At 37.5% G+C, this 72,089-nt stretch overlaps 1 protein-coding gene across 1 annotated transcript; it reads left to right on the top strand.

Annotated features, from left to right (window-relative positions):
* The first annotated feature begins 27,502 nt into the window (after positions 1-27,502).
* Positions 27,503-68,274, top strand: NAF1 (nuclear assembly factor 1 ribonucleoprotein). The gene is made up of 8 exons (XM_068542032.1): positions 27,503-27,895; positions 30,326-30,494; positions 46,389-46,482; positions 49,579-49,661; positions 54,873-55,033; positions 57,969-58,020; positions 61,174-61,276; positions 67,412-68,274. The coding sequence occupies exons 1-8, from the start codon at positions 27,642-27,644 to the stop codon at positions 67,870-67,872; spliced, it is 1,377 nt and encodes a 458-aa protein (XP_068398133.1). The 5' UTR covers positions 27,503-27,641; the 3' UTR covers positions 67,873-68,274.
* Positions 68,275-72,089: the final 3,815 nt, after the last annotated feature.

The following is a 72,089-nucleotide window of genomic DNA, read 5'->3' as shown; positions in this document are numbered from 1 at the left end:
TGACTTATATGCACACAAATAAGGCAATTTAATGTGAAATACAGATTTTTGTCAATTTAGTTTCTATATCATGTGTTTTTAAAATGTGGTCCCAAATTTTAATCAAACACGTCTGGTATCTTTCTTCAAGTCACATAGCAAACCAATTTTCAAACTTTAAAAATGCACCTTGTGACTTCCCTTGTGGTCCAGTGGTGAAGACTCCACGCTTCCATTGTAGGGGGCACGGGTTCAATCCCTAGTTGGGGAACTAAGATCTCACATGCCACATGGCACGGCATGGCAAAAATTAAAAAAAAAAAAAATAGATAAGCCTAAAAATACTGACAACTTACTCTTACTGAATAAAGTTAATTTGTACATGGAAAATTTTTGCTACTTCTCAAATCAAGTTGTATCGATGGAAGCAGGTTTTGCTCATTAAAATAAAGTTCACCAGATCAAGTTAAAAATCTGTTAATGTAAATTTGTTTAGATATCAATTAGCAAAATTTCTCAATCTTTGTTTATATAAATCAAATATAATTACTTTTGGGACCTATTAGCATTTTAAATATATTCCAAGTGTCATTTTCTAAGTAATATTGTTATTAAGAACCTACATATAATAAAGAGATTTTCTCAGGAAAAACATCTATTACTGCAATGTCAAGCAATTTTTATATTTTGTGCATTCAGGGATTAAAAAAGTATGCTTCAGAAGGTAGAATGATCTCATAAATGTAACCACAGATCATACAAACCCTATGAGATATCCCAAAAGTCCATCAGATTAGATTTTATATATCCAAAAGAGCTTAGAGTTCCTAAAATATATGGACAGGATTCCTTAGCCCTAGAGGGGAAATTTTTACATATCTTAAAAGTTGAACAGATGGAAAATCTCTGAATTGTCTGCCTGGAAGAGACTTCAAGACATCTGTAGTGGAAAGAAAATTGGGTAAGGTGAGCTGTGAAACCATTTTCTATATAAATTTTGCAGTCAGTGACCTAGTCATCAAAACTGGAGACTCAGAGGAGGATCAAGATGGCAGAGTAGGAGGATGTGGAGCTCACTGCCTCCCACAAACACTCAAAAATACTTCTACATGTGGAACAATTCTCATGGAAAACTAACTGGAAGCTGGCAGAAGATCTCCCATACAACAAAAGCTGCAAGAAAGATCACCACATAACTGGATAGGATGGAAAAAAGTCACCGTTGAATGACTATCAGTTTAAAGCTAGTAGATGTAGTTATGGGTCAATATACTTGAACTCCATGGTAACCACAAATCAAAAACATACAATAGATTCACAAAAACCAAAAAGAAAGGAACTCAAGCAGACTACAAAATTATCAAACCACAAGAGGGAAAACAAAAAGTAGAAATGTACAAAGAAAAACTACAAAAGCAACTGGAAAACCAGGATTAAATGGGAATAAGTACATACCTATCAATAATTACTTTAAATGTCAATGGAATAAATTCTCCAACAAAAGACACAGAGTGGCATACTGGGTAGGAAAACAAGAGCCTACAATATGCTGCCTACAAGAGACCACTTCAGGGCAAAAGACACACAGATTGAAAGTGAAGGTATGGAAAAATATATTTCATGCAAATGGAAACAACAAGAAGGTGGGAGTAGCAATACTCATATCAGAGAAAATAGAATTTAGAACAAAGGCCATAAAGAAAGACAAAGAAAGGCATTGCATAATGATAAACGGTCACTACAAGAGGAGGATATTACACTTGCTAACATATATGCACCCAATATAGGAGCACCTAAATATATAAAGCTAATACTAACAGACATAATGGGAGAAATTGACAATAATACTTTAATAATAGGAAAATTTAACACCTCACTGACATCAATGGACAGATCATCCAGACAGAAAGTAAATAAGGCAACAGAGATCCTAAATAACACAATAGACCAGCTGGACTTAATTGACATCTACAAGACAAAACATCCAAAAAAAACCAGAAAATACATTCTTATCAAGTGTACACGGAATGCTGTCTAGGATTGACCACATACTAGGTTCAAAACAAGCCTCAACAAATTTAAGAGGATAGAATTTGCTTCCAGCATATTTTCTGTTCACAATACTATGACATCAACCACAGGAAGAAAAAAAGGGAAAAGAACAAACACATGGAGACTATACAACATTCTACTAAAAAATCAACAGGTCAATGATGAAATCATAAAATATCTCAAGACAAATGGCAACAAAACACCTTTAAAAATATATGGGATGCAGCAAAAGCAGTTCTAAAAGGGAATTTCACAGTGATACAGGCCTTCCTCAAGAAACAAGAAAAATCTCCTACCTAAACCACCACCTAAAAGAATTAGAAAAAGAACAAACAAAACACAAAGTCAGCAGAAGGAAAGAAATAATAAAGATCAGAGAGGAAATAAATGAAATAGAGATTAGAAAACAATCTAAAAAAATCAGTAAAGCCAAGAGCTGGTTCTTTGAAAGGGTAAACAAAACCAACAAACCTCTGGCCAAGGTCACCAAGAAGGAAAGAGGGAGGACCCAAATAAACAAAATAAGAAAGGAAAGAGGAGAAAGAACAGCTGATACCACAGAAACACAAAAAAACCATGAGAGAACATTATGAACAGTTATATGCCAACAAATTGGACAACCAAGAAGAAATGGACAAGTTTCTAGAAACATACAGATACAGCCTGCCAAAACTGAGTCAAGAAGAAACAGATAATTTGAACAGACCAATCACTAGAAGTTAAAAAGAATCTGAAAAAAAGAAAAAAAAAAAAAAAAAAAAAACTCCCTGCAAACAATTTCTGGGAGCAGATGGCTTTACTGTGAAAGTCTACTAAATATACAAAGAAGAACTTGGACCTATCCTTCTCAAATTATTCTAAAAATCTGAAGAGGAGGGAACACTCCCAAATTCATTTTGTTAGGCAACCATCACCTTGACACCAAAACCAGACAGAGACACTACCAAAAAGGAAAATTATTGACCAATATCTTTGATCAATATAGATGCAAAAATCCTCAACAAAATATTAGCAAATCGAATCCAACAATATAGAAAAAGGATCATACATCATGCTCAAGTTGGATTCATTCCAGGGTTGCAAGGATGGTTCAATACATGCAAATCACTCAATGTGATACACCATGTGAACAAAAGGAAAGACAAAAACCACGTGATCATTTCAATAGACACAGAAAGAGCATTTGAAAAATTTAACATCCATTCACGATAAAAAGTGGGTATAGAGGGAAAATATCTCAACATAATAAAGGCCATTTAAGACAATCCCACAGCTAGCATAATACTCAATGTTGAAAAGCTGAAAGACTTTGCACTAAATTTAGGAACAAGACAAAGAAACCCACTCTCACCACTTCTATTCAACATAGTATTGGAAGTCCTAGCCACAGCAATCAGACAAGAAAATGAAATAAAATGTATCCAAATTGGAAAGGTGTCATTATTTGTAGATGACATGATGCTCTATACAGGGAATCCTAAAGTGTACACAGAAAAGCTATTAGAACTAATAAGTGAATTCAGCAAGGTAGAAGGATACAAGATTAATATACAGAAATCTGTTGCATTTCTTTAGACTAACAATGAAATATCAGAAAAAGAAAGTAAAAAAAAAAAACTGTTTAAAATCATGTCAAAAAATAAATAAATACCTAGGAAAAAAAATTAACCAAGGAGGTTAAACATCTTTATGCTGAAACTACAAAAAGTTGATAAAGGAAACTGAATATGATTCAAAGAAATGGAAATATAGCCCAGGCTCTTGGATTGGAAGTATTAATATTGTTAAAATGGCCATACCACCCAAAGCAATCTAGAGATTAAATGCAATCCTTATCAAAATACCCATGACATTTTTCACAGATTTAGAAAAAATAATCCTAAAATTTATATGGAACCACAAAAGACCCACAGTTGCCAAAGCAATCCTGAGGAAAAAGAACAAAGCTCAAAGTATAACTTTCCCAGACTTCAGACTATACTACAAAGCTATAGTAATCTAAACAGCATGGTATTGACACAAAAACAGCCATATAGGTCAAGTGCAGAATAGAGAGACCAGAAATAAACCCACACACCTACAGTCAATTAATCTATGACAAAGGAGGCAAGAATATGCAATAGAGAAAAGACCATCTCTTTAGCAAGTAGTGTTGGGAAAGCTGGACAGCCACATGTAAATCAATGAAGTTAGAATACACCCTCACACTATACATGAAAATAAACTCAAAATGACTTAAGTACCTAAATATAGGACAAAACACCATAAAGCTCCTAGAGGAGAACATAGGCAAAACATTCTCTGACATAAATTGTAGCAATATTTTCTTAGATCAGTCTCCCAAGGCAAAAGAAATAAAAGGAAAAATAAACAAATTGGACCTAATCAAAAAGTTTTGCACAACAAAATAAACCATCAATAAAACAAAAAGACAACCTATTGAATGGGAGAAAATATTTGCGAATGATATAACCGATAAGGGATTAGTATCCAAAATATACAAACAGCTCATACAACTCAAAACCAAAAAAAAAAAAACCCCAAATAATCCAATCAAAAATGGGCAGAAGACCTAAATAGACATTTTTCCCAAAAAGACATACAGATGGCCAACAGGAACATGAAAAATGTTCAATATCACTAATTATTGGAGAAATGCAAATCAAAACCAAAATTTAGGAGTATGGGATTAACAGATGCAAACTACTATACATAAAATAGATACAAGGATTTAATGTATAGAATAGGGAATTATATTCAATACTTTGTAATGATTTATAATGGAATATAGTCCAAAAAAATAACTCAATCACTATGTTGTACACAATATTATAAATTAACTAAACTTCAATAAAAAATGGAGGATCAGATGACAATAAGACCAAAGTTTCTGAATGTCTACAGATCCAAATATCCCACCCTACTCAAATCTGTGGGGGGTTTTTATGGCTGAGTATTCTGCCAATGTGTATATATATATATATATATATATATATATATATATATATATACCCACACATTCTTTATCCATTCATCCATTCATGGGCATTTAGTTTGCTTCTATATCTTTGATATTGTAAGTAATTCTGCAATGAACATAGGGATGCATATATCTTTTTTTTTTAATTGGGTGTCTTTTTTTTTTATTGGAGTATAATTGCTTTACAATGTTGTGTTAGTTTCTGCTGTACAATGAAATTAATCAGCTATATGTATACATATATCCTTTCTCTCTTGGACCTCCCTCCCACCCCCCCATTCCCCCCCTCTAGGTCATCACAGAGCACTGAGCTGAGCTTCCTATGCTTTATAGCAGGTTCCCACTAGCTATCTACTTTACACATGGTAGTGTATATATGTCAATCCTAATCTCCCAATTCGTCCCACTCTCCCATTCCCCCCTGTGTCCGTATGTCCATTCTCTAAGTGTGCATCTCTATTCCTGTCCTGGAAGAATGTTCATCTGTACCAGTTTTCTAGATTTCACATATATGCATTAATATATGATATTTGATTTTCTCTCTCTGATTTACTTCACCCTGTATGACAGACTATAGGTCCATCCACGTCTCTACAAATGACCCAATTTCATTCCTTTTTATGGTTGAGTAATAGTCCATTGTATATATATGTGCCACATCTTCTTTATCCATTCATCTGTCATTGGACATTTAGGTTGTTTCCATGTCCTGGCTATTGTAAATAGTGCTGCAGTGAATATTGGGGTACATGTGTCCTTTTGAATTATGAATTTCTCAGGGTATATGCCCAATAGTGGGATTGCTGGGTCATATGGTAGTTCTATTCTTAGTTTTTTAAGGAACCTCCATAGTGTTCTCCACAGTGGCTGTATCAATTTACATTCCCACCAACAGTGCAAGCGGGTTCCCTTTTCTCCACACCCTCTCCAGCATTTATTGTTTGTAGATTTTTTGATGATGGCCATTCTGACCAGTATGAGGTGATACCTCATTGTAGTTTTGATTTGAATTTCTCTAATAATTACTGATGTTGAGCATCTTTTCATGTGCCTCTTGACCATCTGTATGTCTTCTTGGAGAAATGTTTATTTAGGTCTACTGCCCATTTTTTGATTGGGTTTTCTTTTTTATATAGAGCTGCATGAGCTGTTTGTGTATTTTAGGAGATTAATGTCTCCTTTGCTGCATTTGCAAATATTTTCTCCCATTCTGAGTGTTGCCTTTTCGTCTTATTTATGGTTTCCTTTTTTGTGCAAAAGCTTTTAAGTTTAATTAGGTTGCATTTGTTTATTTTTATTTTTATTTTCATTACTCTAGGAGGTGGGTCAAAGAAGATCTTGCTGTGATTTATGTCAAAGAGTGTTTTTCCTATGTTTTCCTCTAAGAGTTTTATAGTGTCCCGTCTTACATTTAGGTCTTTAATCCATTTTGAGTTTATTTTTGTATATGGTGTTAGGGAGTGTTTTTTACATGTAGCTGTTCAGTTTTCCCAGCACCACTTATTGAAGAGGCTGTCTTTTCTCCATTGTATATTCTTCTCTTCTTTGTCATAGATTAGGTGGCCATAGGTGCATTGGTTTATCTCTGGGCTTTCTATCCTGTACCACGGATTTACATTTCTGTTTTCATGCCAGTACCATAGTGGCTTGATTACTGTAGCTTTGTGGTATAGTGTGAAGTTGGGGAGCCTGATTCCTCCAGCTCCATTTTTCTTTGTCAAGATTGCTTTTGCTATTCGGGGTCTTTTGTGTTTCCATACAAATTGTAAAATTTTTGTTCTAATTCTGTGAAGAATGCCATCGGTAATTTGAAAGGGATTGCATTGAATCTGTAGATTGCTTTGGGTAGTATGGTCATTTTCACAATATCGATTCTTCCAATCCAAGAACATCGTATATTGGTATATTTCTCCATCTGTTTGTGTCATCTTTGATTTCTTTCATAGTGTTTTACACTTTTCGGAGTACAGATATTTTACCTCCTTATGTAGGTTTATTCCTAGGTATTTTAATCTTTTTCTGTGATGTTAAATGGGATTTTTTCCTTAATTTCTCTTTCTGACCTTTCTTTGTTAGTGTATAGGAATGCAAGAGATTTCTGTGCATTAATTTTGTATCCTGCAACATTACCTAATTCATTGATTAGCTCTAGTAGTTTTCTGGTGGCAACTTTAGGATTTTCTATGTGTAGTATCATGTCATCTGCAAACAGTGACAGTTTTACTTCTTCTTTTCCAATGTGTATTCCTTTTATTTCCTTTTTTTTTCTCTGATTGCCTTGGCTAGGACTTCTAGTACTATGTTGAATAATAGTGGTGACAGTGGACATCCTTGTCTTGTTCCTGATCTTAGAGGAAATGCTTTCAGTTTTTCACCATTGAGAATGATGTTTGTTGAGGGTTTGTCATATATGGCTTTTATTATGTTGAGGTAAGTTCCCTCTATGACCACTTTCTGGAGAGTTTTTATCATAAATGGGTGTTGAATTCTGTCAAAAGCTTTTTCTGCATCTATTGAGATGATCATATAGTTTTTATTCTTCAGTTTGTTAATATGGTGTATCACATTGATTGATTTGTGTATATTGAAGATTCCTTGCATTCCTGGGATCAATCCCACTTGATCACGATGTATGATCCTTTTAATGTGCTGTTGGATTCTGTTTGCTAGTATTTTGTTGAGGATTTTTGCATCTATGTTCATCAGTGATATTGGTCTGTAATTTTCTTTTTTGTGATATCTTTGTCTAGTTTTGGTATCAGGGTGATGGTGGCCTTGTAGAACGAATTTGGGAGTGTTCCTCCCTCTGCAATTTTCCGGAAGCATTTGGGAAGGATAGGTGTTAGCTCTTCTCTAAATGTTTGATAGAATTCACCTGTGAAGCCATCTGGTCCTGGACTTTTGTTTGTTGGCAGATTTTAAATTACAGTTTCAATTTCACTACTTGTGATAGGTCTGTTTATATTTTCTAATTCTTCCTGGTTCAGTCTTGGAAAGTTGTACCTTTCCAAAAATTTGTCCATTTCTTCCAGGTTGTCCATTTTATTGGCATATAGTTGCTTATAGTAATCTCTCATGATCCTTTGTATTTCTGCAGTGTCAGTTGTAACTTCTCCTTTTTCATTTCTAATTTTATTAAGTTCTCTCCTTTTTTTTCTTAACGAGTCCGGCTAAAGGTTTACCGGTTTTGTTTATCTCCTCAAAGAACCAACCTTTCTTTGTTCTTCTTTCCCTAGTTGCTTTAGCTGTAAGGTTAGATTGTTTATCTGAGATTTTTCTTGTTTCTTGAGGTGAGATTGTATTCCTATAAACTTCACTCTTAGAACTGCTTTTGCTGCATCTTATAGGTTTTGGGTCATCGTGTTTTCATTGTCTTTTTTTCTAAGTATTTTTTAATTTCCTCTTTGATTTCTTCAGTGATCTCTTGGTTATTTAGGAGCACACTGTTTAGCCTCTATGTGTTTGTGTTTTTTACAGTTTCTTTCCTGTAATTGATTTCCAATCTCATAGCGTTGTGGTCAGAAAAGATGCTTGATACAATTTCAATTTTCTTCATTTTTCCAAGGCTTGATTTGTGACCCAAGATGTGATCTATCCTGGAGAATGTTCCATGTACACTTAAGAAGAAAGCATATTCTGCCACTTTGGGATGGAATGTCCTATAAATATCAATTAAATCTCTTTGGTCTATTGTGTCATTTAAAGCTTGTGTTTCCTTATTAATTTTCTGTCTGGATGATCTGTCCATTGGTGTAAGTGGGGTGTTAGAGCCCTCTACTATGATTGTGTTGCTGTCGATTTCCCCTTTTATGGCTGTTAGTATTTGCCTTATGTATTGAGGTGCTCCTATGTTGGGTGCCTAAATATTTACAATTGTTATACCTTCCTCTTGGATCGATCCCTTGATCATTATATAGTGTCCTTCTTTGTCTCTTGTAATAGTCTTTATTTTAAAGTCTCCTTTATCCAAGACGAGTATTGGTACTCCAGCTTTCTTGTGATTCCCATATGTGTGGAATATCTTTTTCCATCCCCTCACTTTCAGTCTGTATGTGTCTCTAGGTCTGAAGTGGGTCTCTTGTAGACAGCATATATATGGGTCTTGTTTTTGTATCCATTCAGCCAGTCTGTGTCCTTTGGTGGGAGCATTTAATCCATTTACATTCAAGGCAGTTATTGATATGTGTGTTCCTATTACCATTTTCTTAATTATTTAGGTTTGTTCTTGTAGGTCTTTTTCTTTTCTTGTGTTTCCCACCTAGAGAAGTTCTTTTAGCATTTGTTGTAAGGTTTGTTTGGTGGTGCTGAAAGGGCAAATGCTACAACCAAGTTTACTCTACCTAGCAAGGATCTCATTCAGATTCAACAGAGAAATCAAAAGCTTTACAGTTAAGCAAAAGCTAAGAGAATTCAGCATATATATTTTCGATTTAATGTTTCTGTGTTCTCTGGATAAATACCTAGAAGTGATATAGGTGGGTCGCACGGTAGTTTTATTCTTAATTTTTTAAGAAATCTCCATAATGTTTGGTACAGTAGCTGTACCAATTTAAAACCCCACCAATAGTGTACAAGTGTTCCCATTTGGGAACAACATAGATGGATCTTGAGGGTATCATGTTATGTAAAATAATCCAGAAGTAAAAAGAGAAATACTGTATGATTTCACTCAGAGTGGAAACCAAAGCAAAACAAAACCAATGAACAAGCAAAATAAAACAAAACAAAACTCAGATAAAGAGAACAGATTAGTGGTTACCAGAGGGAAAGGGGTTTGGGGGTGAGTGAAATGGGTGAAAGTGTTCAACGTTATGGTGATAGATGGCAACTATGCTTGTGATGATGATCACTGTGTAATGTATACAGATGTTGTACACCTGAAACTTATATAATAATAATTTTAAAATCTGCGATCTTACGTAACCTCAGTTGTCTGCCATCCTATTTAAGATTGCTTCAGTCCCCTTTCCAAGTTTATTTTTCTCTGTTGGCTGTATCACCTCCCTCCTCCTCCCCCATTTTTTTATTGTGCCAAAATACACAGAACATAAAATTTACTACTTAACCATTTTGAAGTTTATAGTTTTGTGATAGTAAGTACATTCATATCATTTTGCAGTCAATACCACCATCCATCCTAATGGGTGTTTTTAACTACTATAAATTATGTGATGAATTTATCTTGTTTGTTATTTTTTCTCTACATTAAAAGTTAAACTATGTGAGTGTAGGCTTGCTTTTTCCCTGATTTATTCAATGTGCTATACACCGTGTCTAGACTGTGCCTGGCAGGTGTTAAGGAAATAAAGGTTGAATGAATGAATGAGTTAATGAATGAGTGAGTGAGTGAATTGGGTTAGATTTTATTTCCTTATAGGTATCTTTGTTAAACACAGGAATATGATGGATTAACAGTTTAAAGATTTAGGAAAAGCAGAATACTATGCATAATTAATAGTTTGGTGTTTGGAAGGGAAGTAAGCATTGAAACCTCTTACACTAGTAATTTTTAACAAGAATTTGGTTATTAGAATGAAAGTCTTGTTACTTCAATTTACTATGTGAAGTTAAATAATTCACTTAATTATTTAATTATTTAATCAAATTTATTAGATTTGTAAGAGCTGTTTATGTAATCATGCAGGATCTATTTGAAGACAACTGATGTACTTGAGGAGATAAACTACATTAAACTTGTAAATGCAACTTGAAATGTTGAAGGTGTTTGTCTAAGCAGTTCCAAATATTATTCAAAGATCTCTTAAAAATGATTATTAAAATTTACTAGTCTTACAAGTGAATAATAAGATTATGAGGTGAAATTTATTGCTTAAGAAAGTATCAGGGTTTTAAAATTGTAAAGTTGACAGATTGAGCATACACAAGGTAAACTTCTGAAGTTTCTTTCCTATGTATAAAACTACCTGAGAGGACACCAAAAGAACTCACATCAACTGTACAAATATAGTACTTTCAACGATGCTTTTCAAGCAAAAGTGTAACTTTTCACATTATACTCTGTATGTTCAGGTAATATCTATTTTGAAGATTGCTTTTTTTTGGATAGAACCACCATCTGTTGTCATAAAAAGAGGACTCTTTATAATACTTCAATTTATCTGGTCTAGTTCAAGAGTTCATCATATTGCTACTGAATACAATAAATCAAGGAAATCTGCTTTAAAAGAAAAACTACCAAAATGTAAATAAACAGAAAGCATCAGTCACTCTAAATATCATTTAACAAAATGCACATTCTTCTTTAATTATCCATTATTATTTTCATCACTTTTAAGAAAGTTTTGAAGAGTAGGTAGAATGCAATGAATAAAAGAAAACATATTGCAATAGAAATAGTACCATGTTAATTAATGAATATTTTACCACGTTGAAAATATAGTTAGAATTTATTAAATGCTTCCCAAATTTCTACTTTTCCCAATTTACTCATATTTAGTGCATCTTTGCATTTTTCAATATGTAAACTACATGAAGGTAATAACTGCAATAGCTTATCGTAATTCCAGAGAAAGAATAAATTATTCTGGAAATACTATAAACTGAGTTTGGCACTGATTTAAGATATACAAACCTTTGGAAACTATTTTAAGGACCGAAGGCAAATAATTGCCTGAACCACAGGCAATCTCATTCTTTGCTAACCTGAGTTACTTGTACTACTTGTATTCTTAATATTGTTCTTTTTACTATTTTTCTCCAATTAAAAATTTCCAGAATTTCAGAGGTGATTGCTTTGCCCTACTTGATGTTGGTAAGAACACGTGTAGAATATTGTGCTAAGGTTGAGGAGAACATTGAAAATCTAGAGAATGCCCCCGGTTTTCATGCATTCATTCACTCATGTGTATATCAAGCATTTATTGAACATTTACATGGTCCAGGAAGCATAAAAGGCACTAGTTAAGGTGGGGAACATCCTTCTTAGGAGTTTGAAATCTATTTAAGGCAACTTCGGAAAGCTTGCTCATTTTCCCCTGGGATGACCTCTAGAAGATATACCATCAACAAGGGTATTATCAAAGTTTGCATAATCGTGAAATGGAACAGACTACCTGCAGAATCTTCAAGAGAAAACTGTCACCTACAGAGCATGCTTAACCACACAATTCCCAGAGAGCTGTATTTAACTCCACAGACTAGCTTGCAGTTGCTATATGTCATAAAAAAAAAAAAAAGGACATATACTATTTCTGTACCAGACCTTATTTGATACTTTGTTATGAGACCAAATTTTTAGATCACTAAGATACAGACGCAAAAAATAAATGTTTTGACTCTTTATGGTCCTTTTGGAAAAAAAAAAAAAAGTATTTTCAGTAATTCTAATCCTAAGAACAAGACATTCTGGATGAAAATAAAATGAAACAAAATAAAATCTATTTGACGGCATAGGAAAGCTGCCAAATAGCAAATATTTGTGAGACCAAGATCCTGGAGAGAAATGAAGTTCAGAGAGGTGAGTCCAGTATTGTCAATTCCAAACGTAATTATGTGGGCTGCAAACTGAGACTTTGATAGACCCATGAAGTTCTGGTAACAAAAAACTGGGTTTTAGGGACTATAAAGTAGGAAGAAGCCTAGCAAATATTACAGGTTTTATGCTACTACCTTGGAGAGCCCCACCCTAGGAATCAAGGATGAATCAGAAATAAGGCTCAAATTAGAATCATTTCAACCCCTGATTAGATTAAGATGACCTGGGATTCCTAGCACTTTAGTAGAAGAAAATTAAATTCTCTCCGTGGGAAAATATCATCCAGAGATTCAAGTTATCTATACTTTTTCATAAAAATGTCTGACATTAAAAGAAAAATCACCCGGTATAACAGAATCAAAAGAGAACAAATGAATCAAAATATAGGTCAGAGAAAACATCCAAACTGAAGTATGAGAGACATAATGATGGAAAATACATAAAAGAGCACAAGAAACATGTGACATGGTTAAAGGGTCTATCACATGTGAAATTGGAGTCTCAGAAAGAGAAGACAGAGGGCATTTAGACAGTAGTAATATTTCAAAAGATAATGCCTGAGATTTTTTCCAAAACTGGTTCTCATGATGAAGAGCTGAGAAAAATCCCCTGTGGCTCTGACAGAGGCAAGGAAAGAGTAATCCTTGTGAAAAATACTGAGTGCGTTCTCCATAATAAAGACCTACTCTCTAGAGAAAAAAATCTCAGCAGAGCTTTATCCCAAGTGGGGGAAGGGCAGTTATTTCACTGTAGTCCCCTCTAGAATTTCTGTCTCACATACAGAGGGAAGTTCTTGGGAAGGTAACCCTCCAAGGACACAGATCCACATAAAGACTGAGATTTAATTTTAGGGTTATAGAATGCTTACCCTCCCCCACACCTTAGTACATACCATCAGGGTCTCCAATATAACAACAGTGGATTAGGCTGGAAGAGCTGTGAGACATAGACTCTCTCTAAGGAGGACCACTACTTAGGAAAGCCTAAAGTCAACAGGGGAGAGAAAAAAGAAAAAAAAAAGGATTTTAGAGAAATTTGAAGCCTCTGGTACTTACAGCATTGACAAAGACATTAAACACAAGTGAGTTCCTAGCCCGACTAATATAAAACCTCACCCTGAAGACTGTTTACCTGTCTTATTATCTGATATATCATGTTTGGCTTTTAACAAAAATATTACAAGGCATGCTAAGAAGCCAGAAAGACCAGTGTGAAGAGGCAATGCAAGTATCAGAACCAGGCTTAGATATGACACAGATGTTGAAATTATGGGACAGGGAATTTAAAATACTATGCTGAATATGTTAAATGCTCTAATGGAAAAGGTAGACAACATGCAAGAACAAATGGGTAATATAGAGATGGAAAATCTAAGAAAGAATCAAAAGGAAACTCTAGAAATAAAATACACTTAGAAATGAAGAATGCCTTTGCTAAGCTCATCAGTAGACTGGACGTGAGATCAGTGAGCTTGAGATAGGTTCACAGAAAATTTCCCAACAAAATGCAAAGAAAATAGTAAAAGAACAGAATAAAATATCAAAGAACTGTGGGACAACTTCAGAAGGTGTAACATATGTGTAATTGGCACACCAAACAGAGAAGAAAGAAAAAATGGAGCAGAAGAAATATTTAAATTCATAATGACTAAGAACTTCCCAAAAGTACTGACAGATAGCAAATCACAGATCCAGAAAGCTCAGAGAATACTGACTGGGTATATTCACCCAAAGGGGCACGTCTGACAATCCACTGAGTAGGAATAAATACATCTTTAGAGCTTCCCTTTACATTTATTTTTTAATTGCAAGAATTTTGGAAAAAAATAACCTTTATAAATATTGCCTATGGATTGACCCTGTTGTCCTCATTCTGTCTTTAGATTAGTACTGATTTCCCTGTAATAAGAGAGGTATTATTTTTTTCAATTAATTAATTTTTATTGGCGTATAGTTGCTTTACAATGTTGTGTTAGTTTCTGTTGTGCAGCAAAGTGAATCAGCCATACGTATACATATATCCCCTCTTTTTTGGATTTCCTTCCCATTTTGGTCACCACAGAGCATTGAGTACAGGTCCCTGTGCTATACAGTAGGGTCTCATTAGTTATCTATTTTTTACATAGTTGTGTATATACATCAATCCCAATCTCCCAATTCACCCCCGCCTTCCCCCTTGGTATCCATACATTTGTTCTCTACGTCTGTGTCTCTATTTCTGCTTTGCAAATAAGTTCATCTGTATCCTAAGGGGAGGATGATGGTCCCCTAGCACAGGGGGCTTCATAGCAGAGTGTCCCCTGTCCTTTACTTGAAGCATATGGTAACACAGTGAATTTTAAGTGTGACTTAAGTAGATTTGTGGCTTACATATGGTTTTATGATATGTGATATATGATAGATGGTTTTAACTAAAGTAGCTCTCATAACATGTACAAGCGGCTTTAAAAGATTATTCTAAGAAACCAGTGATACTAGTAAAGCAATAGTGATGCTAGTAAAGCAAGTAAGAAATAAGCAAGGATACTGGTAAAGCAGCAAGACGGCAGAGCTGAACATCCTGTTTCTTAGTAAGAGCTCTTTTTATAGTCAAAAATACTGTATTATATAATTCAAAGCAGTTAAGAGACAAGATCTTAAATGTTTTTATCACAAAAAAGAAATGATAACTTTGTAAGATGATGGAGGTGTTAGCTAACCCATCATATTGCAATGTATAAAGATGCCAAATTGTTACCGAATCAGGTCCAGCTGCTTATCACTCAAAAATTAATACTTGAGAGAGAGACCAATGTTGGTAGAAAGTAAAGTTGCTTTTAATAAGAATGCCGGCAATCTGTGGAGATGGGGGACTCAGTGTCCCCCCAAAACCACCTCCAAAGATTCTGCTCAGCCATTAAAGTTTTTAAAGGAAAACAGGGAAGTAATCTCAGTTAGTCATTGAGATAGGGGGTCAGATTCCTCACCATCCCCCACTTGTGCAGGCTTGTCTGTTGGTTCATCGATTTCTTGTGACTTATCTTTAGATGCTATCTTGTCCACACAGTTTGTTCACGAGATTACTGAAGGGAAAGCTAGGGAAGAAATCTGGTCATCTGTTACTTACTTATTCTTCATTTCTACTTCTTTGATCTATGGAAAGAACCAACAGGTTAGGCAAGGTATTGTGTGATCAAAAGATTTGAAAAGTGTGCTAGCTGCTGAAAATGAGTAGAGCATCAGGGCGCCTGGTTTAAGGTTAGTGACAAGACAAAAGGGGCCTCCTGTAGATCGTTCTTTCCTGCCAAAAGCTGCTTACAAAATCAGCACATTGTACATCTTACACTTACACAATGTCATATGTCAATTATATCTCAATAATTTTTTAAAAAGAGTTCTTTTGGCCAAGGTATTACAAGATGAAAGCAATGGCAGTCTAATTAGATTTTATAAAGTTGGGCTAAAATGTTCAAAATTATCAAGAAGACTCTTTGAAATATGCTTTCACATTCACTATATCATTCATAATTTAACTTACTCTAAATGTATAATGTATATTTTTTATATATTATGCTTTTGCAATGCTTCTGTTTCAGCTATCACAGTAATGAAATCAAGTACCAATATAATCGCAATTGGCTGTAAAAAACATAGTGCAGAAATATGAATAGTGCCTACATATTTGACAATATTAAGGAATTTTTGTTAATTTTTTCCTGTGTTAATAATATTGTGGTTTATGTAAAAAATACATATCTTTAAAAAGGTACATATTGGAATATTTACAGATGAATTATATGGTACCGGGAATTTGTTTCAAAATAATCCAGGGCAGTGGTCAGGGGGAGTGTATAGATAAGCCAAACTTTCTATGAACTGATAAGGATTGAAATGGATGAAGAATACAGAGGGATTTGTTTTGGTATTCAGTCTATTTTTCTAACTATTAAAAATTCCATATTTAAAAGTTTAAAAAGACTTCCCTGGCGGTCCAGTGGATAAGACTCCGTGCTTCCACTGCAGAGGGCGCGGGTTCGATCCCTGGTTGGGGAACTAAGATTCCACATGCTTCATGGTGTGGCCAAAAAATAAAATAAAATAAGATAAAATGCTAAAAAACTTTAATTTAGAATCAATTTGTTGTATCACATAATGCCAACACTGTTAGGGAACCATTGACTGAAACCACCCGCCTTGGCCCGGCACGATGATACCGCTTGCCTGAGCTGTCTCACAATAAGGGTCCCAATAAGGAACGCAGTGCAGCTGCAGAGAACTAACCGGGAGAATCCGGGAGGGGCCGAAAGGAGGAGGACACGATATGTCCTGCCAACCTCCCAGAAGCCCTCACGCTGGAATCCGTCTTGGCTGAGAGATGCGCGCACCACCAGGGAGGATCCAGAGTCGGACCAAATACGGGCCAAGGAAGATGATGGGCCAGAGACAACCTGGAAACTAACCCCAGTACCATGAAACCCGAGTGTGAGAGCCACATAACAGAGCAGTTCTCCTGGGGCCCCTTACTCTGCTGCTCCCCGCCCAGGGGGCTCCTTCCCAGTAAAGTCTTTTGCTTTGTCAGCACGTGAGTCTCCTCGGACAATTCATTTCCCGGTGTTAGACGAGAGCCCACACTCAGGCCTTGGAAGGGGTCCCTCTTCCTGCGACAACACAATACTTTTAAATAATGAAGCATATTTAGTAGTATTGCTCTCACTAAATTATTATTAAAGTTGACCTGTATTCAAGAGAAGCAAAACTTTTTGTATGATTAATTTGAAAATTTGCACTGCTTTTAAATTTGAATTATTTCAGTGTGCTTTATGTCATCTAAAGTATCATCTAAAATTCATCATTTGCTAATTTCTATTTGAATGCACTTAATATAATATTAATGTAGGGTACACATAAAATTTATAGGTAAATGGATATGCATATTTTAGGGGCACGTACTCCCAAGTAATTTTCTGATGAGCTTCTGTATCAAAAATATTTAAAATTTTCTATATATTATGATGCTTTGACATCTTATAAAAACACCTTTTCTGGCTGGGGAGTGACTGCCCCTCCAGGGCTAGCCAGGCCTGGGAGAGAGCTCCCTGCTAGGAGTGTGCCTTGGAGGTGCAAACTCACCAGTCCAGAGCCAGACCTCCTCTGTCTGGCTACCCCCTGGGGGCAATATTCTTCAGTCTCAATCATTTCAGGGTCCACCCCTACAGTCTAACCCCATCCCCCCAAAAACACTCAAAGTAGCCCACTAAACTGCTCACCCAGCCCTGCCTTGCCTTCTCCATGGAAACCCCAGCCAAGGCTGTGGCTTGCATCTCCCCTCCCTCCTGTCTTCTGCCTCCTGACAACCCTCCCTCAGCCCTGGAGACTTTCCCAGGTGGCTCGACATGACACGCCATGCCTCCTGCCCCCAGGACCTGTGAGTATCAAAAACTTTGCTGTTTTCTCAGCCTCACCTCTGTGTCTTCTTACAATGCACCTGTTTGGCCGTATCAAAAGAACACAAAACAGGTACAGATACCAAAAAAAAAAAAAAAAGAAGGTTGGAGATCCCTACCCTAGAAGTCATCTAGTCTACCTTCAATCTCAGTATAAGACTTCCTTCAATATTCTCTTAGCCTCTGCTTGAAATGTTCCAGTATGGCTTTAAACTCACCACCTCTTGAAGCAGCTGACTATACTGCTGGGTCCTGCTGTGAGCAACGAACAACCTTTAATCTGGCCCTTGCAAGGTGAAAGGAGAAGACTGCATAGAGGTAGTAGGGCCGCTGCTTGTATCTTAATGTACGATTCAGAAGTGAGTCAGCCCCTAGTCCCTGGACAACACTGAAGGCTCTTGCCTTCTTCACGAGGGCACCAAAGCGTCTGACAAAAAGACCCCAGACCAGTTAGGCCAAAGCACTTTTTCCTCATTCCATCATTCAAATACCACCTTCTTGTGATATATGCAGTAAGTAATCCACTGATTGCCATCATGATTTAATTCAGAGAATTGAATGAGAATATCTGAATTTGGAATCTAGAGGAAAACAGGATTTCCAATAAGAACAGTCCCTCTATTGTTAGCAATCTCAACAAGGCAGTGTGAAAATAATTTTCTCTGACCCAGCAAACAAAAAACAAACCACAAAACATCTGTTTTTAGTGCTTCTTCACCAAATTGGAAATGATGACGGCTGCTTCTTTCTAATTGGCTGGTTCATGACACCATTCAACTATTGATTGACCTCTGTTTAACTTTCACATTGCTTTGTTAAAAAGAAAATATTTTTCTTGGGAGAGTAAAATCATTTTCAGTAACTTCAAGATTGAATTCTAGGCAACAAATAGAAATACTCAAAATTGGTCTGGAAATGAAACTTTAGAAATAGGGTAGTGTAAACCCTGGCTTCAGACAAAACTGAAAATAAACAAAAATGAAGTGTAAGAAATCTGTTGAGTGTATTACCTTTACATCTACATGCGTTATAGCAGTTCCAAAAATGCTCAAAGTTTCTTTTTCTCCTTTTTTTTAAAAAAAATTCTGCTTTATTGAGGTATAATTGACATATAAAAATGACTCGAGGTTTCATGGCACCATCCTCTTTTCTGTGCCTGCCCTTCCTATCTGCCTCTTTCAAGTGCCACTCATAAAGCACAGATGAGCCTGGTGGGCTGCAGCCCTGCTCACAGCGATGCACCCCTGGGATAGAGGTGATTGGAGGTTGAGATTCTGAAGCAGCATTAGCCCAGGTGATTGAGCTGTGTCATTGGGATGGAGAGACAACAGTTAACAGGGTCAAAAGTGTACACAGAGATATAATAATGACGCAAAGTCTGATGCAATGGGACTGGAAAGAAATGACAAAGAGGTTGTCACAAGCATAAAGAGTTAGACAAAGATAGATGTAGAACGTGGTTTGGGTCTAGCGGCTCATTATGTCTCAGAGACCCCAGTTAACCTGGAGCCTGAGACTGCTGTGGACCCCGGCTCACCAGGAAGGCGCCCTCGCCACCCCCAATCCCTCCCCACCCCGTGCCCTACCCTGTGGCCACAGAGGTGCTGGGCTGGAGGGTGTGGGAGGAAGCCGGAGACCCTGGTCGTGCCTGCAGGCCCCCCATCCTGCTGGCACTGGAGCTAAGCGTCAGGACTGGCTTGGGACAGAGGGAGGAGACAGCTTCCATAGTCAGGAGTGAAGAAAAGTGAGATTAACATGCAAGGTGAACAATTCTAGGCAAGAAAGCGATGAGATGGATCGCACTGCATCTCTGGTTTGGGTCAGGAACTCAGCCTTCCACCTTGCAGCAGTTGGGGTGTGTTTGAAATACTCTGCACTCTCAGGGAAGCATGTTTTTCTGTGAGGCGGTGAGGGGTGCGTGGCCTTGGCTATAAAGGAGTGCAGCAGTGGGGGGCTCTTCCAGGTTCGGGGGACAGATGACTGGAAAGTCTGGGGGCTGTGACTGTGTAGCTGCCTCAGAATACTAAAACAGTTCAAATAGTGGGGATCTCTAGTGAACCTCAAGAGGTTCCTGTCTCTGAACCTGTTCCCTTTTGTTTAGGCCCTTTGAGAGATACACACCCCTTTCCCCTTAGTTACTCTGCCCCTATCTATTTATTAGGCTTCTTGGAAAACTATCATGCTGGAATGTCTTTCTCCTAAAAGGGAAAAATAATTCTAGAATTTGACAGTAGTCATCAAAGTAACCAACCAAGTGAATTAAATGACCCTTTGACACCTTTTATTTGCTCCATCTCTGATGGTACTAGAGCTGATTCTGGAAACACTTATCATTTGTCCCTATTGAATCAGCTACCAACCTCCTTATGGGCAAAATCTCCAACTGATGTTAGCAAAATTCACAGCACACCTCCCATCATGATTCAGATAGATACCTCAAAATCTCTACCCAGAATTAATCAACATCCTATAGGATAAAGAGTCCTTTACCATAAAGACATAAGGCATAAAGCCCATAATAGAAGATTACAGGGCTCAAGTCCTCTTATCCCTGTACTAGCCCCTGTCACACTCTCATTTCACTATTAAAGAAAACGTAAGGACTAAGGATGGAGGTTTGTCGGGGACCTCAGAGCAATAAACAACATTGTTATCCCTTGACACCCTGTTGTTCCTAATCTCATACTAACATCCATTCCCACCAGAAGTAAATTTTTCACTGTAACTGATTTGTGCAGTGCATTCTTTCATATTCCAGTTGATGAAGCTACCCAATATCTTTTTGCCTTCACTTGGGAAGAGAAATATTCACCTGTACACCTGATACTAATATAATACTGTAAATCAATTATACATTGTCCACTGAAACAAAAATGCACAACCTAAAAGTTGAGAATTATGCTTTATTTGGTGGACATACTGAGGATGTAAGCCCAGAAGATACCCTCTCAGATAGCTCTGAGGGACTGTTCTGAAGAGGTAAGGCAGGAGCCAGGTACATAGGGATTTTTGCAAAAACAACAACAACAACAAAAAACCCCAAAATAAAAGCAAAACAACAACAAAACACAAAACAAACAAACAAAAAAACCCAAAACAGGTAGCTGGAAATCAAAAGATGACTGTTAATTAAAGAAAACCAGACATCTCAAGCTAAGAGTTTAGTGCTTTTCTGTGTATGGGAAGAAGCAAGAGTCTGGGCTCATTGAAATCATTCCTATGATGTGTACCTTAACTATCTAGGGCCAGTGTCCTGCTTCTCTCCATCCTGAATCTCCTCAGGGTGCACAGTCTGGGGTTCCTGCTGTGGCCGATGGCTTGATGGCCACAACATCCCTTTGTTTACCAATATGGCAAGCAACATTCCTTGTCCACAACATCAATTTCAAAAAAAGAAAAGAAAAAGAAAGAAGAGTCCAGATGTAGAATCAGGCCTACCTGGGGTGACATGCCAGCTCCCATCCAACCAGTGCTGTGATCTTGGGTATGTTTATTAACCTACCTAAGCCTGTTTCTTTGTGTGTGAAAAGAGGATAATACTTTGCAAGGATTAAATATGATGTTTATAAACAGATTACCATAGTGATTGGTACCTAAGAAGCAACAGGTTGCAAGGTACCTGGAGTTGTATCTTCCTGTTCAAAATCAAATGGGGGAAAAAGCAAGAACAACGAAATAACTTGTTTACGATTTTATGATTCACATTTGCTTCATCTTAATTTGTGCTTAATACTTAATCCACAACACTTGGAATAATTGTGTTTTTATTATTTTTTTCCTAACGTAAGAATGATGTTAAGATGTTGTGATCCTTTTATATAACCCGATAATTTTTTTTGGCATTGTGAATAATTTCACTCCCTAATTTATCTGTGTGCAATCAACATATTTAGGCATTAATGTTAATTATTATGTTTAATAATATAAAAAGCTAATCCATGTGTTGAGTGATACAGCTCTACAGAAAAACAAAAACAAAGACAAACAAACAAACCGAAAAAGAACAAAAATATTTCATCTGGACAGTAATGTCTTAAGGTTATACTGACAGTCCTTCTTATTTCTTACAAATCCTGAAGTCTGATCTGGATGATATAAAGTCCCTAGAGGTTCTCTTTGTTGCAGTAGGTGGATGATTTGCTTCTTTTTTTTTTTTTTTAATATGTTTTTTGTTTTTTAATTTTATTTATTTATTTATTTATTTATGGCTGTGTTGGGTCTTCGTTTCTGTGCGAGGGGTTTCTCTAGTTGCGGCAAGTGGGGGCTACTCTTCATCGCGGTGCGCAGGCCTCTCACCATCGCGGCCTCTCTTGTTGCGGGGCACAGGCTCCAGACGCGCAGGCTCAGTAATTGTGGCTCACAGGCCTAGTCTCTCCGCGGCATGTGGGATCCTCCCAGACCGGGGCTCGAACCCATGTCCCCTGCATTGGCAGGCAGACTCAACCACTGTGCCACCAGGGAAGCCCATGATTTGCTTTTTTGCTCTCCTTCTTAAGCTTATTCACAGGGAGACAGCACCCACTTCCCAGAGCTTTCAGGCTTAAAGATACAAAAAGTCTCCAAAGAAAGATTGCAGTTTTCCCAAACTCAGCTTTGGTACTTAGGGGATCTGATATCAGAACAAGGGCTACACCTAGATCCACATGACATCATGGTGTCCTCAGTTTCCAAAAACCCAAAACTAAACACCAACTGTAAGGTTTTCTCAGGATAGTTGGTTATTGCCAAAATTGGATTCCAAATTTCTTTCTTATGGCCAAACCTTCACATGTTTTACTCAACAATAACAATGTTGACCCAATTTTGTGGGAAGAACTTGACAACATAGCCTTCAAGACTTCAAATGAGAGTTTGATGAACCCACCTGCCCTTGGGCATCCCAATTATCAGATTTCCTTTTTCCATGTTGTGTATGAAAAGAAGGGAACACCTTTGGGGTACTCACCCAAAAACATGGGGACCACCATCGACCTATAGGGTATTATAGCCTACAACTGGACCCTGTGGCATGGGGATACCCCCCTTGTCATAAAGCCATTATGAAAACTGCCCTTTTGGTTAATATCTCCAAGAAAATCATGGGATTCCCTTTAACCATTTTTGTACCTCATGCAATAGAATCTCCCCTGAATTCTCATCACACTCAACATTTCTCAGTCAGCAGCCTCAACTCCCATGAAGTTGTTTTTAACTGCCCCTCACAAAACTGTTTTATATCGTAATAATCTTAACCTGGATACTCTTCTTCCCTCCATCACTGACAAAATCCCTCTTGACTGCTTAATGCTGACAGACCACTCCTGGCTCTTCGTAATGATCTACAGAAAATTCCTTTGGGTAACTCTGACTTCTCATGGTTCACTGATGGTTCTTATTTAAAAGGTGACAATAACAAATATTGTGCTATGTATGCTATTACAACTCCTTTTAATGTTATTGAGGCAATATCTTTACCTCTGGCTACTTTAGCCTGACCACCTAAATTATACACTCTTACAGGGGCTTGTACTTTAGCCAAGGACAAACCTGCCAATATTTATATTGATGGCAGATATGCTTTTGGAGTAGCTCATGATTTTGGAATGTTATGGAAGCAATGTGGCTTCCTTGCTATTATTAAGATCTAAGAGCATTCTAAACTTCACTGTCTGGTAGCTAAGGGAAATTACCTTGCTGACATTTCCTCAAGGAATGCTGTCCTTAAAGGGACCAACAGCAGCCAAGCCTCTGTCATGATTCAAAGGGATATTTCCCCAAATGATAATTTTAAAAAACTGGCTAAAGAAGCCCAGCAATTGGCCTCAGAAAAGGAAAAACAGGACTGGAAATTCAACAATTGTTGGTTTGATAAAAGAGAAAGCCCAAGTTTGGACCAAATAACAACCCAGTTCTAGCAGACACTCTAAAATTTCTACTCCTCCCTACTGTACGTGCCTTAACCCACCAGTCTACTGACAAAATGAGAGCCTTCATGAATCAGTGTTGGTGGGGAAACATTAACAAGGCTTCAAACAGTGCCTACCTCCTTGTCTCACTATCCAAAGCACAACTTGGGGAAGCATGTTCATACTGCTCTGGGGCATTTTAAACTACCTAATGGACAATCTGAGGTCTGGAAAATGGATTTCATATAACTTCCTCCTCTCATGGATATAAATATGTTTTAGTCATGGTGTGTGTGTTTTCACACTGCACTGAAGCCTTCCCTTGCAGACAGCCTACTGCCTCTTCTGCAGCTAAAATCCTTTTTATCCCTACCTTAGGAACTCCTCTCAAACTTTATAGTGATGGAGGAACCCATTGTACCAGCCAGGTACTTTGACAAGTCTGTGCTATTTGGCCAGCTTTGCAGCACTTTCTTTAACTGCATTATTGGAAGACTCAATTGGCAAAATCTGTAGAGGTGCTAGAAATACCTTGGCCAAAAGCATTGCCCTTGGTCCTTTTTAATCTCAGATCCACCCCTTTTGGAACACATAAACTCTCAGCTTTGAGGTTTGTCACAGATGCTCAATGCACTTGACTCCTGCTTCTTTTGACCCACAACTGATAAAAGGAGAGACACTCCTCCAATATTACAAAGGCCTAATTGCTTCTATTAAAAATAACCATGTTTTGGTAGAGCAACCTTTTCACAGTGTGCCCTTGAGAGACAATGACCCTAAGCATCATGCTTTGTAAACAGGAGATTTTGTCTATTGGAAAAGACACCTCCCGTAGAACTCTCTTCACCCTCACTGGAGACGCCCCTATCCGGTACTGCTAACCAACCTTTGTGTTGCCACACTCCAAGGGGTAGACTCTTGGATTCACATGACACCTAAAGAAAGCACTGAACCTTGACTGGACCTGTACATCATCTGGTGACCTGAAAGTAAAGATTTCCTGCAACTGATGCAGATGACATCTGATGAGACAGCTTTCTCAAGATGGCCAGACCAAGGCTGTTGGAAGTTTGTCACCAAACCTTTGATGATGACTTAGCACTTCAGATGATCTCTAGTGCCTATGCTCTTGATAACATATGGACTTTAGATAAAAAGTGCCTGAGAGTTCTCCCTCCTACCCCTCCTTGTTACTTGAATGTGACCTTAACAGGTTTCCAAGCTGTGCACTTTCCCTCCAATGTGAGACACTACACCCAGGAAAGGTCCTTTCTGACACTGAGGGACAGAAAGTCAGTGAACCTAGAAAAACTAACTCCTGATCAATGATGCTTAGAGAGAGATCTTGATCAAGAGAGGGAAATGCAAAAAATGTAATAAACAGAAAACTCAATTAAATAGAGTTGGGAGACCAGAAGGGGGATCTCTCACACCCTGTGACAACAGCAGAGCCCAGCAGGAAGAAGAAAGACTCCTCTTCTTTCCTGGTCAAGCCATGGATTCTTTGTTTATTACATCCCTCTCAACTTCCTTTTCCTGTCTATAAAAGCAGTCTCCTTCCCTTGCCATGCATATGGTTTGCCATGATTACAGACCCAGAATTGCAATTCTCTGCTGATCCTGAATAAACCCATCTTTGCTGGAGAAATACGAGTCAGTTCATTTGTTTCAGATCAACATCAATATGAAGTTCTTCTACTTTCTTAGATTCTTAGATTCCTGGTTCTCTTTAAAAGTCCAGCTCAAATGTCATACTTGTTGTAAAGCCTTCCTTCACTCTCCCATCTCTTTCTCTCTCTTTCGTATTCCTTTGGTACATCCCTCTTCTGTAGTACATGCTTGTACTATAATACATTTCTCTACTAAAGTACTTATGGCTTGTTTCCAACTTGTCTTTTCTACTAAACTGTTAGCTACTTAAGGGCAGGGACTGTGTTATTCACCTTCCTGTATGCCCAGTTCATGATGCAGTGCATAGGCATGCTAGTAAGTAAATGATCACTGAGTGAACAACTAGGTATTTGAATTGTTCCCAAACTTATGCTTCTGGTCTTAGCCTTTCTATTCAACTCCATTCTCATATTTTCAAAGGGCTGCTGACATTTTTCAATTGACTGTCCAGTTTTTCCTCAAACTCAACATCACAAACTCATTATGTTGTCCCAACTTCTCCATCTTTATCGGTAATACCAACTTCTTTCCAGTTTCCTTGTTAGACATTTTAGAGTACGTTGAGTCTTCTTCTGACACTGAGGATTTCCTTTACTCTATTTCACTGACTCTAGCCTCTGTTCAGACTTTCATCACTCAATTCCTGGAAAAATACAAAACCTTTTTGGCTGGCTGGAGGGTATTCTGATTCAAATTTCTTTTCTTCTTAAATTAATATGCATATCTCTGCAAGATCATCACTGAAGTATCATTTTATTCATGTCCATGTGTTGTTCTATTTATCAAGTAATTTTGTGAATGTGTATGACACATGCCATTCTCTTGCATAAAACCTTAATTAATGTTCACATGAACTAAATGAGATAGTATTTTAATCTCCATTTTATAGATAAGGAAAATGAAATTTAGGTATGTTAGACTCTCTGCCCAAAGTCACAGTTACACCAACAAGGAAATGGTAGAGCTGAGATTTGAACACAGGTCTATTTAGCTGGGAACACTGAGCTCTGCTGAATCACTGCATTAGAGAATAGTATCTCTAGTTTAAATTCCTGCCTCTCTTTGGAAGGTCTCCATGATACAGCCAATCAATCTTATTTAACTTCCTTTCACATTTCAAATATCTTTCTCGTTATCTCCTGTGCATTGACCTTTTTACTTCAATTAAATTGTAAGCTCCAGAGACTATGCATTATTCTTGTCTTAATTTCTATGAAGGTCTAGTACTGTGGAGGGCACACAATAAAACTCCGTGAATAATTGATAACGTCTCTGGCACAGTTCTCGGCACATATGCATGCTTAATCAGTGGTCACGACGATTATTATTTATTATTACTCGAGGGGCTGATGCATCAAGTGAAGTTCTAACAGAAAACCAGAAAATTCTGATGTCTACCTCAATCCTAAGAACTTGTTGCTTGCCTTCCTTATGACCCAGAATTGTGGTTTCTCAGGCCAAGTTAGTCATTTTAATTACATCCCACCCTTTCTGCGAAGCTGTATCAACTATAACATCAACCAGTAGCAACACTTTCTCCACAATTAGCGCTCTCTTTAAATTGGGAGCGCTTTGGAGGAGAAAAAAAAAAAAATGGAAGAGTTGTAATCGTTTTGAGACGGATGATCATCGTGCTTGCTGTCTATCCACGGCTGGAACTCCATTTAACCTTACGGAAGTTTACTATAAGTGCCTGCTCAAGGATTCCTGGCTCAAGTTTCTGATGTGCACGGTCTCGGCCCATCAGGCATCTCCCTGTCCTGTCATCCCTCCTTCCCGTCTCCGCCTCCGCGGAATTGCCCCAGATCCCGCAGCAGCAGAAGCAGCAGCAGCTGCTGCAGGAAAGTCTCTCCATCCCGCTTTGCGGAGTGAGACGCACTTCCCCAGACGCAGGGAATCCGGCGGCTTTCGGACCCCGCGGTCCAGGCTGCAAAGGCCCGCGGCCCGCCCCGCCCCAGGGAACGCCGTCGCGTCGCGTTACGTCACGCGCTGCCGGAAGTGCAGCTGCGTGCACGGCGGGGGCGCGTCTCCGGACGGCTCCGCGTGCGGTTCCGCGTGCAGCTGCCCGGGCAGCGCGGGAAGCGGCCCAGCGCTTCGTGGTCGCCTCCGCCGCCGAGGTGGTGTGTCTCCCCGCGCGGGCCCCCGGAGCGCGGCGTCATGGAGGTGGTGGAGGCCGCCGCCGCTCAGCTGCAAACCCTGAAATTCGGTGGCGCCGGCGTCGGGGTTGACCAAGGTCTGGCCGTGCCGGCTCCGGACCCCGCTCCGGTCGCAGCGCCGCGGGCGGACGAGGGGGCCCCGGACCTTGCGGGGGAGCAGCCGCCTCAGCTCGCCCCGCCGTCGCTCCCGGAGCCGCCTCCCGGAGGGATCAGCCTGGAGACGTCGGACTCCGACTCGGACTCCGACTCGGACAGGTCGGGCGCCCGGCGGTCCGGGGAGCGGGAGGGCCCGGGGAGCCGGGGCGCGTTCCTCGCCGCCCCCTGTGGATCACGCTGGGGGCCTGAGCGTCGCCGTCAGGGCCCCTCGTCCCCGAAGTCTGGGGGTCTTGTGTACACCGTATCGTTTTCAGCTAGAATATAGGAAACCTGCGGATACAGAGTTGTTCCCGTGACCAGTCGTGTGGCGTGTCCTTGGTGGTTGTAGCTTATAGTTTGGGGCAGAGCCGACTTTTCCCCATCCAGTTGAGTGGGTGCGCTTGCATGTGGAGCCGGATAAATGGAGCGTCAGGTGAAGGGTTTTATGTGTTTACAAGTTGGGTCCCGGCAGTTTTGTTCGTAGAAGCCTTGTGGTGAGGAATTGTTAATGAAGTTAGCGAAACATTGTTATTTTACTATCACTGCAGGCTCTCCGTAGGTTTTATGAGGCTCCTCCCCCCTCCCTCGCGGTGTCTTTTAAATATGAAAGTTTTGTGGAGGGAGGGGACTTCGGCGTGACGTTACTACATCACGCTGCACGTCGTCTACAAGTGTTTGTGTCTTGTGCGACGCTGTACCGGTGAACAAAATAGATCCTACCCCTGCCCTGCATTATGCTGAGAGGGACGAAAAATAAAAGTAAACATACCAATCAGCCAATGAGCTGGTGAAAATTACCACGAAGGAACAAGCTAGGCACTGAGAAAGTAATAGGAGAACCCAACCCGGTCGGACCCTCTGGCCATGATAAAGTTTTAATTCTAAGTGGTGGAGAAACTACTGAAGAATTTTTGAGCAGATAATTGACATGCTCAGGTTAACGTTCTGATGTTTTGCTCTGTGGAGAAGGAATTGAACTGGGCTCCAGAGTGAAAGCAGAATGGGCAGGGTTAGTGTGGAAGCAGCTGGAAAGATGTGCCTTTAGTCCACGACGTGACCATGTTTGGATTGAATATTTTGACATCTCCCTGATCAGGGTCGCTAGTAGATGTCGTAGTGGCCGAGTCAGAGAGGCATCAGTTGGGTGGATGGTGGTGCTGTTTACTGGGATGGGGGCTGTAGACCCATAGGAATGTTAACTTCGGACAGTTAATTGGAGGTTTCCCTCACAACAAATTGGAGATGTCAGGTAAGCAGTAGGATGGTGAGTTTAGAGTTCAGAGGACAATTCTGGTATGGAGATGTAAATTCGAACATCAAATTACAGATAAAACTTACTTGGACTTTTTATTATGGATGTTTTCAAACTCATACAAAGTACAGAGAGTAGTACAATGAATGCACATATACTCATCACCAAACTTGACACTTTCCAATATTTTGCTAACTTTGTTTTATCTAACATTTCTAACTTGTTTTTTTTTTTTTTTAACCTGGTAGTGTTAAGTTTCAGACAGCATGCCACCTTACCTGTAAATTCTTTACTATTCATCTCTGATGAAATACTTTTTACATAACCACCATGTCATTTTCAATCATAGTAAAATGAATCCTAACTCCTTAATATCACCTAATACACACTCTGTATTCAGATTTTTCTAGCAGAATAGGAGTCACGTTTACCAGTTTTATCATTGACTGAGAATGCAATAGCTTGACATGATTCCAAGGTTACTACCTCTGGTGACTGCATTGAGGACTAAACAATGAAATAAAAGTAGAAGCTCGAAGACAGAAGCAGATTTAGTAAGGAGAATGCACTTTTTTCTTGCAACTTGTGAGTGTGAGACATGTATAGGTCATTCATACCACAGTTGCTGGTAAGCAGCCAGAGATGAGGAGAGGAGCCTGGGGATATCAAGGCTGAAGATTTGGGAGTCATCTGCACATTGGTAATGATTGAGCTCATCGGAGTGGATGAGGTTACCCATGGAAAGGGTACCAGAGAAAGAAGAGAACATGAGGACGGGACTCTTAGGAACAGTACATACAAGGAGCTGAAGTGGGTACCAGCAAACAACTTAAGAGGAGAGTCACTGGCCCTGAGAATTGCCGCGGAAGTCGAGAGCTAAAGGAGATTTCAGAGAGCAGTGTTCAGCATGGTTAGTAACTTTGACTCAGAGTTTCCAAATTGAAGACTTGAGAAGAAACTCTCTTGGCCTAGTTGTGATTTGGTCTTTGGTGACTAATAAGAGAGGTGCCTTTCCCAGAATTCTGTTCTGTCAGTGATTTGTCACATGCTTAATTATATTCAGACTGTTGCATGACACGTGAGACAATTGTAATAAGAGGGTTTGGGTTATAGCAGGAATTTTGTGATCAGAGGATTAAAGACTGCTTTCCAGATACCATAGTCAGTTTCGAAATGCTAAGCTTTTGAACAGCAGCCATAAACATCTAGTAAAGTAGATATTTCCTAGTTGAATAATCGTATTTTGATACCCTCATAATAATGCTTTTGTACTGTTCTCAATGTTTTCTTCTCTACAGTGAAACAGATTCCGATAGTTCAAGCTCCTCTTCTTCCTCATCCTCCTCCTCATCGTCTTCGTCTCCTATATCCCTCCCTGCAGTGCTGTCGGATGGAGACGATGATTTACAAGTTGAGAAGGAAAATAAGAATTTTCCTCTTAAAACAAAAGATGAGTTACTTCTTAGTGTAAGTACTCAGATTTGTTACTGAACTTAATTTGCATGTTCTAAAATATTTTATGGTACCAGTATTGATCTCATTTGGCTTATATCTGCTCCATAAATTTGAATACCTTTCTCAGCTTTTATTGGTCATACCTTTGCCATGCCTTGGCTTTCTTAAGTAAAAGAAAGTATTGATCTGAATAATTTCTCAGGTTGCTTCCAATGCTAACATTTGATAGTTGTGCTGGGCATCCAGTTTGGCTTGCTGCTTTTCATTTTATAATCTTCCCTAAAGAGTGTAAAGATTTTTTATTTTTTGGTCTACAACTCAGAAAATTTTGCTCAGTAGCAATTGAAATTATTTTTTTCATCGACTGCATTTAGAGAAATAGTGAAATTAGATCGGTTGCACTTTTGAGGATTTATATTTACTTGAAGTTTTTGCAGTGTTTTCATTATTACAGTTGGAAAAAACTTGTTTATTGTGGATTGGTATTGACATTTGATAGGTTTGGTCTATAAATTTTAACTCCTGCGTGGTTATTTCCTTCTAAGCTGTTACTAGGAGGTTGATGGTAGTCTGGTTGAATGAAACCTTATGATCCAAGAGGAAAGTCTTCTCAGGATTTCACAGGATATTGCCACATGTTTATTCTCCCCACTCCCACGTGTACTTTAGTTACTATTAAAGCTTTTAAAAACCTTAATGATCACTAACTGTAATGATATAGTACTTAAATCAATGAAGTAGTAAAGCAAGATTTGAAAAAAATTTTTAAAGCTTAGAGTCATTCAGGCACTTTTTCATGACTGTATTCAATCGATATTATTTCCTTTTTCTCTACTTGTAATAAGAAATTTCCTATCTCACTTAACACCTCATGTATTGAGAACCCTTGGATTTGTATGCAAATTCGTCATTGATTTATATTTTCCTGCTATAGACATTGATCTCTCTCAGTGGTCTTTTTACACAAAGGCTCTCCCAACTTATGACTATTTTCTGAAAGTATTGGGAAATTTGATCTTTTCCCTGTATCTTGATCACCTTTCTATTTAAGTTCTCTCTTAGAGTATAAGAATCAACAAATAAAGGACCACAGTACTTTGATTTATGTATGTGTTTCATTTTCTTATTTATCTTACTAGATCTGAATTTTTCCCTTGGAATTTAGTGCAAAATATTAGGCAATATACTTAGGTATTTTTCTGGATAGAGTGCTCATATTTTCATCAGAAAGTCAAAAAGGATCTATGTCCATAGAGGCCAGGAACCACGTTCTTGAGGACTGAGTTCAGACCTGATCTTCGCGGTTCCCTTAGTGCCCAGCAGAGGCTTTTCGGGTGTTGGGTTCTCAGTCAACGGTAATATGTGACTGTAGAATGGGTGAGTGAACAGGCATCTTACATTCACCCACTTTTAAACTATTACAGCACACCTGCCATATGCCAAGTGCTGTAAACAAGACCCATCCCCTTTCTGCTCTCATAGTACCTACTGGAGAGACAGAGATAGTAAATGAAGCAGAGACAAATACAGTCAATTGCTGGAAGTGCTGTTGAATTGTGAGTGTATGCTTGGCTCATATCAGAAGATTGCATTTTTGCTGGGAAAGTATGTTAGCTTTTAAAACTTGTAATACTGTGCTGCTCTGTTCCTTTTTGTGCCAGTTCTGAAGGATCTTTGGGAAGGATGGAAGGGGCAATTATAGTCTTTATTTTTAAATTTTGGATTCTTAACTAGCTGTTTACTTTATATTTTCCCGATTAGGAAATAAATGTACTAGAAGTTCCTAGTCTTTTAGGCCACTGTGGTGCCAGAGCTAGGTGCAGGAATGAGTTCTCTGGTCTGCCCTAAATCTTTTTGACTTAGGGTCTGAAAGAGTGTCTGAGGACTCCTTCAGAACTTCAGCTCTGAAGTTCAAGGGAAGGGAATGACTCGACCCTGAACACCAAGGATGGTGTGGCTACAGGTACTCAGTATCTTTAGGACTCTGCTCCTTCTCTGTTGCTCAGTAGGTGTTTCTGCGCGGGGCTGGCGGCTTGGCCACTGATACTCCTGTATGAAAGCCACGGCGAGAACTTGTGCTGGTTTACCGGGGGCTCGGTACTCAGGCCTGAACAAATACTTGAGTGTAGTGAGATGGGTATTGGGATTGCCTGGACCTGAGTTACCTAGTCACTGCTGCTCTTGTGGAGAGTGTGTAGGAAAGTGTGTGCTTGAGAGAAGGCACACGGGCGAGTGGGAGGGCAGGAGCGTGTGAGAGCCAGGTGACAGAAAGGAAGCGTGAAAGCGTGTGGGCTTTGAAGAGGGCGGGGGCTGGGTGGGTGTTTTCAGCCCCATGCAAACCGCAAGGAATGGGTTCTCGGTCACAGGAAAGGGAGGCTTAGAACACTTCAGACGGAGTTGCTGTTCGTCAGTAATAGTGTTTATCTTCTGTGGCGGGGAAGAGGGAAATGATAATACTTGGGAGCAGTTAATCACATGACTTACATTGGACTCTCGTGGCTGCAACAGAGACCCTCAGATTGCATCAAGAGGAGGGGGATCTGTTGGAAACTTACTTGGATAGGAAAGCCGTCGGGAACCAAGCTAGCTCTTGTGGATGGCCGTGCTGTTTCTTTTGTTCTCTTCTTGGGACTCTCATTGTTCTGAGTGTCACATTACTGTTTCCTGACTCACTTCTTCTGTTTACCTGTAGATTCATCTTTTTAATTCTAGCTTACACATGCATTTCTTTTCTTGTTCCTGGCTGTACATTTGCTGTCTTCTACTTTAAACTTCTCCACGAACTGGCTATTAGTGCCATGTTCTTTCCTGACTTTTGGGACAGTCCTGTGACTTAGCTTAGATTTCTCTCTTTTCGGAAGATGACAGTCCGCGCTTCTTGGGAAGCATCCCCTCCTTTGTTACAACTAGCTCTGGCTGGTATTGAACGTGCCATTTGTTCAGGTCTACTGGTGTGTGTCGTCTTAGGCGGCAGGGGTTGTGCAGCGCAACTGTTTGCTCTGTGCAGTCTGTTAATTTAATTTCCTAATGAAATTCTGAAGAAGATGAGGGAAATATTCTGTGTTGCCTTTGCCAAAAGGCAAACATAAATTAAAATGGGCCAAGCAGTTAATACCAGTTCCAGAGTTTGTGCTGGATCGTTGAGATCTTTAGAACATAGACGTGCCCAGTTTAGCCCGGTTTTATGTCCTACCTCTTTATGAAGTATCTCATATTCTAGGCTCTTTGCTATTGTTGTTCAGGCATGCCGAGCTTAATTTTTACCTCCATTTAGCCTGTTTGTCAAACAGGAATGTTGCCTTCCTGGGTCTAGCTTTTTAAATCTTTTCCATTGTTGCAAAGTTAGGTCCTGGTGATCTACCTACTAGCTATTGCGGATCTCTCATTGTAAGAATGTGGGAGCTACAGTGAGGCAACCTCGAGATTGTTCTTTTAGAATTAAACAGTTGCTTTTTAAAAAAAATTTTAATTTATTTTATTTATTTTACTTTTGGCTGCGTTGGGTCTTCGTTGCTGCATGCAGGCTTTCTCTAGTTGCGGTGAGCGGGGGCTCTTCGTTGTGGTATGCGGGCTTCTCACTGCAGTGGCTTCTCTTGTTGCGGAGTGCTGGCTCCAGGTGCGCGGGCTTCAGTAGTTGTGGCACGCGGGCTCTAGAGTGCAGGCTCAGTAGTTGTGGCACTAGAATTAAACAGTTGCAACAATCCCTTGGGATGACAAGATGTGGTTATAACTTGTTTTAAAAAAAGATGACAGGAAGAGGAAAAATGAGGGATTGGTCAGCCGTAGAGGCATTGGAAAGGAGAATAGTCTTAATTGGCTCTTTTCTTAATGTCACAATTATGTAATATATGACTTAAAGTTAACCAAGTGGAATCATTCTTTTAAAACATAAACCCTTTAATGCTGAGGAGGTTTGTATTAATATATAACCTACAGTAAATGTAAAGCAGCATGCATATTACAGTTTTGGAACTACATTAAACCACATAGGGTTTGTTCAGTGTTTCAATGAATTGGAAAATTAGGTTCTATTTGAAGAACTTTCTCATCAATTTATGCTCTCAACTGTTCTTTCGAATAAATCTGGTGTAATTAAAATTTAGAATCATAAGGACATTTATGGGATTGGGACATTGAAAAGTCTTAATCAGAGATGAATTGTATAAATTAGTGCCTATTGAAAACCTGAAGTTTTTACATAATACTTTAAAATTATGATCACAGTGCTTTTGGGGATAAAACATGGATAATACCGCAATATAGATAACGTGTATTTATACATGTAATATAACGTGACCAAGAAAAAAACTTAATGCTTGTAGGCAGTTCTTGGTAAATTTACCTTCATAAGTTAGAGACTGCCTATATTATACTGTATATTGTATACAGTATGTTGTATATATACCATATATATACACAATATATGGTATGTAATTTATAATATACAGTATATAGGCAATATACAAATGCAGTATATGTGTATGTACAATATACAGTATAATATAGGTAACATACAAATGCAATATAATTAGGTTGACCCTTGTAGTTGTAGTTAGGGTGAGTACACTTTTTCTCTTTCTGATTCTGGCAGTGCAGACCCTTATCCTAACATGAGGATATGGACATACGTGGCCCACCTCAAGTGGTCAGAAGTTACAGTGGATTATTTCACAGTTTTTGACTTCCCACCATCTTGAAATTGTATTGCACCTTGTTCTACAGTTAATAATCGTTGATTGAATGTGGTGTTTTCAGGGCCCAACTTGGTTTATGAGTTTTGTCCTAAATGCAGGCCTTGTTCAACTTCAGCTTTTTACGACTTTAGTATATCTGGAATTATTATATCGTATCTTAGAATACTGATGGCACTTATTAACATTCTCAAAATACCTGATATTTAAGAAATGGCTTATATACTTGAAAGGAGATAGGTTTTCATTAATACTTGGTGCTTTTTAAAAACAGTGCTCAGATTTTTTAAAAAATTAAGATTTTTGTGCTTCATTGCACAAAGTTATTTCAGTAAAGCTTGTATGAAGCACAAATAATCCTGAATACTGATTTATTCAGTAGAGTATCCATATATACCCTGTGTACGTACATGTATGTGATCATTATTGCACAGAAACATTCCATTTATTAGCTTTCTCCATCCCCAGTAGATTTAACAAGTGAGTTGTGATTGTTTTAGAGAATAAAGACAACTGTCTGTAAAGAAGACTCCACCTAGAGAGTGAGCATACACAGTTGGCTGAAAGCAGAGTAACAACGGAGTTAATGACGGAAAGCCCAGTGAATTGTGCCAGGTACAGGAAGCCGAAGGACCGAGTGGAATGGGAGGTGACTTGCAGTGCCGTGGTCAGGGAAGGCATCGTGGCTGGACCTTAGATCGAAAGGTGGATAGGATCTCCATAGAGACGGACAGGTGAGCGGAATAGGAAATTTCCCAGTGAAAGGACCAGTCTGTCGCAGCAGAGTTGTGTCCCCAGTGTTGGTTACGTTGTAGGGGCTCAGGGAAAGTTTCTTTGTTCACTCATCATCCATGGGAATGTTGTCAATTCTAAAATGGACACTTTTTAACCTTTTCACACTTCTGAAAAGTTGGGACTAATAATTGATGGCAGTGATTAGCTTCACAGTTTTTTGGCAGTGCTTTTAATTTTGTGGTACATAAAGTCAGTGTCTCAGATTCTGTGAGGTATGGACTCCTCAGTTAACATCAAAGATAATGCTTAGGGTTATATTCATCGTTGAAGGTTTTTTCTTATGGAGATGGATTATGATTTTATTTTACTTTTATATTTATGCCAGTTAACTTTCGAGAGTATTCTTATGAGCTTTGTTTTTGTGACAGTAATTTTAGAGAAAGATGGGATGAGAACATTGTAGTTTCTTAAAAAAAGGAGAATATAAAGACATTTCAAAGAAGTGTTCACTTTCAACTTTAGGTGAAAATATTTAATGGGCTAATGTGAATCTAGTGTCATGTATGATAGGGTAATTGATGAGGGCAAATTAATGCTTGTTGGTGATGGCTAAAGGAGTAGCTGAGTTCCATGGAATGTCGTAAAAGTACTTTCCCTGGAGAAGTTGATGAATTCGACTAAATGTTATATGAGGTCCTAGTTGACTCACAGTGTAGAGACCTAATCCATTCTTCTTTCCAATATGTTTTACCAGCTATAGGAAAAAAAGTTTCCAATCATGGCTCTCAGTACTTCAGAGATTGGATCCTACTTTCCAACCATATCTGAAAAGTGAAGGCTCACCTAATAGCATCAGGTAATTGGCCTCCACATGCATGTCCTCTATTCTTGGGTAACATGAGAAAGTGGTCAGATAACTTCCTTCCACTTTCCTCACTTTTTAAAGTTCTCCCCAAACTGGCACCAAAAGGATTTGTTGCCATTTGGAATGTTTGGTTCCTTTCCCACTTTCTGCTGCCCTTTTTCTGTATTTGTGAGTGAAAACCCAAATCAAGGTTCTTTAGGTAATTTTACCTCAAAAGATCATAAATTACTGATTTTTTTCCCCTACCCCAATGATAAGTCTTCATAGAACTAGGGAAGTCAAGACCATTGTAAGGTATGACTGTCTTCTCAGAGGGCCTTTTTTTTTTAAAATAGCAGTTTGTGACTTTTTTTTTTTTTTTTTTAATTTATTTTTGGCTGTGTTGGGTCTTCGTTTCTGTGCGAGGGCTTTCTCTAGTTGCGGCAAGCGGGGGCCACTCTTCATCGCGGTGTGCGGGCCTCTCACTATCATGGCCTCCCTTGTTGCGGAGCACAGGCTCCAGACACGCAGGCTCAGTAGTTGTGGCTCACGGGCCTAGTTGCTCCGCGGCATGTGGGATCTTCCCAGACCAGGGCTCGAACCCGTGTCCCCTGCATTGGCAGGCAGATTCTCAACCACTGCGCCACCAGGGAAGCCCTCGGAGAGCCATCTTTGACCCGTTAGCTCCTTCCGTTATTGTGCTGGAAGTTTTAGGCACCGTTTTTTGACTGGTGTGTCTACAGTTTAATTTTTAATAGGATGGATTTTTAATGTTCAGTGCTTCTCATTTGAATATTTTGTTTAACTGAGCAACCATGTAGACCATAAAGATGTCCGAGAATCAGAATATAATCATATTCTTCTGATAGACAATGGTTGATCTTTCACGCCTGCTTGAGAAGTGTGGTTAGGACCTTGCATTTCTTTAATGCCATAGCTGTGAGCATCTGTTCTCCAGAATCAGAGTAACTTTGTTCAAGTCTGGTGTGTAATTTCTGTATTAATGTTCTGTCTTTTTGATTGCATGCTGTTAAACATTTTTTAAAATTGTATTGTTAATCACTCGTATGAATTATTCAGAACTTTTTTTGCTTAGTTTCTCACTATTTATAGATAAGAAGCCTGAAGTAGTGAGTGGAGAGGAGCAGATCCAGAACTAGCATCAGGTGGATTCCAGTCAGCTCTGTTTTTAGTCACTGTTGTGGAGGCCTGCTTAGCAACACTGGAATTTGATCATTTGAACTTCCTGAGTATTTGGTTTCTGAATAACATAGGATAATTTGTCATGGTAAAGGATGATTCTGTCGTCTAATTTACGCTTTCCTACATTGCTGTAAGAAACCCTACATTGCCTTTTAAGAAAGCCTTTGACTTGGAGGTGTAGAGTGTGTTAGAGTAGAGGATTGGATTTCTTTAGTATGTTGAATTTCAGGAGTTCATTTGCCAAATGCTGTGACTTTTTTTTCTTTGCCTGGTGATGCGAGTAAAATACTTTTCTTCCTTTCCTTGTCTGCTCTTTGTTGTTACATTTGTCATTACATGTAGACATTTTGAATAAATATATCCATGAAAACTATTTTTACTCTTTGATTTTGGATCAATAAAGATAATATTAATTTTACTTAAATGAGTGCATAGATATTTATATCTAGTTGCAGACACTGTACATCCAAAACAGGTTGTTGGTGTCTTTTTAATTTTGGAAAATAACAAATAACAATGATGACGACAGATTTATCACACACCTTCATTTCTGCCAGTGGAGTATTCAGGTTAGCATTAAGACCTAATATGGTGCGTGATGTTATAACATGCTCTTAAATTTATACTTGTACTAATGGCCGAAAATAGATTGGTCCTCCTCTACCTGGGTATATATTTAGTAATGGAGGGCTCTTTGATTGTGTGAGAGTGTAAAGCAGTGCTGTGCAGTAGATCTTCCTGCAGCGATGGAAATGTCCTACAGTGACCCTGTCTTCATACCATAGCTACAGAGCACTCACTTGCATGTGGCCAGTATGACTGAAGACTGCAGTGTAAATTTTATTTAATTTTAATTAATTAAATTTAAATAATCAAATGTAATTAGTGTCTTGTATTGGATAAGCAGAATAGAAGGAGGCTTTTCTACTCGCTCATTAATCTTTCCATGGGGGTTGTAGGTAAACTCGGCTCATTCTTTAATCTTCCTCGCCGGCTGTAAATAGCCTTCTAGTCTTTTGTTTTCATTGCACTTGATTTTGTTTATATGACGAAGAAGGGTCCCGATGTCCCTCATCAGCTCTTCCTTCAGTTGTTTAGTGTGTCGTTGCGCCTCTTATTTCTGATTCTTTATATCCTCTGTACTGTCAAGGCAGTAGTGTCCTTGAACATGTGTTCTGGCCCCTTTTCTTGGTTATTGGAGCGTGTCTGTGTTTCTCCTCGTTTCTGTCACGCGTACACATCCTCCCTCCGCTCGTGGAAAAGCAGAGTGCTTGATTTTTGGTTGAAGGAGATGATGAGGCAGAGCAGATTCATTCATTATCTTACCGGGGCAGCTTCTGTGTTATCAGGGGGCCAGGTGTTAGTCTAATGGCTGTAGTAATGTTTGCCGCTGCAAAGCTGAGGTATCTGTGCGTCAGTCCTGGGCAGTGAAGCTGAATTGGAAGCCTGCCTTTTTTACTTTGTTTTTGAGAAGGTCGGGTTGAGGTCCTTTTCACTCCTTGAGGATTCTCTTTTGAATTTCAAGAATTGTGTTTTCATTACCTGATTTCTGCTCTGACTGAAAAAGTCTGCGACCTCTTCTGAGATTTTTGTTTAGCTTGGACTGATGAGCTAAGCCGATTCGTTTAATAAATTTATACCGAGCACCTACTATGTTATGTGCTAGTCATTGTTCCTGCTATAGCAACAAGCAAGGCAGACCTGGTACCTAGCTGTTGATGGATTTATTGTCTAGTTAGGGAAAGACTTTAAGCAGGTAAACAAATAGTATGTTAGACAGTAATGTATTTACAAGAGCGCAAAGCCACAGGATAATTTGGTGAGGAGTGACTAGGCTTGGTGGTGGTGCAGTTCTTTAGATTAGTACTTCTTTAGATTAGTAGATAAGGTAACTTGTGACATCTACATATCACGACCAGATCTTGTATTAATGGTCTGACATTGCAGTCCAGAAACTTTTCCTTTGAACCTTCTAAAGTTCTGCCTTCAAACCTGCCAAAAATCTTCATGGAAAGCACATCCCTTGGATGAATTGTTGAGGGAGTTTGGGAGACGTTTTTCCCCCCCTTTATCCTTCTTCTCTCCTAGCATGCTCGTTTAAGAGGAACTAATATCTCTTTTCTCCCTTCATTCAGTCCCCAAAATGCTATTTCCAAAGCAAATATACTGCTTGACTTAACTGGACCTTCAAAGGCTCCAGGACAGGCTCTTAACCTGGAATTATACAAGGCTGGTTTTACTTCTTGATCTCCACCTGGAATTGTACTAGGCTGATTTCATTTTCTCTTAACAAGTTATATGTATAATATTTGGTTCTTTATATACCTTTTGTGTTCTGCAGAGCATTTGGTATAGAGACATCAGGCATTATCACTTTTATAGGTAGGGTCTTTTACCATCAAGAAGCAATTTGATGCCTTCATTGGCCTTTTTTAGGAATCTCAGAAAACTATGCATGCATTCCCACGTTACAGAGTACTGGGGTCGCTGAATTGGAATTAGAAGTGTGGTGTCTGTGTTCTAAGTTTTGGTTCTACATGAGATCAGAGATCCTCCCAATTTGTAGGCAAAACTTTTTGTTCTGTTAATACATAGGTTTGAAACAGGGTAGTAACAGGAGTTAAGGGAGCCTCCCAGACTGTGTTTTGACCACAGGTGTGAGACCCTGCCTCACTACAGATATTCTGGCTTTGTTTACCTTCACTTGTCTCCCTTCATGCTGGATGTCTCATAGATGTCTTTAGAGCAGGACATCAGGACTCCATTAGACCCTGTAGTCTGACCTGCTCAACTTACAGTAAATTATGTGGTGGTGATATCAAAAGATGATGAAGGGGCATTTGGTAAAGTTCAGCAGTCATTTCTGATTAAAAAAAAACAAACACACACAAATAGGAATAGGTGAATACTTTTCTTAATCTTATAAAAAGTTCCAATCAAATTGCATTTTTATGCTTAACATTTGAAACATTCCTAATAGTCAGACATCATGCTCACTGTCATCACCACTGAATTGTGGTCATACCAACCAGTGTCATTTGAAAAATGCGATATACTAATATTGAAAAGGAGGAGGGGGACTTATTTTTTTTGAAAATATGGTAGTACAGTGAATACACAAGAAAATCACTAGACATAAATTTCAGCATGGTGTTTTCTTGTGTTCAGACAATTTTAAAATGTGAAACTAGAGAAGCGATGAAAGTATCAGTGAATTTTAAAAGTCATCTTAGTATAGGGAAGGTCTTTCTAAATGTGACACGAGTTTTAAAATCGAAAAAATGAAAAGATTGATGTATTTGGTGTAGTCAAATGCCAGAGTTTAGTAAACAATTTAAATGCTAAAAAACATGGTGAGAGGTAAGGGAGTGGATATTTGCTACGTAGTTGATAAAGAGCAAATTTTCTTTTTTTTTTTTTTGGAAAGGAAAGTTTGCTTTACTCTGGAGGCTGGCAACCTGGGAGGGGGAGGGTGGACTCATGTCCAAAGGCCGACTCCCCCCACCAAAAATCAATGGGCAAGAGCTTTTACGGGGGCGTTTCAGGGATGTACAGGCAGAGGGAGGGGCTACATGCAGAAACAGCACAGTCAGCTCTGACGGTCATCTTGAAATTGGTCACTGGTGGTCTCATCAGCGTCATCTTGATTGTTTTAAGTACAGTTAGTCTTCAGTTCCAGGGTCGGTTTGTTTCCATTTCTTCAGGCCAGTTCTCAGAATTGTGACAGCGTATGTCATGGCTACAATCTGTTCATCATGTAGTTAACTTCTTCCAGCTGGCGGGGGCGGGTTTCAGTGTCTATAAAACAGCTCAAAGGACATGGCTCAGAATATTATCTACAGCCCTTGAGGAGGAACTGAAGCTCCTTGACTTTGCTCAATGACTATTTTTTTTTTTTTAAACATCTTTATTGAAGTATAATTGCCTTACAATGGTGTGTTAGCTTCTGCTTTATAACAAAGTGAATCAGTTATACACATACAATATGTTCCCATATCTCTTCCCTCTTGCATCTCCCTCCCTCCCACCCTCCCCATCCCACCCCTCTAGGTGGTCACAAAGCACCGAGCTGATCTCCCTGTGCTATGCGGCTGCTTCCCACTAGCTATCTATTTTACATTTGGTAGTGTATATATGTCCATGACACTCTCTTACCCTGTCACATCTCACCCCTCCCCCTCCCCATATCCTCAAGTCCATTCTCTAGTAGGTCTGTGTCTTTATTCCCGTCTTGCCACTAGGTTCTTCATGGCTTTTTTTTTTTTTTCCTTAGATTCCGTATATATGTGTTAGCATACTGTATTTGTTTTTCTCTTTCTGACTTACTTCACTCTGTATGACAGACTCTAACTCCATCCACCTCATTACAAATACCTCCATTTCATTTCTTTTTATGGCTGAGTAATATTCCATTGTATATATGTGCCACATCCTCTTTATCCATTCATCTGTCGATGGACACTTAGGTTGCTTCCATGTCCTGGCTATTGTAAATAGAGCTGCAATGAACATTTTGGTACATGACTCTTTTTGAACTATGGTTTTCTCAGGGTATATGCCCAGTAGTGGGATTGCTGGGTCGTATGGTAGTTCTATTTGTAGATTTTTAAGGAACCTCCATACTGTTCTCCATAGTGGCTGTATCAATTTACATTCCCACCAACAGTGCAAGAGTGTTACCTTTCCTCCACACCCTCTCCAGCATTTATTGTTTCTAGATTTTTTGATGATGGCCATTCTGATCGGTGTGAGATGATATCTCATTGTAGTTTTGATTTGCATTTCTCTAATGATTAATGATGTTGAGCATTCTTTCGTGTGTCTGTTGGCCATCTGTATATCTTCTTTGGAGAAATGTCTATTTAGGTCTTCTGCCCATTTTTGGATTGGGTTGTTGGTTTTTTTGTTATTGAGCTGCTTGTAAATCTTGGAGATTAATCCTTTGTCAGTTGCTTCATTTGCAAATATTTTCTCCCATTCTGAGGGTTGTCTTTTGGTCTTGTTTATGGTTTCCTTTGCTGTGCAAAAGCTTTTAAGTTTCATTAGGTCCCATTTGTTTATTTGTGTTCTTATTTCCATTTCTCTGGGAGCTGGGTCAAAAAGAATCTTGCTGTGATGTATGTCATAGAGTGTTCTGCCTATGTTTTCCTCTAAGAGTTTGATAGTGTCTGGCCTTACATTTAGGTCTTTAATCCATTTTGAGTTTATTTTTGTGCATGGTGTCAGGGAGTGTTCTAATTTCATACTTTTACATGTATCTGTCCAATTTTCCCAGCACCACTTATTGAAGAGGCTGTCTTTTCTCCACTGTATATTCTTGCCTCCTTTATCAAAGATAAGGTGACCATATGTGTGTGGGTTTATCTCTGGGCTTTCTATCCTGTTCCATTGATCTCTATTTCTGTTTTAGTGCCAGTACCAAACTGCCTTGATTACTGTAGCTTTGTAATATAGTCTGAAGTCAGGGAGCCTGATTCCCCCAGCTCCATTTTTCGTTCTCAAGATTGCTTTGGCTATTCGGGGTCTTTTGTGTTTCCATACAAATTGTGAAATTTTTTGTTCTAGTTCTGTGAAAAATGCCAGTGGTAGTTTGATAGGGATTGCATTGAATCTGTAGATTGCTTTGGGTAGTAGAGTCATTTTCACAATGTTGATTCTTCCAATCCAGGAACATGGTATATCTCTCCATCTAGAGCAAATTTTCTTAAAAACCCAAAGTTTTCTTATAAATTGATAAAAAGATAAACCTTCCAAAAGAAATGTGTATAAAGTATACAAGCAATTCATAAACACACTCAGGTAGCCAGGAAACATGTCTTCCTGATTAATGAAGAAATTCAAATTAAGGCAAGATACTGTTTTAGACCTATCAGATGGGCAAAGATTTAAAGTTTGCTTCTCAGTGATGGCAAGGATGTAGGAAAATCTCTCATATATCATTCATGGAAGTGTGAATTGATGTAACCTTTTTGAAAAGAAATTTAGCAGTTTCTGTCAAAATTAAAAATGTTTATACCTTTGGATCTAGCAGTTCCACTCAGAAGAATTTATCATAGGAGTTACACAAAGATATGTTTTAAAGAATGTTCATTGTATCATTTTGTGTAATGATAAAAATTAAAACTGCAGATAAGTGTTGTATCAGGTGATTGGTATACTAATTATAGGACATCTATACAGTGGAACACTGTAAGAGTGTTTAAATAAAATAGATACTTATGTTTTGGTGTAGAAAGATGTGGAAGATATAATAGATAAAAAGGATAGCTTATATTACAATGTGGGTATTTTAGTTAAGTGAAACATATCAAAGTTAAATGTTAAGTTTGTGTCCGTCTAGTAAGTGTATTTGAAAGACTGTTAACAGCTATCTATGGAGAGGAATTGGAAGGTTGAAAGGAATAGGGTGCGGGGAATTTTTGCTTTTTACTTCGTATCCTTCTATACTACTTCAGTTTTTATTTTTAAAAAAACAGGGACATGTATAACTTTTGTACTTGAAAGTTAAAAAAGATCAAAATAGTACCAGAGTTTAGGTTTGTACCAAAACATAATTATATTGCATGGGCCTTAAATTCCTCCTAATAGAACACACAAAACAAGGAGCCTTCCATTTTGTGGTCAAATGGCATTTATTTATTTGAGAATAGTGCTGATTTTGTGTCCTAAGTGTTAACGGCATACAATCTGCCCTCCTGCCCAGTTCAGAGGTTTTCATAAAAGATCTAACAGCACATCCTCTTTTCTTCCTTTCCTCTGCCTGCACAGTCCTGGCTTTACTTAACCAGCGGGCTTTATCGCAGTCCAGAAGGAAGGAAAGTTGTTGCTCTAGACCTTACTATAATTTGGTGAGGCAGCGGGGCAGATTTCATCACTGTGCTGCTGCCTTAGAAGATGCCATTCGCCTCTTGTAGGAGGTGCCACTCCCGGAGCCAGCGTCCTTGTGAGATGCCTGTCACATTGCCCTCTATCATTAAAGCCTCCTGCCTGCAGCCCCCAGCATTATAGTCCTCCAGTCTCATATTTCATAGGGTGCGGGGTTTCTTTAGCTAAGAACTTCTTAAACAAGGCTGTTCCATGCCACATTGACCAGTTTGTTCTAACAACTGAACTCCCTTCTCTATTCTGATACACACATGGGGCATTTTCAAACCATGGCTTTGCCAAGAAAAGGCTTTTCATATTTAATATCATAAAATGACAAGCGGTCGTCCTCTCCTTAAAAGTACTCAGGAAAATTCCGACATATAAAACACAATCACTTCCTTCAACACACAGGCCAGGCTAACCAGACAGAGGTACGTCTTCTGCATTGAGTTGGCTGAGACCCTTCCTGTGGCTTTTCATAACTACTCCTTGATCGGCAGGTCGCATCCGCAGAAGAAAGTTATGCTTTCGCTCTGGTTAAGTGGTTTTGTTAAAAACCTTGATTTGAGTTCCCATAGAGGAAGATGATTACCCAAGATATGCTCATCTGCAATGCACTGTATAATTGAGGTTTTCCTGTCTTTTCTAACATTTCTCCAAAAGTTACCTTTTTTCTCTCAAACTTAACCCCAACATGCCATTAATCAGATCTTTGCACTTTCAAGCCCTTCTTAAGGAAAAACTTCCTTCGAAGAGTCAGTTGTGATCGTTTAGCAAAGGTGAAGAATAGAAAGCTCTGTTTATTTAGTTGAAAGCCTAAGGTCTGCTTTATTCTTAGATTTCTCTTCAAGTTCATCTCTACTTCAGTATCTAGTTTCTGTAGCAGCTGACATTCAGTTAGCAGCTGGGTCAGAAAAGAGAAATCTTTAGATGTAAAAAAAATTTGGTTTTTAACCTAGACAGGGAAGATAATCAGGCAACACCTTCACAACTTTTTGGACTGAAGCTTACATTCTGTTTCCAGGAATTCTGTATTTTTTCTTGAAGAGGCCAGAAATTCATCTCTTTCACACAGCCCCAGAAAAGTTAGCTGTTTCTCTGTTCAGATGTTTAATCACAGTCAAATTAATTAACCAACCACATTAAGGCAGCTCAGAGAACTCTCCTTCTGTGGAGAAACTGGAAATATTTCTCTTCGAATGGAATGTCTCTGGGAGTTATTATGTGAGTTGTCTCTTTTCTTTACCTTGGATTCCTTAACAGCAGTTTTTGGGGGTAGGGGGAGGGTGGTTTCTTGTTCAAGTATGATTAGAAAAATCTAGAATGTATTCAGGTCTGTGTTCTTATGGGTTAGGGGGTAGACACTAGACCGCTTGAGTCACTTAGGTGGGGAGATGTTGAAGCGGGGAGAAATGCTCAGACACTAAAAAGGACAACATCCAAGAGATGACAAGTACTTAATGTTATGTCTCAGAAACGGGTGTAGCACTCTACATGGAAACTGTCCTTTTTTTAAATGTTAACTTGTTGAAGCTGGAGGAAGGTTAATGCTTTTTTATATTTCAGGAACTACCTTCTGTTGAAGAACTCACTATTGTTCTGCCTGAAGGTATTGAATTAAAGCCTCTTGGGATGGTTTCAAGTATTATTGAACAATTAGGTATGTAAATATTTTTATTTATAAAAATTATCATTTATATCCAAGCATGTACTAATAATGAAATCAAAGACTTTTATGACTGGTAAATTTTCTCTGAAAGATGTAATAACACTTCATTTTACAGTCATTAGGTTTGAACAGATAAATTCAGTTTTTGCTTATACAAGTAATATATAAATACAGTGTCTTTATAAAAATTTAAAGTGTGCTTTTACTGACATACTTCTCCAGAATTTCTTTGATTTGGTATATTTGTTTTCTATTGCTGTTAAATTACTACAAATTTAGTGGCTTAAAACAACACATTTATTAGTTTACAGTTCTGTGGGCCAGAAGTGTGATATGGGTCCCACTGGCTAAAATCAAGGGGTCCATCAGGCTGAGTTCCTCTCTGGAGGCTCTGAGGGAGAATCCTCAGATTCCTGACCTTGTCAGCATCTAGAGGCTGCCCGCCTTCCTTGGCTCATGGCCCCCTCCCTTCATTCTCAAAGCCCATAATGTAGCTTCTCTCTGACCTTCTTTCCTCATCACATCTCCCTCTGACCGCAGCCTGGAAAGGTTCCCTGCTTTTAAGGACTCCTTAGGTGGGGTCTACCCACGTAATCCAGGATCATCTCCCGTTTCAAGGTCCTTAACCTTAATCACGTCGGCAAAGTCTCCTTTTTAGCGTGAAGTAACATCCACAGGTTCAGGGATTAGGGTGTGGATGTCTTTTTTTGTTTGTGGGGTGGTGGGTAGAGGACTGTTAATCTGCCTATTGCCTTTGATTTTATCTTATAAACATGTAAAGTAGAAAGTTCTGTGATTTAACACCGATATTAATATCATGAAATATGAACCCACTGGAATACAGGGGAACTAGATTCTACAGATTTCTTTTAGCCCCAAGATGTGAAGTATGTATAGGAGAGACTTTGAAATTAATGTCGCTACCATTACCTCTCTAGTAATAGACACCTAAAAATAGGACTCAGAGTTGACAAAGTCATAGGATTTCTTAAAAAATATTTTATTTATTTAAAATAAAGACCTTTTATTTATTTATTTAAAATAAGACCCTGTGTCGGATCTTAGTTGTGGCACGCAGGATCTTTCGTTGTAGCATGCTGGCTTCTCTCTAGTGTGGCGTGCAGGCTCCAGAGCGTGTGGGCTCTGTAATTGGCAGCACATGGGCCCAGTTGCCCCATGGCACGTGGGATCTTAGTTCCCCGACCAGGGATCGAACCCACGTCCCCTGCATTGGAAGGTGGATTCTCTACCACTGGACCACCAGGGAAGTCCCAAAGTCGTAGGATTTTTGAACAGGGAAAGAGACCTAAATTGTCTACCAGTCCTTAGTTTATGACTTAAAGGGACATAGAAAAATTCAGGTCACTTGCTCTTGTGATCAGTCAATGGTAGAAATGGAAATCTGTCTTTTGATCTTTTTATGTGTCCATATCACTATTTTAAAAGTTAATTCTTATATAATTTTGCAGTTTATTAATGAAAATTCCAATTAAAATGAAACTTTTTTTACAAAAATCATAATTATTAAAACTCTTTACATCACTGTCGAGTCATTACATTTACTAGTTTTTGAATTATCTTATGGTATTTAATATGCACAAATAAGTCAGACAGGAATTTATTGGACTTGATGTATATAGAAGAAATTTAGGTCATAATGTTTATTCTCAAGGGAGAGAAATGTAAACTATATGATACACATGGACTAATGCTTTTCAAGGATACTGTTTTGAATAACACATCTTAATAGACTAACAAAATTTTCAACCTGGTGGGAATAAAGAGTAATGAATCAAACAGCACATGTTACTGTTGTATCAATACATGCTTGTTGCACACTCTGTTTTGAAAGCTTAAAACATCTAACGTTATTTGGACCTTTTACAGAAAGGAGTGTATATTATCCCACCTTAAATTACAATAGGTATTAGTCCACTAGGTTGTGGTGGTAGCTCTGTCTGGATTTGACTATGTAATCATGTTAATCTCTTGAGTACTGTTTTCTTACCTTTCTATAAAATGAGGGTTTTGGATTAGGTGATTTTTAATTTTCATGTAATTTTTGACTCCTTGAGAGGGGGATTGGGAGGGAGAGAAGATTGAGAATAAATTCTGTCAGTGTTCACTGTTATTACCTATCCTTTTCATCTTTATTCCAGGAGCAGATCTAACTCAAAAATTGTTGACCTGTGATCTGTTCCTTATGTGCATGTTCAGAACTTAGAAGCACTAGCTCTTGAAATTAATTGGGATACAATTGAAAATCTTTGAATGGATTTTAATAATCTGAACTAATATTTCAAGTGGATATTCAAGTGGAAATACTTCAGTATTTCCACTAATTTTCCAAGTGGAGATGGCATTATCTGTTTAATGTGACAGAGTATTCTTGTTTGTCGCCTTAATTTTCTAAGAACCTATTGTGTATGTGTGTCTGTCTGAGGTGTGTATGTGTTTGTTTTCCTCTTTGCTGTGGTAGATTGGTTGTTTGACATTTGTGGCACTTACACGAATTGGAGATTCTGCCAGACCAGTGGAATAATGCTTTTTGCCTTTTGAGAAGGGAAATGATAAAAATTACTGGGAGTTCTATCATTCTTACTTCAGCTGTTCAGAGGAAAATGTATTTGTGAAATCTAACTTTTTCATATATCAGTAAGTAATCAGTGCTTTGCAGAAAAGAATTTCTAGGGTGAGAAAGAAGACTGATTTCTTCTAAAACAGGAGTTAGTGACTAAATGTGAGATTATTCTTTTTTGGGTAACACTTGCTTGAGAAAATGATCAGCTTGAATTTGTTGTCTTAATGGATGATTCCAATTTTCTGTGAGATTTTGTACTTTAATTTTTTTTTTTCTTAGAACTGTAGCTTTCGTATAAAATAAAATAATGTAGAATTTATTTCCCTGTGCTACTTGGTAATAAATAGACTTTGTTTTTTTATCCAAGAGGAATAGTTACTGAGGTATATTATCCCACCTTAAATTTCATTTTAAATTATGTTGGAATTAAAGCCTAAATTCTCATTTAAATTCTGCATTATCTTCTGATTAAATCTTGAAATAATCTGTTTTGTTTCATTTTTCAGTAATAATTGAATCTATGAATAACGTACCTCCAGTTAATGAGGAGACTGTAGTTTTTAAAAGTGATCGACAGGCAGCAGGAAAGGTTTGTAAAAAATATTCAGATCCTACTAATTACCCTGTGTCTTTGTTGATTGGTTTTTCTGACTTTCACTATCTTAAAAAGTTTATTAATTTTAGTACATGAGCAATCTAGAGCTCTCAAATTTTAGTACATTCCCGATTTTCTTCAGTACTTCGTGTCTGTCTGTACATTGGTTTAACACTGCTTATTATCCTTTGCTGTTTGTGTCATTAAATACACATGTATACAGTTTTTTCCTGATGTTTGTCAGGTTGTTTGCCAGGCAGTGGGTCTATGTATTGAATAAGACACAGTTCCTCCAGGTACTCAGTTAGGTGCTGGAGACTTTCCACTGCCTAGTTGTTCATAAACTTTTTTGGTTTGTGAGGCCCTTTGAATAGTGGCTCTTAAAACTTTTTAGACTTTGCCTTCCTCAGGTGGAAGCTGAGAGTGGAATTTTTCAAGTGGAAAAAGATGTCAGTGATAGCAGGAAAGTGTCACTGCAAGCACTTCCTGGGGAATTATGAATGTGTGTATCGTCGAGAGGTTGGGTCCCTTTTCACGTCTGACTAATGGAGCAACCCCGCATGCTGCACGTCCAACCTTAAGAGGGAGGAAAGACCCCACATTTTACTCAGCAAATAGCAATTCAGAGTGGTCAGCAGAGGACGTAAAACTGTCCAAGATCAAGAATGTAAATACCAACCAGGTGTTCTTTTTCTGGCAACAGGGACAGAGTTTTATTCGCCTCGGGATTCCCCACTGTGTGTAGTACAATCCTTTGTAAATTATATGTGCTGAGTAAATATGTATTGAGTTGAAAACAAACAGGTAAGAAACCAGCTGCTATCTTTGGAGAAGCAACTTTCTGGGTTTAGTTTTTCCTAGATAAGCAACAGTTGGTGTCTTTTTTTGTTCGGAGAGATATAATTAATTTGTGTTTAATCAGAAAAAAGCATGTATTTTGAACTATATTATTAGATCAACTCACATAACTTTCCCTTTTCTATGGCTTTTCCTGCTGTTCCATTCTAACACAAATTAGAAAGGGATCAGGCTTTTATCAGGGTCCTGCCCCCCTGCACTACCTACTTTCTGGCCACCAGACTAATTTACCAAAGAGAAGTGAGTCTCTTACGATTGCAAAGCAGTCAGCAGCAGAATTAATTGGGGTCTAGAGCTAATACTTTTTGGCAATTCTTGAGAAAGTTTGCAAAGTGAAGAAAGACTTTTTAATACCTGAAGGATGGTGCCGTGCTTTTCTCCCTTTCAAATACCGAGGCTTAGTACTTTTGTTTCACGTATGGATCTCAGTGCTTTTGACTCAGAGGAAGAAGTACTGCAATACAGAACAAACCCTGTTTACTGCTGGTGCCTTTGTAAGGGGTTAGAGAGATTCGGGGGGCTTAACCTTGGAGGCTGCTGAGAGAGAGGGGAGTGGAAGTGGGTGGAGACTGCTGGGAGGGAGCTCTGCATGCACAGGCAGGCTGGCGTGCCTCCTCGGGGGAGACCAGGCAGCAGAGGCGAGGGACGTGCACCTCCTGCTCTTCTTGACTGGGAATTGAAACTCATCATTTCCATGATTCCTTGTATTGATGATTTTCACGACAGTTCCTTTTTCTTTAATAGCTAACTCAGACAATTTCAATTTCAGTATACTCAACACTTTGCCAATTTTGAAAACCTCTAAACTCACATTTCTTATATCCCCCAGTACATTTGAATTTTCAGTCCTGAATAATATTAATACTCAGCCCTTCTGTCATTTGACCTTGGAACAAGTCAGATAAAAATATAACGTTTACATCTTTAACTTTAGCTATGTGGTATAAGTCTAGAAAGAAAAATTAAATCTCTCTCCAAATTTTACGTAGAAAGCTTTGTAAATTCAAGAAGTGACAAGTCTTTCAAAAATATTTGATTATAAATCTTAGCACCTTGAAATAATCCCCAAGATAATGGTGGAGGTGTAGAGGGTTGAGAGTATCAGTTAAACAAACCAGTGATCAGAAAATGAAATTGAATCTCTTAGATGTTTAGCATATTTTATCCAGACACTAAATTGGTTTTACCTTTAATGTTAAACCTTTGCACATCCTTCCTTTTCCCTCTCCTCTTCAATAACAATAATGATCAGCTACAGTGTCAAATAATTTGTGTATATTTTAAAATTCACTGAAACTCTGTGAGGAAGTGGAATTATCCCCATTTACTCAAAAATCACAATAGCTAAAAAGGAACAAAGTGGAGTTTACAACCCAGGTGGTCTGATTTTTTTTCCCCTTCCACCTTCCTCCCCCTTTCCCACTGATTTAAGGAGGGCAACCTCAGATTTGAATTTCTACTTTTGCACTTTAATCCTTATAATGATTAGTTCCTCTTGATAATTAGTGAATGGAATTCCATTTTTAATGTTGAGTTCTTCAATATTAGGGGATTTTTTAAAAGTGACCAACCTATATCACCTGTTATTTCTATATAACCTGAATTTCTTTGCATTTAGTTTTGAGCATTTGTTCAAACAGGTTTTGTTTTTGTTATTTTTTGTTTTACTTTTTAACAAAGGAGAACTTTAACAATCACAAATCAGCAACTGAGGATGTAATAAGGTAGGTACTTTTAATGCAGTTGGTTTAAATTGGTCTAAGGTATTTGGAGAGTTATTTAGTAACTTACATCAAGAGTTTTAATAATATTCATGCTTTTGGCTCCAATAATTCCGTCCCTTACAAATCAGTTTTCAGGAAATCTGAAGTACAGAGATTTACAGATAAAGGTGTTCATTATGGGGCACCAGTTCTTACATTGAACAAATTGGAAGCTGTCTCAGTGTTCTACAATATAAGACAAATTAAATAAATTCTGCTAAATGTGTAAAGGAGTGTTAAATAGCCACAGAAATTATGCTTATGAAGAATATATTTAACATGAAAAAACTTAAAGAAACTTTAGGTTTTAAAAGGGAGCAATAGATCAGTGGAACAGGATAGAAAACCCCGAAATAAACGCATGCACTTACGGTCAATTAATTTACAGCAAAAGAGGCAAGCATATTACAGTGGAGAAAAGACAATATCTTCATTAAGTGGTGCCGGGAAAACTGGACGGCTAAATGTAAAAGAGTGAAATTAGAACACTCTGTAACACCATATTACAAAAATAAACTCAAAATGGATGAAAGAGTTAAATGTAAGACAGGATACTATAAAACTCCTAAAGGAAAACATAGGCAAAACACTCTTTGGCATAAATCGCAGCAATATTTTTTTAGATCTGCCTCCTAGGGTAATGGAGATAAAGGCAGAAATAAGCAAATGAGACCTAATTAAACTTAAAAGCTTTTGCACAGCAAAGGAAACTATAAACAAAAGAAAAGACAACCTACAGACTGGGAGAAAATATTTGCAGATGATGCTACTGACAGGGGATTAATTTCCAAAATAAACAGGTAGCTCATACAGGTTAATATCAAAAAAACAAATCAACAACCCAATCAGAAAACGGGCAGCAGCCCTAAATAGACATTTTTCCGAAGAAGACATACAGACGGCTAATAGACACATGAAAAGATGCTCACTATCTCTAATTATTAGAGAAATGCAAGTCAAAACTACAATGGGGTATCACCTCACAGCAGTCAGAATGGCCATCATTAGAAACTCTACAGATAATAAATGCCGGAGAGGGTGTGGAGTAAAGGGAACCCTCCTACACTGCTGGTGGGAATGTAAATTGGTGCAGCCACTATGGAGAACAGTATGGAGGTTCCTTAATAATCTGAAAGTAGAGTTAGCATATGATCCAGCAATCCCATTCCTGGGCATGTATCCAGAGAAAACTGTAAAAGATACATGCACCCCAGTGTTCATAGCAGCACTATATTTACAGTAGCCAAGACGTGGAAGCAACTTATATGTCCATTGACAGATGACTGGATAAACAAGTGGTATATACCTAGAATGGAATATTACTCAGCCATGAAAAAGAATGAAATAATGCCATTTGCAGCAACATCGATGGACCTAGAGATTGTCATAGTGAGTGCAGTAGGTCAGAGAAAGATAACTATTGTATGATATCACTTATACGTGGAATCTTAAAAAATGATACAAATGAGCTTATTTACAAAACATAAATAGACTCACAGACATAGAAAACAAATTTATGGTTACCAAAGGGGATAGTGGGGTGGGGTGGGATAAATTAGGAGTTTGGGATTAGCAGATACACACTACTACTACATATAAAATAGGTAAACAACAAGGACCTACTGTATAGCACAGGGAACTGTACTCAACATCTTGTAATAATCTAATGGAAAAGAATCTGAAAAAGAGTACACACACACACACGTGTATTACTGAATAACTTTAATGTACACCTGAAACTAACACATTGTAAATTAACTATGCTTCAATTTAAAAAAATAGTTAAAATGGAGCAATATACAAAAGTATGATACAGTCTCAAAAGAAAAAAAATTATTAATAGGAAAATGACTGGAAAAATCTACACTGATACTGATCATGGTCTAGTTTCTATAATGTACCTTTATTATCAGAAACATATTTAAAAACTCAGGCCTTTATATTGGGAAGAGTTTGAAATCAAGAGGCTCCCTTTCATCATTTATAAAACATTTTCAAAAATAAAATAATAGATATGCTAAAAGCAGTTCCTTTACATAAAAGTTAAAGGCTGTATGGTATCTTTGGTTTTTGAGAAATAAACAATTTCAAGTTTAAATCTACTTTACTACTTTTTGAATTTAAAAATGTTGTCGTTTAATATTATAAAAATGTTAACAGCTCTATGGAAACAGCAGAAGTGACTGAATCTAAAAGAATCAAAAAGTTCCATTTCATAAGATTTAAAATGACAGCATTTTATTTCTCAAACGTTACCAACTGTAATTCTTTTGTTCGTATCTTATAACTTAAATGAGCAGTAACAAAAACAAAAATTTATTATTTGCATCTAGTTGGTAGTTGGTACCACCAAAATGATTTAAATTTAGCAAGGAACAAACTTGTTACAGTTATTTTAGATTCATAGAAAGGAAATCTGGAATAAGCTAATGCATTTATGATCAAAATATGAAGGCTTTATGAGTACGCAGAAATGACTTAAACTTTTATTGGTTTTATATTGACAGCATTACCTTTGAAAACATTTATCGGGTTTCTTTATTTTGCAGTTAAAGGAGAACTTTATGTTTCTTCTCTTTCATAGATATTTGAGATATTTGGACCTGTCGCGCACCCATTTTATGTGTTACGGTTTAATTCTTCAGAGCACATTGAGAATAAAGGTATTAAAATAAAGGACACTATGTATTTTGCTCCATCAATGAAAGACTTCACCCAATATATATTCACAGAAAGACTTAAACAGTAAGTACTTTATTGGCATGCTATTTCTTTGCTTATCTAATGTTTATGTTTTAGGAGTAATTCTCAGTGATGTAGTTTCTTGTAGTTAAAACGTTATCGATCTAACAGAGTTAATTTGTCTTCCTGGTAACATCTCTGAAAGCTACAATTGTTATCAGACTTTATAGGTCGAGATCATTTGTATCTTTTGCCCAAAATGACATGATCAACTAGTAAGAGCATGTTTGGGCCATATACATTTTGTCAATTTTAATTCATTATTTTTTCCATTATGTACCTTCTTTCATATATATGCTACTTTACTATTAGTATTATAATTTTTTTTAAAAAAACTTCCATTTTAAATAAAAATTTCTTTGGATTACATTCATAGGCTTCACTATTTAATGAAACGGTAATTCTCAAGAAGAAAAAAGAAAATGAGTAAATTTCAGGTTACTTATAAATTGTAAACTTAATAGAAGAGAGAACTAAAATGTGTGTTGTGTATCAAGCCATGGTTAACAGGGTTGACTTCACCAACGAACCAGTGGTCTCCATTCTGTCTGGATGCTGTATGAAATATGCTGTATGATGCCTGTGGCATGTGTCTGGTAATATTTCTGTTCCCACCGATGAGCTCTGTATCTGCCAGGTGTAAATTGTGTCACCAGGTGTTAGCTGTAGAGCTGTTTATGTCAGTTAGGTTTTTTTATTATAATTACATAATTAATTTTTGCACAAACCAGTGATATGCGAATTCCAGTAGAATAGCTTTTTCTATAAACATAAGTTAAATGCTTTGGAAGGATGTAATGAATATGAGCCAATAAAAATATTGCCCAGTTAAGGGCAGAAGAAAAGACTGCAAGGGATTGGCAGAGAGTAGATCTTAAATCTGGAAAGACCTTGCACTCAGTTTGACACAAAAGTCCCTTTGAGATCTAGCTGTCTTTCAGTTGGAAACTTGAAATACAGGTGAAGCATTAGGGGTGTGGTTTTTGCAGGAGCTAACAGTGAGTAGTAACCCTGGTGCTTGTCAAACCCTGGTACCAGTCCCAGCTGCAGGCCACGAGAAGGCCTCTCTACCACCTACATATTAAATCCAGTCTGAGTTTCAGTTATTGGAAATAATTTCTGAAATGAGATGAACATTTTATTCCTGATAATTGATTAAACTCATGTTTTAAGAATCCACACGATTATCTGAAGGAACTTAAGGTGTTCTTCAGGCTGCATAAGGTTAGTTTTTCTAAATGTTGACAAGAAAGGTGAATTAAATAGACAACAAAGTCATAAAGATTTTAGTATGTTTTAAAATCATGCCTTAAATAATTAGCATTTCATTCTGTTTGAATATTAGGCTGTTGCTCTGGATGTGCCATATATTTTGCTTTTAACAGATAAAATATTTTAGCTAAAAGTTGATAGGTTGAAAAGATTTTCTGAAGATGTTTTTAGATAGATTTAGAAGCAGTCTTTGTACTGATTTGCAAGCACAAGAATTTTGTCCTTGAAAGAAAGAACAAGAAACTAAAGAATTGGGAAATTGAGCCCACCCTGCAGAAACCCAGCCTGACAAAGACTTCTGTTCTAGACTGCATATTTTGGGTCAGTCATGGGGACTCCTTTGCCTTTGAGGTGGAGAAGTTTAGCTTCTCTCCAGCTTACCTTCTTCTAGTAAGGCTATTTTAATCTTAGCTTCCCATGAACTTAGTCTTTTGTTAAAGATGCTGTTTGAAATGTTGCTTGATCTTTTCTATAGTAGATTTTGATTTTCTGTGGTGATGCCCTACTTGGGGAGCTTTTACCATTTATATCTTTAAGATCCCACACTAAGGGCACTGCAGGCCATCAGATGGTATCCATACAAAAAGGAGTCCTGGAGCTATGATAAATGCATGGGCGTAAGATGATAATTAAAAGCAGAAAAATCATTGATATAAATCGTATATAATGGCAAAATTCTGAATTAAAATTTTAGAGCAGACTTAATGATTTCATGTTGTGCCAGCCCACAGACATCTGTAAATTGATTTTAATGGATTGTGGATTAATGGATTAATGATTTTAATGAATTAATTCCTGAGAATCTTCCATTTATTTTTGAGATTTGGTTTCAAGCAGTGAGGACAAAATCTCCTAATACCTTGTAATATTTTAATGTAATTGAATAACAAATATTGTCAAACTCTGAAATCAAGAGGATTAACCAGATAAGATTAAAAATGAGATTTCAGAAATTATAATTGTACTTATAATAGATTTGTGTGCTTTTGTTGGTCATAGAGTGTAAAACTTTCCACCAAAAGTAGTTAATGCTTGTGATTATACTGTCCTTCAGAATCTTCAAAGCTCCTCCTCCTCCCCAAACTAGATATCCTTTGTCTCACCCTCTCTTCTTTGAGAGGCAGTCTTAGAGCAAGCCTTGGTTACTCAGGGAGTATCGTTGATATTCCTCAGGTGAATTGAGGAAGAAGAATTTCATGTTGTGATCTCTGTTGTTGAACCTGTAAAGTCTTAGACAAGGGAATGCCTCGTATTCATTTTTGTGTCCTTGGCACCTGGAACAGCATTTTGACCTGTGGTATTGTTTAAGCATCTGTTGAAGGAAGTTTATGGGCTGAGCTCAGGTATCATGAAACTATCCGTCAAAGTCAGAGCATCTGGAGCTACTTAGGAACTGCAGAACCACTTTGTCCTGCACAACACAGCCTTGGCCTCTCATTCTGATTCCCCGCTCCTAATATTTACGTGTGCCTTTCCCACATCTTCTTAAATGAGGTAAAGAACACAAAAATGAGCCTTTATTCTTTGCTCTTCTTTTCATGTATATTGCAAATTAAGATTGAGCTTAGGTCTTGTACTTTATTATTTTCCGTACTATTAGGTTATAAGCACTTAACAAAATCTTAGTAAGTACCTTGACCCTTTGACCTTTGTTTTTTCCCCCTAGGGATAGGGGATCAGATGCATCATGGAAGAATGATCAAGAACCACCACCAGAGGTACACGTATAAGTCTTTTTACACAGTATTTGAGAGAGGAAGGTAGGGCTCCGTCTTATAAACCCATCGTTCTTGGCCTGAAGGAGGTCCTCAAGGCTGCTCACCAGTCACACTGCCTCTTGCCAGCCTGTGTGCTCTCGCCTGTCCCAGACGGCTTTTATACCGCCCAGAGTTTGTGATCATTTCAGGAAAAAAAATTTTCAGTCAGTCACATTTTAATAATTATCAGCTTATCATTTTCCTTAAAATATCCTATTTTTATCAATTTCGTTGAGGCCTGGCAAAGGCAGAATTGTCATTATTAAAAAAAAATTTGTTTCCTTTAGTAGGTTCACCATGTGGGATGTGATTATACACCATCACATTTATTGATGGTGCTTTTAATAAGCTGCCTTTCTTTTGGAGGTACAAAATCATTACAGTCTGCCTACTTCTCCATTTTTTACAGTATAATTACCTTCCTAAAAAGAGTGTTCTTGTATTTCTTTCTTAAATCTATGCCAGCAAGACTATTTTTATGTCTCTAAGTAGCTTGATATATATGGTCTTTAAATTATTAAAATATGAAAATTACAGCAGTGAGTGTATATGTTTATTAAAATAGTGTGAATTTATACAATATAAAAGAAGAATTGTAATTATTATAAGTGGGAGTTTTTAAATGTGCTCAGTAGTTCTGATGAAGTTTCTCAGTTTTGTAAATTCTTGGTATTTCAGATTTAATTTTGGTCATTTTAGATGTTCTCAAACAGTGCTGAAGGTTCATGGTCTATGTTAATTTCCGATTTTGCTGAAGCATGAGTCAGGGAGTGCCCACTTACATAGTCACTTAGCCAATGAGCAGTCCTAGTTTAGTATCCACACTGCCATGGGATTGTTTTCTGATTTGTGTCATGTGTACATGTGATTTCCACTAAGACCCTGAAGATTCACTTAATGTTCTTAGTTATGTTCAGGACATCTTAAAAGTATTTGGGGATTCACAAAGGTCTTGAAACATATTTCTTGTGAAATCCAGATATTCTAATACATCCCTGTTGTTTTAGACCTAAGCATTAAAGTTGTTAATTATGGAATTGTTAATAGTTTATAAAATTGGTTTGATTGGGTTAATTTTAAAATTAAATCACAACATAGTTTATGGGAATTGTTTTTTCCAAGTAGTTGACTGGATGTCTCTATTTCTGTAATATGAGAAACTCTGAGATTCTAACTTTCATAATGATCAGATTTTGTAGTATAGGATTATTGCCTGGTCTTAATCGTAGACTAGAATTTGGAATTTGTGGGGTGTAAACTTAAAAAAAAAATCATGCCCTGAAAACAGGAAATACTGAACTTGGATAAAGGAGCATAATAGTGAATACATCTTATTCATCTCCACATCCGTTTCTAACATATGAATACATAATTTGAGTTGAATAAATGTGTTCAGTGAATGCAAATTTAAATTAATTTATATATAAGAAAAATGTGAATTTTTCTATGATTTTGTGAGGTGGTAGCAAAATACTGCCAAAGTAGTCACTCTAAAATAAACCATTGCCAGTTAAGATCCTTTAATACATCCCTCCTGCTTTTTTTTTTTTTTTTTTTCTTTTTTCTTAACATCTTTACTAGAGTATAGTTGCTTTACAATGGTGTCCTCCTGCTTTTTAGGATAATGCCCAGTTATTTAAACTGGCCCCATAAGGGTCTTTATTAACTTCTCCAATTTCATCATCTCAGAGTTTGCTGTGTAAGAAGCTTTCGCTTTGCCTTAGAGAACCATTTGCACTTCTCTAATATACGGTGCCTTTGCACATGTAACCCACTCCCCAAAAGCTTCCTTCCCCTTGTTCATTGCTGACTCATCATCAGAGATTCAACCTGGGGCTCCCATATCAAGCCTTCCTTGCCCTCTTTCCTCTTTCCGTAGCCCCATAATCCCAGAGCACTGTCACAGCGCTTGTTTATTGGCTTATTTATCTATTTTCTTGTTTGAACTGTTTCAGAGAAAGCAGTGTCTTCCATCTGGTCTCAGTACTTTCTAGTGTCTGGCTCAGTACCAAATTTAACATGAGCTTAAAAATTTTAGCACATTAAAGATCAGTAATAAAAGGTCATGTGTTTCAAGGTACTAAAATTAGTTGATGTTTTTGAATTTGATTATAGATTCTGAGGCATATCAACTCTTGGTTCATGGAAGATTCAATCTAGAATATATTTCAGCAAGACCATACTGAAAATACCGAACAGAAACTTTCATATGTATTTTATTTCTTCCTTTTAATTAGGGAACACATGTATACACAGTGACCCTGCTTTTGTATTTTTTTAACGAAACATAGTCATTATTTTCTGAAATTAATAGGATAGTAAAATACCTGAATTCCAAGAAATCGTAGAAGTTATACGTAGCTAATAGGTCTTGGTTTTTGGTAGGTTATAACAGTGGATCCCAATTCTTAGTAACATCTGAATTTTCCCTCTTGTAATTTAAAATGATTTCTTCTTGGAAGTTGGGTCATTCGTGTATCTACTTATCAAAGCCTTTTCCTACACTCCTATCCAAAGAGCATCCTAGTGATTTTCCCCACCCTTACTTTGCCTTATTATTTATTTATATCCCTTATTATACCTGACATTGTATTATTAAAATAATTAATCCCTATAAAGTGTTTAAAACAGTGCCTGGCATATAATGGGTGTGTGTGAATTTTTGAATGAATGAAGGGTATAACATTCACTTCCATTTTTATATTAGATCTGATAATTTATGTATTTGCTTATTCCTAACTACTCCTGTCTTTAGAATTGTTTGGCAGCTGGCACTATGATGAATCGTGACTCTAAGCTGGAAGTCAGATTTCTAGCTAGGGAATACCCATATCTGAAGGGTGTTTAAGATCAGCATTTTAAAGTTACCTATCTGAAACTTTCTAGGAATTCAAAACAAAACAATATAAAAAAACCTTCAGTACTCATCTTCTGTGTTAGAGTCATTAGGCATTTATCAAAAAATATTTTATTTTTCTATCATGTCTGATTTGAATATTATTGGTAAATATTAAGTATTGAAAAGTGTAACTTTTCTGTCAGGGTCACTGTTAAATATGTACCATTGAATTGGTAAATGCATGTGACATAAATCTGTCTATTTTTCTGTGCAAGGCCTTAGATTTCAGTGATGATGAAAAGGAAAAAGAAGCCAAACAGAGAAAAAAATCTCAGATTCAAGGCCGCAAAAAATTCAGATCTGAATTTAATGAACCAGGTGAGTTAAATGTAATATATAGTCATTTTTTCATCTTCATTTACATCTATATAAGTTCCTCAGTAATAAAACTGAGGGAACATCTGGGGTCCTGTCTTTACGCTCTGGCATCTGGCCAGCATTGGAGGCGTTACACAGATGCGATGTGGTGGGGGAGTGACAGGGGATGTTCATTGGTGGCTTTTCAGGCTCGTGGGTGTAAACTTGGCTCCTAGGGGTAAAAGGCAAGCTAAGCCTTGGTAGAATCATTTGTACTCATCAGTACTTTTTTTTTTTTTTTTAGAAAGCTGTTTGCTTCCATTTTTAGAATTAAATGATATGGTGCTTAAGCTAAAATCAAGGTGTTTTATTTCCTGTTGACATAATGCAATCACAGAAGGAAGTCTTCATGTTGCCTTTTTATATCCACATCCCCTTCCCCCCTCCTACCTCTTCCTCAGCTCCTGACAACCACTGATCTGTGTGCCATTTCTGTAATGTATTTTGTCCTGTCAAGGATGGTTATATAAATTAGTGATTGGGTTTTGTCACTGAGCACAGTTTTCTGGAAATCATCTAGATTGTTGTATATATCAAGTTTCTTTTCATTCCAGGGTAATATTCTGTGGTGTGAATATACCACAGGTGGTTTAACCGTGCATCCATTGAAAGACATTTGGGTTGTTTACAGTTTGGGGTTTTATGAAGAAAGCTGCTTTATACATTTGTGTACAGATTTTTATGTGAACACAAATTTTCACATTTCTCTGGGATAAATGTCCAAGAGTACAGTTGGGTTATATGATACAGTGGACAAGTGGACAACTTTGGGGTCAGGGGCACTGACACTCACAAACACACACACACACACACACACACACACCCCACCCCAAGGTAGTTGAAAATCTGTGTATAACTTACAGCTGGTCCTCTGTATCTGCGGTGATGTGTCCATGGATTCAGCCAGCCCTGGATAGTATAGTACGCATTTATTGAGAAAAATCTGCTTATAAGTGGACCTGTGCAGTTCAAACACATGTTATTTGAAGGCTCCACTGTAGTTGCATGTTTAGTGTCTTGAGAAACTGCCACACTGTTTTTCGTGTGGCTTTACCACTTTAGGTTCCTGTCACCAGTGTATGTATGAGTGGCCCAGTTTGTCTGCATTCTCACTAGCATTTGGTATTTTCATTATTTTTTATTTTAGCCATTCTGATAGGTATGTGATGATATGTAATTGTGATTTTTAACTTGCATTTTCCTAATGGCTAATGATATTGAACAGCTTTCCATGAGCTCATTTGCTATCTGTGTATCTCTTCAGTGACGTATTTGTTCATGTCTTTTGCCCATTTTCTAATTGTGTTTCTGTGTTTTACTCTTGAGTTATGAAAGTTTGTACATAATTTCTTCCAGTCTATAGCTTGTGTTTTCATCCTCATAAAAGGATCTTTTGCAGAACAAAAATTTTTTATTTTGATGAAGCCCAGTTTATCTGCTTTGCTTTTATGGAGTCTGAGAATTTCTTTCCTAGACCTACATTTGAAAGATTTTCTCTCTCTCTTTTTTTTTTTTCTGAAAGTTTTCAAAATTATTTTAGCCATTTTAGTTCCTTTGCCTTTCCATATGAATTTTAGAATAAACTTCCCTATATTGGCAGAAGGTCTTGCCAGGATTTTGATAGGAATTGGGTTAAACCTGTATGTTGGTTTGGAGAGAATTGACATCTTAACTGTATTGAGTCTTCCACTCCACAAACATGGTATACATCACCATTAATTTAGATCTTCTTTAATTTCTTTCACCAGCATTATGTAGTTTCCAGAATGCGAGTCCTGTACATTTTTTTGTTAGATATACACCTGAGTATTTCATTTCTGGGGAATCATTGTAAATGATGTTGCATTTTAAATTCGTGTTCATTTCTAGAATACAGAAATACAATTATTGTTTGTATGTTTAGCTTGTGTCTTGTGAGCTTGCTGAACTCACTAGTTCTAGGAGTTTCTCCCTTGAGATTTTCAATGTAGACAGTTATGTCAGTGGCAGATAAGAACAATGCCCCCCCCCCCACCGCCCCTGCAGTTTGTATGCATATTTAGCTCTCTTTCTCACCATTACTAACTATAACTTCTGGCACTATATTGAGTAAATATGTTTTGTTCCTGGTCATAGAGGAAAACATTCAGTCTTTCACCATTAAGTATAATGTTAGGTGTAGGGGTGCTGTAGATGTCCTTCTTCAAGTTGAGGAAGTTTCTGTCTAGTTCTGTTTTCCCTGAGCTTTTTTTCAGGAATCATGCATTTTGTCAAATTTTTAAATTCTGACAATTGTTTTTCTGCATTGATTGATAAGATCACATGACTTCTTCATTACCTTGTTAATAAAGTAGCTTACATTGGTTTTAGAATATTGAATGAGCATCATGGGAATAAACCATGGTGTATAATTCTTTGTATATGTTATTGAATTTTGCTCATATTTTGATACATATTTTTATGTTTATATTCATGAGGGATATTGGTCTTTCTTTCTCTTCTTTCTTTCTTTCTTTCTTTCTTTCTTTCTTTCTTTCTTTCTTTCTTTCTTTCTTTTCTTTCTCTCTCTCCCTCTTTCCCTCTCTCCCTCTCTCTCCCTCTCTCCGTCCCTCTCTCTCTCTCTCTCCCTCCCTCTCTCTCTCTCTCCCTCTCTCTCTCTCTCTGTCCCTCTCATTTTTTTACCTGGTTTTGGTGTCAGCAGAAGCTTCCTCCTAGCTTCATAAAATGACTTGGGAATTTTTTTTTTTATTATTTTCTTGAAAACATTTTGTAGATTTGGTGTTAATTGTTTAAATGTTTGGTAAAAAGTCTCCAGTGAATCACCTCAGCCTGGAGATATCTTTTTTTGGGAGACTTTTAATTACAAGTTCAATTTCCTTAATAGTGATATCTTTTTCACATTGGATAGATTATAGTAGGTTGTGTTTTTCAAGGAATTGGTCCATTTCATCTAATTTGTCAAGTAATGTGTGTAGAGTTGTTTACAATATTGCCTTGACATCCTTTTGATGTTTTTCCTGATATTGATCATTTGTGTCTTCTGTTTCTTTGTCAGTTTTGCCTAGAGGGTTGCCAATTATGTTGCTTTTTCACAGAGCCAGTTCTTTATGTCATTTAATTTTCTTTATTGTTTTTCTATTTGCAGTTTCATTCTTTCAGCTCTTTATCATTAACTTTCTGCTGCTTGCTTTGGGTTTATTTTGTTCTGGTTTTTCTAGGTTCTTGAGGTGGGAGCTTATATTATTTATTTAAGACTTTACTGCTTAAACTTGTTCCACAGATATTGGTGTGTTTTATTTATTGTGATTTAGCTTAACGTTCCTTTGTTTGTTTTTATTTACCTTGAGACATCCTCTTTGACCAATGGATTATTTAGAAGAGTATTATTTAGTTTACAAGTGTTTGGAGATTTTTCTGTAATCTTTCTGTTATTGATTTCTATTTTTGATTCCATTGGGGGTTGAGAACACAATCTGTATGATTTCAATTCTACATTTTTTAAAAAGTTTTATGGAATATGGTCTATCTAGGAATATGATTTTGGGCGGTTGAAAGTAATGTATATTTTGCTGTTGTGTGGTGGAGTGTTCTATAAATGTCAATTAGATCTTGTTAGTTGTTGGTGGTATTGAAATTTTCTCTAGCCTTAGTGATTTTCCGTATAGCTGTTTTGTCAGTTGTTGAGAGAGCATGTGGTTGGGGCATGCATATTTAGGATTACTATATTTTCTTGGTAGATGACCCCTTTATCATTATAAAATGTCCCAGTCTTTGCTCTGAAGCCTGTTTTATCTGATATTAATATAGCTAACCCTTCTTTCTTTTGATTAATGTTTGCATATTGTAGCTTGTTCCATCCTTTTACTTTCAACGTGACTGGATCATCTGAAATGTTTCTTGTAGATTGTAGTTATGTTTTTTAATCCACTCTGCCAACTTCTGTGTTTTAATTGGTATATTTAGACCATTTATATTTAATGTAATTATTGATATGTTAGGGCTTTAAATCTGTGTTTTTCTGTATTCTCTCTAGTTTTTATTTCTCTGTTGTCTTTTTTCTGCCTGCTTGTGGTTGCTATAACATTTTTTAGAATTCCATTTGCATTTATCTGCAGTGTGGATTGTATCAGTTAGTATGGTTTTCTTTCAGTGGTTGCTTTAGGTCTTAAATTTTATATACATAAGTTATCACAATCTGCTATTGTCATTTTACTGGTTTGAGTGCAGTGTAGAAACCTTGCCTCTCTATATGTCCCTTTATTTTCCCTTGTTAATAGTATAAATTGCTTTAATTGTTTCCTATGTATACAGTAAGAATCACATCAGCAGTTATAATTTTTGTTCCAGCCATCAAACATAATTAGAAGACTCAGTCACAGAAGGAAATTCTATTGTATTTACTCCTGTTTTTGCTTACTCTGTTCTTCTTTGCTTCCGGATGCCTTACAGTCTTTTCTTTTATTGTTTCTGTTTAGAGAACTTGCTTTAGTCATTCTATTAGGGTAGGTCTGCTGGAGATAAATTCTTAGCTTTTCTTCATCTGAGAAAGTCTTTGATTTCCCTTTTTCCTGAGGATATTTTCACTCAGTATAGAATTCTAGATTGCCAGTTTTCTTTCAGCACTTGAAAAATGTTGTGCCACTTCTTTCTGGCCTCCATGGTTTCTGATGAGACATCTACTGTCATTCAAATTGTTTTTTTCATGTGGATAAGGTATCATTTCTCTCTTCCTCTGCTTTCATGTTTTTTCTTTGTTTTTAGTTTTTAAAAGTTTGTGATGTGTCTTGGTGTAGACTTCTTTGGGTTTATCCTAACTGAGATCTGTTTAGCTTTTTGAATCTTTGGGTTTATGTCTTATGCCAAATTTGAGAAGTGTTCAGTCATTATTTCTTGAAGTACATCTTCTCCCTCATTTTTCTTCTCCTTTCCTTCTAGGATTCTGAAGATGTAAATATTAGTTATTTTGTTACAGTCCCACAGATCACTGAAGCTCTCTGTTCATTGTTTCCCCAGTTTATTTCCTTTCTTCTTTTCAGACTAGATACTTTTTGTTGTTCTATCTTCTTTCTTCTGTCCCTTCATTCTACTGTTGAGCCCTCCCTTCAGTTTTTAATTTTGATTATTAAATTTTCAGTTCTGAAATTTATTTTTCTTTGTTTTTTTGTTTTTTTTTTTTGCGGAGACTTTCTATTTTTTGTTTCAGTGTGTTCCTTGTTTTGTTTCAGTGTGTTCCTAATTTTTTATTGAAGTGTTTTTATGATGACTACTTAAAAACATTTCTCTGATAATTCTAACATCTTTGTCTTCTTGATGTTGGCCTCAATTAGTTTTCCTTTTTCATTGAGTTTCAAATCTTCGTGGTTCTAGGTATGACGAGTGGTTTTTAATTGAAACGTGGACATATTAGTTATTATGCTGTTTTTGTTTTTAAAACTGTTCTGGCGGGGAAAGGAAGGAGGTTGCGTTATTACTATTACTACCAGGTGGGGATAGGAGTTAAGCTTTTCTTCATAACTTCTGTTGACATCTGAAGCCGGGGGTGAATCATTACTGCTGCACGCGGGCAGGCCTCCTCTTGTGTCTGGTGGGGGTAAGAGTGCCTCGTTACTGCTCCTGACACCATGGGGGATGGCCTCGTTATGCTGGGCACTGATGAAAGTCCTGACTCTCCTAGGTTTTCTCTGACTCCACCCCAAGTACAGGAAGTGGAGGAACACTGTGTTACTGCTGGTGGAGATGCAAGTCCAGGTTCCCCATTGTCATTGAGGGGAGGCTGGAAACTGGCTCCCTGCTCAGCCTCTTCTGACCACCCTGGTTGGGAGGGCTAGCCAAGCCCCTTACTCAGCCTTTGAGAGTGTGAGTGAGGTTCCTGTCCAGTTTTCTCTGTGGTGTTTGGCTGAAATCAACTGGTTATTGTCTCAAAGTTTTGTCTTGCTTTCCCTTTCCTGATCTCTGGCCTTTTGGATTCATTTAAAATTGATAATTTTAAGCCTTATAAAATTGTAATTACTGTAAGGTCTACTGGAAGTTAAAGAAGAAATTATTGAAATTTTAAACAGTGTTTTTTGATGTATTAAAGTTAATTTTAATTTTGTTTTTATGCTTTTTTCCCCAAAGGTGAAGGTTTTTCAGAAGTACATCAGAATTGGAATGTTCATAACTCTGCTTCAGAGCCTTCAAAAGGATATCACAGCAGAGAATTCACACGAGGGTTTTCCCGGGGCAGATATCCTCGGTCTTGTCCTGGCAGGCCCCCACCTCCACAGTTTTATAACTCAGAGCACATGGTACCTCAGGAGACTTCAGGATTTCCACCCCAGAGACAGGACGGCCCTATGATGCCACAGTATCCCTTCCCTCCTCCCGGGTTTGACATGCATAACTTCTCACTCCCTCCCCCTCCACCACCCCTGCCACCACCTCCTGCATCTGCAAACATGGGCTGGGCTGCCCCTGCTGTGGCGCCTCACCTGTTAATTCCCCTACCGTACTCCCTCCCCCCACCTCCGCCCCCCCCACCTCTGCCTCCCCCCTCTTCTGGAGATAGTAATGCTTCTCATTTTGGTCCTTACTATTAGGTGGACGTATGCATTTCCTGAGAAATGTGGACTTTTATATATATATACACACACGCACGCGCGCGCACACACACACACATACATATATATAGGAAGGATTTTTTTTTTAAAAAAAAGAGATCATGTAGCTAGAGTTTGAAAGCATTGTAAATTACTAAATGGTTCCTTCAGTTGTAAGTTGATATATATTATAATCTTTGTGAAATTGTATTCATGAAAATTTAACATTAAACTTGTGGGGGGGGAATCCAATTATGTGGTATTAAAACTTTGAACACTACCCAGTTAAACAGTATGTGTAGATCTAATAATAATAGATCTGGAGCAACTTTCATCATGGGTTAAAATGCACTGAGTATATTATGTTTTTGGTATATCTGAAAATAAGATGTTAAGTCCTATTGAGAGTCTTTAAAATAAACTATTTTTATAAACTTATACATTGAAAATTGATTTTCATTGTAAATGCAGTTTACCAATAAATGTAAACGTCCTAACTTTTTTTTTTTTTAAAGCAAGTGAAGGGTACAAAGAAGAAAAGCCTTATGTCTTGGCAGAAGCCATGTCTATAATTAAAGTTAATATTTATTAGTTTTGCACAGGCAGGCTTTCCATTATCTATGCAAATTTCCATTATTTGGGCATGATCCAGTAGTCTTTACTGTTTAACCACGTAAAGAGACACAAGGATCATTCACAATAAAATATGTTATTTATTCACAGTAACATGTATTTACCGCCACACTAGGAGACTGTGTCTTCCATATCTGTTTCCCAGATTCTTGGATGCCTGGCACAGATTAAGTACTTAATAAATATCTGTTGAACGACAGACTGAATTTAGAGTTTTTAATTAAATAACCAGTGAGTATTATTTTACATGATTCATGTACTCATGAAACATAAACGTAAGGAAATTACAGAATTTTAGAGATAGAAGAGGCCTTGGGAGTAGCCTAAACTAGTCCTAATTTAATAAGTATGGAGCAGCCTGACTAGGGGCTCCAGGGAAGTTAAGTCACTAAGGTCACCAGTGAGGTGGCAAGGAGTTAAACCTAGTTCTGATTCTCAGACCAGCACTTTCTACTAAACTGGTGTTTTTCAATCTTTCGTTCCTTGGCACTCTTACAAAATAGTACTTGTATGCACATTGGGGTAATCTGCTAATTTATCACAAGCCCCTGGACTCTGGTTACACCGAGACCCCACTTTGCCTCCCTATGGGCTGAGGAGACTCTTTTCAGGGTTACCAGGTCATAAGATGAGAGGTTCTTGCTCTGGTAATACCTTGGCTTTATCATGTTGTGCTTTATGATTCTTTCTTGAAACATTACTGCAGCTTCTCTTTAGTAGGAGTTGCCTTCATAGATTATGGCACAGTCTTCTGGTTCATGGAATATTGTAAGCGTTAAGTGAGATTATATCTAAGAACACTAAGAAAACCCCAAAACTTTTTTATAAAAATGTGAGATGTTGCCATCCAGTTATAGCAAATCAGTAAGCTGTTATAATCACCGTGGCATTTAGAAAATCTTTAGACCTCTGTCCAAAAGTAGTCGGTAGATATTTGACAGTAGTTATTTAATATCTGAAGAAACTTAAGAGCTGAACCATACCATTTCATTTCTGCTTTCAGTTAAGCTGCTACCTTAAACACTTAGGTCCAACTTGCCTTCCTCCCTATACTTAATTCAAGGCTTTTGAAACTTCAAAAATCACCTGAGTTTTGGATGGTTTGTTAAAAGTGCGCATTCTTGGACTTTATCCCCAGATTCAAATTCAGTATATCTGAGATGAGACCTAGGAAACCACTTTTAACAGGAATCCACGGGTGATGAATCTCAGGATTTACTCTATATAGATTTCAAGGTAGATGTATGTACTCCAGCTTCTCGGCCCTGCACTCAGGGACTGAAGGGAATTCTGTTTGGGGTGGTGGTGAGGGTGTGGGGAGTTGATAGAGAAGAAGAGAGAAAACTGACTACTTAAATTGTATCCTTGGCATCTTGGTTCTCAGAGCTGTATGTTTTCAGCTGTATGCATCTTTGGAGTTTAAGAGGAGGAACCAAGTTGTCTCTTTCATTTGGAAGAGAGAAATATTACAGTCTTCATCATCCCAAGATTAATCTTGCAGTGCTGCTTTTAAAATCATGTGGCCCTGGATCAACTACTAGCTGATCTAAAGGTAAATACTTAATGTTCTTCTCACACCATTTCTCACCTCAAATAGAGAATTCTTTATGTAAGTCTTTTCCTATAATAAAGTAGATTGACATTCACATGATTGACTATAGATAATGTTTTTGCATGTCTACAGTTGTAAATATGGCAAAATGAAATTATGGCCTAGGCTAGTATATTTATTTTATTAAGGTGAGTAACTCTTCTCTTTTTTTCTTTAATGGAAAAGATAGTGAGGCCCATGGTCATTGGATGACTTGTCCAATATTAGAAATAAATATTGAAAACTGAGTTGAGGCTGCCTAGACCTAGAAGAGGAGGTACAGTTTCAAAACTTAGCAAAACACATTTCTCACAAGCCTTGTGGTCAAGTCATAAAGTTAAATCCTAAAATGTACCCATCTCTGCTGTGTAGCTGATTAGTAGACCCTATTATCAGTACTAGTTGGACGTACTGGCAGGGGCCTGTGTGCAGGGGTCTCCACTCTTGTGGGCGTTGAGGACTGCAGGATGCTTCCTTTTCCCTCTTTCTCTTCCCCTCTTCCCCCCATTCTGATTTGTTACTCCCTGCCCTCCATCTCACACCCTTTGTGCTATTTTTCCTTGCTTGGAGTTGGTGAAACTAAGTACATTAAAATTTCAAGACATTTGATGAATAAGAAATGAGTAGAATCTGAGTTCCAATCTATAATTTTAACCTATTTGATAAAAAAAGAAGTGGTATTTAAAATCCCCAGGTGTGAAAAATCTTAGTGTATTTTTTACGGACAAGTTTTCTTAATAATTTGAGGAGAGAGAAAATCTCAGACATACTGTGTCATTTATATATATTCTATTTCAACAATAATTGGCATTTGCGTTCAATATTATGAATTTAAACATTTTAAGGCAATATGATTAACTGGCTTAATGCTTTCTACCAGTTATTTTACACAACATCTGTTGTTGATTTCTGTTGTGGAAAAAGGCAGTCCTTCCCCGCTCCAGATGATGACACAGGTCAGGGAACATAGCAGAGGAAGAGAAATAATTTGTTACATGTTTACCTCTCGCCCTTCCCCACTGCTTGGCTGGGGTACCTGAGAAAACACTTAGCACACTATCTTCACAAGCTCATCAGAATAAATAGTCTTGTACTTCTGTATTTATGTGCTAAGGAAAATAAGTATGCTAAATACTAGGTCTTTTTAAGAAAAGAATTAAAAACTAGATTAACGTTTTGTAGAGTGAATTACTTGGTATGTTCACACAATTTGCGTTCATAAAATCTTCGTTCTGACGTTGCATATTTGATTCCAATGATAATAAGATCTCAGGTCTAACTATTTAAAAATAGATACTTTTAATAGAATGCAAGCTGGAAAATAAAAAAAATAATTATGAGAAATCATTGTCAGGTTATGTTGCAGTTACACTATGATTTAATACAGTCTGCACTATATTTATGACTTAATACATTCAGGGTAAAACAACAGTACACATTTGTGTCCTTCACTGCAGATAAATTGCCAGTATTCCAAAAGCCATTCTCTACTTGTCATTCTGACCTAGTCAGATCCTAAATTTATGTAGCAATTATGTTCCATCCAAAAAAAAAAACCCATGGAAACAATTACTATACTGTGCCTGAAATTAAAGTTGAGAAATATCTTCTTATATCAGGCCAAAGTACTTGTTTTGAGCTACCAGCAGCAATGAAATTATATCTCATCTTTGACTGTGTATTCTGTACATAACTTGTTATCATTGGTGGATTAGACACGATCAATTACTGAGTGTCCTGGAAATGAGGTACACAGTTGTGTATCAAATGGTAAAATAATGGAAATAGCCAATGAGGAAAAATTTTCTTCCACATATTCAATAAAAAATTATGAATAATTATATATATATTATATGTATACTTACATATTTATATTTGAAAGCTAGTACAAAAAGCCTGCTTGATATGCATAGTTTAGTTGTTCAGTACCTTTTATTTCTATTCATAAGGTTGATGAAATGGGAATAAATATTACATTGGCTTATTTCTTAGT

Source organism: Eschrichtius robustus, chromosome 4 (assembly GCF_028021215.1).
Source record: "Eschrichtius robustus isolate mEscRob2 chromosome 4, mEscRob2.pri, whole genome shotgun sequence".
Classification (NCBI taxonomy): domain Eukaryota; kingdom Metazoa; phylum Chordata; class Mammalia; order Artiodactyla; family Eschrichtiidae; genus Eschrichtius; species Eschrichtius robustus.
This window is presented reverse-complemented; position numbering and strand designations above follow the sequence as displayed.

Excerpts from the sequence above, each read along its gene's own strand:
- NAF1 (XM_068542032.1), top strand. The coding sequence starts at position 27,642 with ATGGAGGTGGTGGAGGCCGCCGCCGCTCAGCTGCAAACCCTGAAATTC. Across the intron at positions 46,483-49,578 it reads AAGTATTATTGAACAATTAG|TAATAATTGAATCTATGAAT; the intron begins GTATGTAAATAT and ends TTCATTTTTCAG. Across the intron at positions 55,034-57,968 it reads TTCACAGAAAGACTTAAACA|GGATAGGGGATCAGATGCAT; the intron begins GTAAGTACTTTA and ends TTTTCCCCCTAG.